This window comes from Leuresthes tenuis, unplaced genomic scaffold, assembly GCF_036924035.1.
Source record: "Leuresthes tenuis unplaced genomic scaffold, fLeuTen1.0.hap1 SCAF_19, whole genome shotgun sequence".
Classification (NCBI taxonomy): Eukaryota; Metazoa; Chordata; class Actinopteri; order Atheriniformes; family Atherinopsidae; genus Leuresthes; species Leuresthes tenuis.
In genome coordinates this window covers 19,079,310-19,150,552 of record NW_027325373.1, presented here as the reverse complement: position 1 = coordinate 19,150,552, position 71,243 = coordinate 19,079,310, and the positions used below count along the sequence as shown (strand labels likewise).

General features: G+C 40.0%; 4 protein-coding genes across 6 annotated transcripts; all 4 read right to left on the bottom strand.

Moving 5' to 3' along the window:
- Positions 1 to 36,548: 36,548 nt before the first annotated feature.
- Positions 36,549 to 44,890, bottom strand: cunh2orf42 (chromosome unknown C2orf42 homolog). 2 transcript variants are annotated; one of them, XM_072372283.1, is made up of 8 exons: positions 44,787 to 44,890; positions 43,395 to 44,513; positions 42,117 to 42,233; positions 41,593 to 41,697; positions 39,003 to 39,110; positions 37,383 to 37,483; positions 37,081 to 37,243; positions 36,549 to 36,993 (listed from the first exon to the last, which is right to left on the bottom strand). In XM_072372283.1, the coding sequence occupies exons 2-8, from the start codon at positions 44,476 to 44,478 to the stop codon at positions 36,752 to 36,754; spliced, it is 1,920 nt and encodes a 639-aa protein (XP_072228384.1). In that variant the 5' UTR covers positions 44,479 to 44,513; positions 44,787 to 44,890; the 3' UTR covers positions 36,549 to 36,751. The 2 variants fall into 2 exon arrangements, with proteins under 2 accessions (XP_072228384.1, XP_072228383.1); XM_072372282.1 differs by lacking the exon at positions 44,787 to 44,890 and having other exon boundaries at positions 43,395 to 44,519.
- Positions 44,891 to 46,066: 1,176 nt separating this feature from the next.
- Positions 46,067 to 60,194, bottom strand: LOC140276524 (cytotoxic granule associated RNA binding protein TIA1-like). Of its 2 annotated transcripts, none has more exons than XM_072371241.1 (12): positions 59,996 to 60,194; positions 57,908 to 58,004; positions 57,573 to 57,671; positions 54,189 to 54,243; positions 53,051 to 53,138; positions 52,032 to 52,107; positions 51,779 to 51,884; positions 50,523 to 50,621; positions 50,357 to 50,441; positions 50,115 to 50,256; positions 49,863 to 50,011; positions 46,067 to 47,983 (listed from the first exon to the last, which is right to left on the bottom strand). In XM_072371241.1, the coding sequence occupies exons 1-12, from the start codon at positions 60,019 to 60,021 to the stop codon at positions 47,845 to 47,847; spliced, it is 1,161 nt and encodes a 386-aa protein (XP_072227342.1). In that variant the 5' UTR covers positions 60,022 to 60,194; the 3' UTR covers positions 46,067 to 47,844. The 2 variants fall into 2 exon arrangements, with proteins under 2 accessions (XP_072227342.1, XP_072227343.1); XM_072371242.1 differs by having other exon boundaries at positions 49,863 to 50,008.
- A 536-nt stretch (positions 60,195 to 60,730) lies between these two features.
- On the bottom strand, positions 60,731 to 66,572 carry dtwd2 (DTW domain containing 2). Its single transcript, XM_072372258.1, has 6 exons — positions 66,372 to 66,572; positions 66,036 to 66,126; positions 64,299 to 64,393; positions 64,011 to 64,209; positions 63,133 to 63,261; positions 60,731 to 62,164 (listed from the first exon to the last, which is right to left on the bottom strand). The coding sequence occupies exons 1-6, from the start codon at positions 66,533 to 66,535 to the stop codon at positions 61,985 to 61,987; spliced, it is 858 nt and encodes a 285-aa protein (XP_072228359.1). The 5' UTR covers positions 66,536 to 66,572; the 3' UTR covers positions 60,731 to 61,984.
- A 1,588-nt stretch (positions 66,573 to 68,160) lies between these two features.
- LOC140277437 (uncharacterized) lies at positions 68,161 to 70,998 on the bottom strand. The gene is made up of 2 exons (XM_072372454.1): positions 70,813 to 70,998; positions 68,161 to 70,519 (listed from the first exon to the last, which is right to left on the bottom strand). Exons 1-2 carry the CDS (start codon positions 70,935 to 70,937, stop codon positions 68,251 to 68,253), a joined length of 2,394 nt encoding a protein of 797 aa, XP_072228555.1. The 5' UTR covers positions 70,938 to 70,998; the 3' UTR covers positions 68,161 to 68,250.
- Positions 70,999 to 71,243: the final 245 nt, after the last annotated feature.

Sequence of the window (71,243 nt, the reverse complement as noted above, 5' to 3'; positions counted from 1 at the left end):
GTTGTTTTCCATACCCTTAAACAAACTGAGAACTTCTTTTGATCACATGACCGGCATGTGTTGTGCTGGGTTGAACACCTTTGCATAACTAAGCTGCAGACAGCATGTGTGCAGCTGATGGAAACATGTTCTGCAAAATCACAGGCTTGGCACTCAGCACGGAGCTCAGGAACAGATAGCTGTAATCCCATTTTCCCAGCAGGCGGGCCAACATGCCTGTCTGTGGTACTTAGAGATAAACATCATTGTGCACTCTGAATGACCTGGCACACACCTGCTGAGGCAGGCTCTCTCAGATACACACACATTCATGCAGGTGCAAAGACAGCAAAGAGCGCTTTATGCGCTTTGTCAAAGTATGAATTATGGAACATGGCGTGACAGTTTGTATTTAAGTGATGTCAGCAGATCCAATAAGGCTATGAGGAACAGATGTATGTGAGCTTTATATACTTTGTGTGCTGCGCTGTCAGACATCCCTAAGGGGACAGTCCTAAGACAAATGTGTTGGTAATTTACAAGTGTGCTTAAATACCCATTATTCTTTTCTCTGCAAGCTCTCTCAGGATCTGCTTCACTCATTTATCATCGACTACACAGCGGCGTGCACACACATAAAAGCAGAAAGAAAAATGAGGAGCTGTTGCCGTTTGGATTGCGTCAGACCGGAAGCTTTAAAAGAATCATGTCAATTCATTATGACCTTTATGTTACTTTGGTGGCTGTCAAAATCATTGACTTCGCTGGTAAGAACCGGCATGTATGAACGCAAAAGCCAACACCTTAGTCAGTCAATGGAAACCAAAAGTTAAAGCACCACAGACAACTGAGATAATCCAACTTAATACTTCAGACATGGAAGCAAAGTGACTTTGGTAAACTGAGGTTAAATGTCAGGGAGCTTTGGCTCTTTTTTGGATCAATGTTTTGGCCAAATCCAGCCAGGTTTTGGCATGTGGATTCTGGCACATTCAGTCACAATCAGACCAGCAACAGACCATGTGTGGTGACCTCAATATGGGCAAGACAAAGACCTGGTTCAGTGTCAGCATTGAGACTAGTGTTCTTGAGCCAATTCTGGTGATTTATTGATATTGTGCTTGGGTCAAGTTATTTTCTTTTTTGGCCTGCTGGATTTTAGGCCATTTCAAGGACTGGTGTGTCTGGAAAAGACAAGCTGGCGGACCTAATGGCAGGATACAGCCGACACAAGTTAGGCAAGAAATCAAAATTTTGAATAAACTTAAATAAATCCAAAAAGTGAAAATGAACATAAACAACAGATCTGACAACTGACAAAGGGTTGGGCAGGACACTGATACAGAGACACTTCCAAGACGCAGCTGAACTTGATCAAAGAATCAAAAATGGAGTGGAAAAACCACAAGGAAACAGGACACAGGCAGAGTGAACTAAACTAGAACCCAACAACATAACCCATATATTATTATTTCTTCTTTGAATCCGTAAAGCACAGCCAACGATACAGTTTCAGAAAGGATATTTCAGTATGTTCTGCGAAGATGTCCAAATGGCATATTCATAGATCTCCATTCAGTGATTGAGGAGGAAAGTGTATCCAAGTTTTTTTTTGTTTTTTTTTTAAAGGCAAAAATAATTTTGGAAAAGACAAATGAGTTTTTAGGGGTTTAATAACTGCCGAGGTGGGTCTTTAAAAGTTTTACTACCACTCACTACTGCTTAGCAAACATCTCATGTGGTATGCAGTGTTGTTACAACTGTGCAGCAAACAAAATGAAATGTCTGATGGTGTGAAAACGTGGCGACAAAAAAAAATTTGCTTGTGCATCAATCACAGCGCGATGACGCCGCGGATGGCGCTGTTTATTGCAAGGTTACAGTAAATCACACAGTGACGGTTTAATCTCGAGGAGAGTTTACAGGAAGAGAGGGACTTCAATTTCCAAGTAAGCCTGAGCGAACATATGCAAATACTATACAGACTGGGATACACTGAGATCCCACATCGACGTAGCATGGAGGCGGGTGGTCTCACACCTTTCATGCTGCTCAGAGAAATTACATTTTTGAAAAATGCCACTGACAAGACAGACAGGATAATCAATCACGTGAGTTCAAAACACACACACACACAGACATGTGCAAGCTCGCCGTGTCTGCTGGCTGTGTCTGTTTGCTCGAGTCATAAATCAATGCTGCACTGTCAGATCACCTGACATGGAGTGGTGGTACAATCTGCTCCACGCTCTGCTACACACTCTTTTCAGAGTGCCAGGCCAGGAGACAAAGGACAGCTAAGGCTAGGTGATCTACTGTTTGTGTCTGAGTGTGTCCTTGTAACTGACCACTGGGGCAAACAGCAACCTTATTAATGTAACACAGCAGCACTGTCTCATAGGTGACCTCATTATTCTCTCTTCCAATCTCCCGGATAACAAAGTGTTGCCTCCATTACCCACACCTGCCCTTTATTTAAATGTGTTTCTCATGTTTTCACAGTCATGAATCAGGGCTACAAACCAGCATCACACTGCTCTGATAGCAGCTCTCCTGCTTACCTCAGTAATTTCAACACCCAGGCTTATATTGCTCCAGTAAATCTCTCATGAAGATTCCAGAGAACAAGCGTCACAGCTCCAGGAAAACACAGGTAAACAAGAAGGAGCACAGGAGATATAATGTCAAAGAACATGAAGATTATTACCCTATTTCTACTTGTGTTGAAATTCCCAGTCAATACAGCCTCAACAGTTCCATACAATAAATAATAAATCAAAAATCAGTTTTATTGGTCAAGACTAGCAGTGTCGTAACAACCAGTTGTCTGGTCCTTGACACGCTACAGTACTGAAAATTCATAGAATGGCAACAACATATTAAAGGGTGGAAAATGTTTTGTGTTAAGAGAAATTATGATGAAGCATTCATAACAAAATCAGATCCCATCGCAAACCTATCTGAGCAGTTGATGGGGAATGTTTTAGGTGACTTTATAAAACAACATATAGTAAAAGTGTTTTTAAATGTCACTGGTCTTCTTAAAGAGTTGTGACTGGCCTGGTCTCGCAGAAATATGTGAAATAACCAAGACTTGTTAACGCCACATTAATAGTTGGAAATTACAGGCTGGCGCCAGATGAAGTAAATCTGTTCGTTGCCTAGGTTGCCAGTGTGACTATTTCCAAACCCAGGCAGTAAACAGCCCTAAAGCTTTTGTGCAAGGTTAAATATTTTCCATGTACTTCCATCATATATTTTCTGGGGAGGTGAAGATTAAAGTTGTTTGTTTTTATTATTTTGGTGGTTTTGTCCCAAAACTCTAGAAGTAATTATGGACATACCCCTTAAAGACAAGTGAACATAAATTTTAGGGAGAATTAATCATATCGATAATTGGTTTCATGCTCATCATCTACTAAAAGGATATTAGGCCTATTAACCAAATTAACTGCACAGAGGCATTTACAAGAATGACTTAGCTATTAGGGGCTGCACAGTGGTGTGGTGGTTGGCACTGTCGCCTCACAGCAAAGGTTGGCTTCCTCCCAACCCCCAAATTGTCTCTAAAATTGTCCTTAGGAGTGAGTGTGAGCATGTGTGTGGTTGTTTGTCTCGTTTGTCTCTGTGTGGCCCTGTGATGGACTGGTGACCTGTCCAGGGTGTACCCTGCCTCTCGCCCGATGACCGCTGGGATAGGCTCCAGACCCCCCGCAACCCGACCAACGGATTAAAGCAGGTATAGAAAATGGTTGGATGGAGATAGCTATTAGGACTTTACCTGAATTTAACAGTGACTAAAAATGAAAGATAGAATTGCCAACTCGCAATTGTAAGGGAACCATGTTTACAAGTAATGGTTCCACATGAGCCTCAATTTCCTGGGTGAAAGTTAAAATTCCAACCATGATCATATTCTCCTTCCGCACATCTCTATCTGGGTTTTTGTTTGTCTTTATCATAGACTGTTTTCAAAAGATTGATTTAGTCTCCAAAAAATTTAATCCAGTGTAGAAGTGCTTAAAACCTCCATAATATCTAAAGGTCAGCAGGGGGCAACTCTTGTAGTTGCAAAACTCTTCTTGAAAGTGGCAACTTCCTCCATTACTGTGACCTCAAACATTAGCCAGAGGGGTTTATTTTCTTCCATTCTAGCTTTGCATCTTATTTAATAAAGCATAACAGCAAATGTGTAAATAATGGTCAAACTCTGAGGAAAATAAACAATACAGCATGAATTGAAGTGAACAAGCTGCTAATAGGAGCACATCGTTTCCAGGGTTCTGAGTTTGTCCACCAAAACGTCGAATTTGAGGCTTCATAATACAAGTAAATTAAAAAATTGTGGAACTTCACATCAGTTACATCAATAATATGATTCAGGGTATTTGCTCGTCTACTGTAACAAAGCTGCTATAACTCATCCACTTCATGATGTAGGTTTAAATTTGTCAAAAGTAAAATATCCTAAAAAAAAACACTACAGTACTTGTTGTGTAAAAAGAGTTAAAGACAAGAGCTTCTTATCTGTAACATGTTAGCATACATGCTAAGGGTCTCCAAACTGTTCACAGCTAGCTTACTAATATTAGGCACTAGTCAAAACTATTAATTATGTTGTTTATTGTGGGTTGGACGGTGCAGGTCATACACCACCCAACACTGTATAACACCCAAGATCTCACTTTGAAGGTTGCCAGAGCCATGTGCTCTTTCAAAAGGCTAATTTTAAGCTAGCTATTTGTAGACTAGTTACTATCTTCATGGAAGTTTTGTGTTTAATTGATTTCTCTTTTATTCACGTAATTTTTCACATTTATTATATGTGGTATACCTGATTGAAGGTTTTTTGTTTTGTTTTTTTATTACATCAGACAAGGAGTAGCCGATCAATGCTTTAAGCACCCAAACTATGGGCTATATTTTTTTATTTATACAAAAAATCTGGACATGACTATGTCGCACTAAATGTAAGAACGATTTTTTTCATTTGGTTGATCTAGCCTTTTAAGAGTGTCAGAAAACAGCCAAATCTTCCCTTTTTTTCCAAATGCAAAACATTCAAGTGCAGAGCTGTCTGAGTAAGTACATGTTTGAGTTGTCAGGGCCATGACGTGCACAGCTGAGAGCTGTTGTAAGGAGATCTGCTGCTGATGATGGTGATGATAGTGTGGCTTATTGGCCTGTAACTCTGCTGTCTGCTGTAATAGCTGTGCTGACAGATACAGACCACCCACTTGCCTCTGGCCAGAACACATTCATCATACTCTAAACTTTTTTTCTTTCCAAGCCAACATTTCAGCCCCAGGCAAGAAAAATACACGGAACATACAATCTGCACATTAAACTTTTGAAGCAAGGGATGTTATAGATTTGCAGGATGGGCAGAATAATAAAGTGTCATGATTTCAACGATCTGGTTTATATTGAGGAGTTGACCGCAGTGCAGCAGGCCAGAAATGTGGGCAGGAGAAAGGATTTACCGTCACGCTCATTTCTCATCTTTCTCTTTTCTCATATTTTCACATTTATTTTCTTTTGTTTGAGTTAAAGTCCAACTGAAATTGAAACGATAAATCGTCTTTCTAAATTTGTCCTGTGCTTCCTTTCAGAATGAGACACATGGCAAAACAATGCTATGGATCGTTTTCAGGCTACACAGCTGTTCAGCAGCAGCACATTAAGCAGTATGTGCCTGTAAGTGTCAGGTTAGATAGTCTTCAATACATCTAACAACATGCTGTCTACCATCATCTTGTAAGATAAGAAGCAGTTTTCTCAATCTTCAATGAGGTAGTTGCTGTCAGTCAAATAGAAAAGGGCTCTATGTCATTCCCAACCAGTCAGATGTAAAGTGTACAGTTGGCTTTAAAAACACTGAAAATATATTCAAACCAGCTTGACAGAACCAAGCAACTAGCTTTATACTTCAACACTATCCACACTGCTGGCAGATGACCTCCAGACTGTACCATAATACAACAGTGCCTATGTCTGTGTAGATTCTTAGTCTACTAGGCAATGATAATCATGTGCCTAAAGAAAAGGCAACCAGACTTCTTTCTTTTGGTTCTGAAGTCCAATTATCGATTTGTTGGCAATTGTGACATCTAGTGGTGCAAATTACAGACTGCAACCAAGAAAACAGTGTCCCACTCAACCCCAAATTATGATGGTTATGAAAAAAGTTTTGTTCTAGCACCACTGTTGGGTTTCTTCCTTTTGGGCTACTGTTACAACATGGTGCTGAATCGTGGCAAATGGGAGAATTGGGGAACAAACATTCAAATTTTGAAATACTGTAATGAAAACATGGTTATGGATATCTTATTGCAAGTCTGCCAATATATTTTTCTAAATGTTACATGTTTGAACTTTCATAGATTATTTTCTAAATAAACACTAAAATTCTTTATATTCCACGACCACATCAAAGCAGTGATGTTGTATTAGGCTTCCACCTATGAATACTTTAACATACAGTTTTATAACTGAAAACTTTTTCAGAAAGTCAGACTTTCCCCTCTAAATAGAGAAGTGTCAGAAACCGGCAGGACACAGGTGCAGGATCAATTTCCAAAATAAGAAGTTTCATTTCTTTAACTTCTTAATAAATGTAATAAATGCTTCCAACAGAGAAATAAGAATTATGAAACTTCTATGGTACAGATCTCAATAACTAAAACAGAGACAAGTGCCGGTATAAAACTTTATCAAAATAAACATCCACTCCACTCCAGAAGGAAAACAAAAGACTATAACTTAAATTTGGTTGCTCTCTTAAAACGAGGCGTAACAAAGAAAAACTCTCCGTCTAATGGAGGATCTAGAGAATTAAACAAAGGAACGAGGTCACGCAACTACTCCTATAACGGAGGTGCTATCAAAGTTACAAACAAAAAGTCACTCCAAAAATGGAGGAAACCAAGTCGGCTACAAAATGTTACAAAAGGCTAAACTGGAATACTAATCAAAGCTTTATCCAAAAACAAAACTCTGAAGGACGTATACTCAACTTCAGTGACAAGACAGATTTCAAAGATTCTAATGCACAGAATTTCAAAAGCTTGAGGTTCAGAGGTTACTGAAAGTACGACACACTGGACACGAGACAAGGGAAGACAAAGACTATATACACATGAGGATCCAAGGGGAACAGGTGGAAACACTTGGGTAATCAGGGGAGACACGCAGACACAGGACACAGGAGGAAGGGCAAGTTATCTGAAACAAGAGGAGAAGTTAACATTCAAAATAAAACAGGAAGTGACAAGACATGAAACAAAACCTAAATCCTGACAAGAAATAAAAATACTGATTTTTCACATCAACCAGTGTCCCATTGACCCATTTGATTCTGTCCCATTGACCCAATGATGCAGTTGTTTTGCTCAAATCATGGTTCTCGATGCTAAAATTAATATTATTCTCGTTTGACAGTTAGCATGGTATTAGCTAAAGTTTATTTTTTCGTTATATGGCTATAGTTAGACATTATGGAATGTAAACATGTCTGAAAAGTTTTTTCATGATTTACCTCCATATGTGAACATAAAAAAAAGAAAAGCACAACAGAAAGCTGCAGAAGTTCTTTGCTAAGCTAAGCTTTTAGCATAACTAAAAGGCCTTTATGGAGTTTAGTGTATGTAAATTCAGATACCAGGACGAAGTGGCTAAATTAGTTTCATGTAGCTAAGGCTACTAGCTAGCCTCAACTAGGTCCTCAACTTAAGCGGTTTGTTCCCCTTAAAAAATGTTTGTGGGTTAATAAAATACTAAAAAGTCAGATAGGTCATAACTAAGTTTGATACGATATTGTGTTGTTGCATTTTGGCCTTGCAGGGAAGGTTATGCATGTCAAAGCTGGATTTGAGAAGAAGAATGGTTTCCCACTGGACTGAATATTTTCATGATCCATAACTCAGCTGTCTTCAAGAAATATTCCGAGCCTCTGGGAGCTGCTGGCCTGGCAGTAATTCAATGCACAATCCATATGTTGGTCTGAGTCTGATGCTTTCACTTCCCCTCCCTTTTGACCAAGACCCTCCCGCTTCGCTGATTCTGAGCGCCTCAGTACTCTAGCAGGATGTGATGTCACAGTCTCGTATCAACAACAAAGCAAAGGCTGCTGAATAGGCTGATTCATCAGATCTCTGGAGAGAGATTCCTGCCATGTCTGCTGCGCTCCAGCTCTCATGTCTTTCATCCTTCATCTCTCTCCGTCATGACAGTGATTAATGACCCTCAGCTGCCATGTGCTTCCTTGCTGACACTCTCATCTTTCTTTCTTTTCTATTTGCACCCTGTCTCACAAGAAGTAAAAGAATCTAACCAAACAAGGATTGATGCCACGTGTTTTAAAGGGTAAAAAAAAACTGGAAAAAGTCCAATATTGGTGAGAGAAAGAAATATAAGATAAATATAAACCTGTGTGTTCATACCTTCCAACATGGAGGAATGTCCCTGGGATGTGTTAGGACTATGTGCGCATTAGCAGGTCAGACTGAGCACTGTAACACTGATATTGTGTGACATACTGTATCAGGAGTAAGTCACTGATAGCTAAGTGACCCATCAATCACTTAGCTATCATGGCTCATCATGTTATTGATACCCATACATACTGCTCAAGCTTGTTTAACTCTGCAGAGATCAAGTGAATCTCCCTAATGAGGTATCTTGAAACGTTTTTTTAAGTTGAGACTCAAGGCATGATTCAACTTATCATTAATGTCTCATAATGTAAAAGACTGATAGCATGACTCATTTCCTGTTTTATCTTGGTTATTTATTATAGCTTGAGTCCTGTTTTCAAAGTATTAGCCATAATTTCTGCCTGCTATGCAGTTTGAATAAAAGTTACTGACCTGTTTGATTATGTAAAGTTTGATTTGAGGTAAAACTGACTGAATAGCTAAAGAATACATACTGCAGAACTAACAACAGAAGGTTATATCAAAATAACATATCTAAAATATTTTGGTTTACATGACAACTCAATGTTTCTGATCATTTTCTCACAATAAAAATCAGACCAGGACCAATTATTTTACTTTTCAAGAGCTGAAACAACTGGGATTAATTCAATAATTTATCTGCAAAAAAAAATCACACAATTAAACATTTTGGTTAGTTCTTTTTCATAGTGAAAAAATATCTAAAATCAAGCTTCTCAAGTGAGGCACAAAATTGCTGCTTTTCATTGCCATTAGATAAAAGAATCAAAGTTCTGTCCTACTTTCGATGATTGTGGATTAAATAATTAACTGGGTGATGAGCTATGATTAATTGGAGAAATAAACCAACTATGCAGACATTTAACTAATTACCCTTTGGAAAAGAGCCTGAAAGAATCCATTTATCCATTCGATTTATTCCGTCAAAGTAGCAAGGCTTGGAGTCTGTTCCAGCTGACATTGGGTAAGAAGCGGGGTACGTGGACAGGTCTTTTGCCATTGCAGGCCTAAAACAGAAACAGATGACAGTGAACTCTTAAACTTATACCTACTACAGGTGACTTAAAATCATTACTAAATTAGCATGCCAGTCTTCGGTCTGGAGCACCTAGAAAAACCCCAAGCAGGCAAAGAGAGAACATGCAAACTTCAAATAGTCCACAATCGACTGAATAGGTCCACTTGATGAAATGAATAAAGCATTCAAATACTTAACTTGAATATGTAGGTATCTTTAGCATCATCATAATTAATAGACCTGCACTGAAAATGTTAGCTGAAGCGTAAAAAATGTGCTAAAAATGGCTCCTGTGACTTATGTATCTTTACTCGCATTTTAATACTACTGAAATGATGACATGTAAGCAAGTAACATTTATATATGAATTGATCAAAATACACACTTTTTAGGCCCAATTGAGGGCCTAAATACTCTTGAGGAGTGCATTTAGCTATTCCCACCAATAATGACTAAAAATTCTTTAAAAAATCTTTCATATGTACACTTTGACATTGACTGAAAAATATCGTATCAGTGCCTTGAGATGGCATTTGTTGTGATTTTCCACTATATGAATAAAGCTGAATTGAATTAATGTTCTGCTCTGTTTGGTAGTCTTTATACTGTATACCAAATTTGTGGAAGTAAACCTTCCTGAGCCATGTTATGTAATGCTAAAAAACATGTTATGTTAATACTTTTTAAAATCTTAATACTTTTACTACAAAGCATCACCACAATCCTTCACTTTCCTTTGCTTTCTTCTTCAATGAGGACATTAAAGGGTTAATCCTCATGCAAAAGAGGCTGGAATCGTTAGACTAATTAACTGTAAATGTTGCTGTTTCATTAATAGTTATGACATTTTTAGAATAGATGCATATATAGATAGATAGATATAGATGCATATGGTATGTTTTGTTTGCTAAAATCTTGATTTCAGATAATATCAACGTGGTCAGATAAATGTTGTGCAGTGACAACTATTCCCTTAGAAATTAAGTGGATCAGCATGAAAGTAAAATACTCATAAAGAACAAATAGTACGGAGTCATGAGAAGAGCCAGCAAACAATTATTTAGGTAATAGAGTATTCTATCAGTTATTTAAACAATCAATCAAATAAGAAATACTTTTGTAAAGACTATTTAAAAGAAAATAATTTACATTATGAACTAGCTCTTACTAATAGCCACAATTAGGGCTGGGCGATGTGGCCAAAATATGTAGTTTTCTAGAAACATTTCTCATTCTGATATTGAACACTAGGTGTTTGCTAGAGTGGCATTTCAACAGAAATTTGCCACTACTTGTCCAACACACAAGTTGCTTTTTTTTAAAGAATTTGGGACAGAAATGTAATTATATATATGTTATACCACTTAGCCAAAGCCTCAGTTTACTTCTGTTCTCTGCTAGCGTCCTTCTCAGCTAACAAGCCCACTGATTTCCATTAAAATGCTAACGTGAAATGTTCCCTTGTGTTCCTTCCGTTAAGTGGACTCAATGTAATGGACTGACTGTGGCATTGACATTGTGCTGTTGTGGTAAGCTAATTCGCTTTTACAATGGACACACTGTACAGTATTTGCTCTTTTCTTTTGTTTCCTTCTCTCTAATTTTGCTCCACATCATTTCCTCCAATTCCCAATGTCAAATCAAGCTCACTACAGAACCAGGGCGACCACTGAGCAATACATACTGGTGTGAATTATACGACACATGAAATGAAACAATAGTCACAATCCAACACATCTTTGAAAAAATTGATAAAAACACAATATAAGTCATGCAGAATATGAACTTAATAGATATAATCAGGTGACCCAAAGGATATTCTTACAAAAGAGCCTGAATAATAAAGAATTAACACTGAACTTCGGCAGTGTGTCAGGTAGTGGGGAGCTCACAGCTCACTGAGTGACAGTCCTCATTCCCACCTCCTGCATCTAACACTTCACCTTTCAAACAAGAAGCCTGACAGAGGCATCTCTCACAGTCTGTGTCACTTCCCGTTTCTGTCGTTCTGTTTCTACATTCATGCTGAGGCGTCTCCCTCCCCTCCACCTGATCCCCAGGTGTCAGACATGAGCGTCCCTCCTCACTCAGCATCCCGACAGCAGAGGCCGAGGGCAGCCGGCTGACACAGCTGATGCTTTTCTCTTTCTCGTAACAGCAGTTGCGCCCTTAAACTCTGCCAACGTGCCCCTTCTGAGCGTATTTAACATTTGGTGAAGAAGAAGAAAACACTTGTACCATGAAATAGACTAACTGTTAGACTGATATGTAAAAGTGTAAGGGAAAACACTTTTACACACACCCTGTCATGTTTGTAATCATCCACAAAAGAAAAAGGACAGGTTTTGCCTTTAAATCTGCTCTGAGGCTGGCTTATCTCTTCCGTAAATGATAAAGGAGCGCATGGGGAAAGGGTAATAATATCAGCACCTGTCTGTTGTTGTGCAACACTCAGACAAATCCTGCATAAATTATATATAGATAAGGCCCCTGAAACAGACATAGGTTGTGACCTTGAGAATGTTTCAGTTTAAAAAACTCCCAATCAGTGTGAACAAGCAGCTGTCTGAAGAAAGAGGTCCAGAGGAGATTAACCCCTGCTCACCCCAGTAAGTCTGCAGCGATAGTATCCCACTGTTTGGCATTTTTACGACACTTAGACAATGAAACGTGGGAAATGCCATGTTAGTCCTGACTTAAATCAAAACCCTTATTCCTGCCTGTGCAGCCCTTCACCCTCTCTCAGCTGTTCAAACACAGCACTTCTATTTATATGTATTTGCCTGAGAGTATATTTACTCAGGTCCAGTGGAGCAGTCCAGCCCTGAAGAGCATCGGTTTAGCTTGTCAAATTACCTTGCGCCTGTGCAGCGCCGCCTGCTAACGACAGATAATTGAGCTGCTGGCAGGTTCGCCTGCTCGATTTAATGTGGAGAGCTGACTCCTCTGTTGGGTCTCTGGGGTCATGCTAGTTTTCTTTGAATGTGTGTCAGTAAATTGAGACCATCTCTAATTTGGGCGTCTTGTGCAACAGCTAGATTGGAATTAAAGAGCTGAGCGCTGGTTTGTCATTTGTTCCCAGGAACTTGTGAAAAGCGAAAGGTCATTTATCTCTTAGTGTTGCTTTAAAAGCTATTTTAAGACTCCTCGTAGACTATTTAAAGCATGAAATTTGTAAAGGGGGCCAAAATAATACATTCGCCTTCAGTTTTAGCATGAAGAGGAATGCTTTTAAAAACTTATTTCAATTCACTGCATCTGTGACGAATGTTAAAAGACCCATATACAGGTTTTATGAACCAAAATGTAACAAGATATTTGCAGATACTCTTACGTACTGATAATACAAGAGATGATCGAGTTTAGGCTGCGCATGCAGGACTTTCTGCTGTTTCTTTTCTGCAACATCTGCATTTGCTGTGCAGCTGCAGCTCGTTAACCAGAGCCAGCCTTCCACCTACACCAGCGAGGGCAACAAAGGCCAATTTATGGTTAGTTTGCTCAATACATCCAGTGTAATTTAATTCATTGCCAAGAGCCTGTGAGAAAGTTTAATGGCAGAATAGAACGAAAAGAATTAGCGATACCAAAGAAGATTAGAGAGGCATTAGGATCTGTGAGGTTCAGTCGCGGTGCTTAACGACTCCTCTGGCCTGAACAAATCAGTTTTACTAAGCAAGGCTGCTCTCAGCAGAATTATAGCCACTGTTAGCTTCTCTTATTGCCTGCCCCCATTAACTGGGCCCTACCTGAGGAAGGATCGGTGGAATAACACCATCAATTCAGACCAGACTAACAAGTTGGTTCCTGGAAAAAGTTCTCATGCAGTAAAATAACTGCCCTTGTGGTTATTGCTGGATGTTTTTCCTTCATACTTGCTGAGGGCTCTGTGGATGGCGTCAGTCAGTTGAACCACCAGTTGACCAATGTTTTAATCACAGTAGACAGTAGGAAAGATATCAAATGAGTGACATTTTACCATTTCATTTTAAAAATATTCACGACTTAAATTTAATGGCAGCAGCATGTCTCGAGAATGTTGGGACGGGGTAACAAAAGGCTGGAAAAGAAAGTGGTACTTAAAGGAAACAGTTGGAGCATGTTGCAACTAGTAAGGCCAACCAGTGAGGAACATGATTAGGTATAAAAAAGAGCACCTTACAGAGACAGAGACTCTCAGAGGGGCTCTAAACAAGTGGTGGAGCAATTTCTGAATAATGTGTAAAATTGTGAAGTTTTAACATTCTATCATTTACAGTACAACATATCTAAGAATCAGTGAATCTGAAGACTGAAACTGTCTAAAACACAGAGAACACAGCCTAAAATGAGTATCTGAAGCCCATGATCTTCACAGTGCCATCTATAAAAGCTCTATAATGCAAATAAGCCACGATCCGATGAACACAATCCAGAAATATTTTTTCCCCTCTAACATTGTGTGAAGTCATTCATATTTTGTGGGCCACCAGTTGAGTGTTTAAAGGGAAACTATTGCACTATTGAGTAAGTCTCGCTAAAGAGGAACAGGACAATCCGGCTCGTAATCAACATCTATGATGGTATGTGGCCCGCAAAATTTCACTTTGTTACGATTCTTCAGGGAAAATCTTGCTTATTTTAGCAATACAATGCCAAACCATATTCTGACCATCAGAATCCGGGTGTTAAACTGGTTTACCTGCAGTACAGACCTGTTACCAGTTTAAATTTGGTGTCTTATGCCCTCAGTTCCCAAAAAAGTGTTTTTAAAAGAGGTGATGCAGCACAGAGGTAAACCCTGTCCATTTGTCCATGAGGTCACCCAGCAAGTCCCTGAAAAAGTTAGGAGATGTATTCAATGTACTTCTGTTCAGTTTTACTTACGTAGCACCAATTAGAACGGAAGGCATCTCATAGCTCTTTAAAGACACAGTAGGGTTCAACCCGATTATAATCCAATTGTACAATACAATTAAAGTCCAGTGCATTTAAATATTAACTATATCAACTAAGAATAAAGCAGTAGAACTACACTGACTGTGTGATATATTGATAAGTGGAAAGTATCTGCTGTAGCTACAGCCTTCAAATAAACTGCAAAATATTTTAGGTACAATTGTATGAGAGAAAATCTTTCCCTAAAAAGACATTCTTTGAGATCCATGAATTACATGCCCATGTCACAGAAGATTGCTGTCGACATTTTGCTCCAGTTTTGTTACACGTGTCAGGTGCCTAAAAGAGCTGACAGGTTCGGTTTCTCACATAAAGCTGAGCGGCACAGAAGCACTCGTGAAGGAAATACACCGCAGAGTGCAGAGGATGAAGGAGGAGGAGGAGGAGGAGGAGGTTGGAGATGTGTTGAGAGAGAAGAGCAGAGGGGAGAAGGAGGGGCAGAGAGGAAGGGCTCGTATTGATCATCCGCCAGGTGTGATGGATAGCGCAATAAGTGGCAGCGGCCAGTGGAGGAGAGGAGAGAGTGATTTCTGCTTTTCAAAGTCCTGATGAATGAGAGCGTCAGAGGGGAGGCCAGCGTCCAGGGGCCAGCACATGATGGACTGCTGTGTCAGACCAAGAGAAATTGAAGGAGAAAGCAGAGGTGAGGGGATGGAGGGAAGACAAGAGCTTTTACAGAGGGCAGACTGGGAGGAAGAGGGTGGACTGGAGGAATGAGGGGGGAGGCATGCGAGATGGCGGGTGAGCTTTTAAGAAGAGGTTCAATAAAGAGAAGAGAGAAAGAAGATGACTGTGAGACAGAGATGGAGAGAAAGATGAGAGCAGGAGGCGACAGCAGAGTGAGTTCATCTTTATTAATGGCCAAAGAGCAGAGAGGGAGTTATTAAAAAGGAAAAAGATGAATGAAAGAATGAGTGTGAACGAGGGGAGGGGTGATGATAGGGAGATGTGATATATGCTCCCTCCCGGCTTTCTGAAATCCAATAATAACACTGAGGAATGGGCCAGCTGGTGGACTGAGGGGAGGAGAAGGGAGGAAAGGAGGGAAGGAACATTTTTAGAAAGCAGCTAGTGAAGACCAGGCAGGGGCAGCAGAGAGACTCCACACAGGGACACCACTTTAATAATCCCACCGATAACAATGTTAACTGAAGAAATAAACCTATAACCAATAAATATTGGATTAAATTGCACAAAGTGTGTTGGGAACTGTTTCTAAGGAAGTCTTTATTTAAACTGACAATGTTGGGATGGTATGAAAAGTGTAAATACAAAAGAAAAATAATTCTATCACCGACATTATGAACCCATTTATTCTTGTCAACTTGTGTTTGTTAGTTCATCCATTTTTGCATTTCAGGCCTGCAACACATTCCAAAAAGAGTGGGATTGTGACAATAAAGTGAAGGTAATGAGACAAAGTAAACAAACAGGGTGATAACAGGTTATTGTAATCGTGCTTTGGTTCAAAAGTAGTATCCACGGGTGGCTGTGTCTTTGAGGAGCAAAGATAGGCAGAAGATTGTCAAAAAGAATCCTCAAACTCTTGGAAAATAATGTTGCTCAAAGAAAGATTGGAAGGGATTTGCATATTTCTCCCCCTATGGTGCAGAATGGCATTAAATGATTTAAGAAAATGGGAGGAATTTCAGTGCATAAAGGGCAAGGCAGCAAGCCTAATTTGGACACTGAGGACTTTCATACTGTACGGCCTTGCATCAAGAACTGTCATTCATCACTGGTGATATAACCACATGGAAAAGAGATTACTGTGGAAAACCTTTGTCAAGCACTGCATAAATACAGAGTTACAATAAAAACAAGACTAATGTTTATTTTGTCCAGAGGTGAATCGACTTCTCTGGGCTCAGAGGCATCCTGAAAGGACCATCACACCAATCAGGTGGTTAGACCAATCAGCATTCCAGATCTTTGTTGGAAGAAATGGACACTGTGTGCTCCGGACCAAAGAGCAGAAGGATCCAAGCATCCAGACTGTTGTCAGCAACCAGTCCATAAGCCAGGCTCTGTGATGGTATGTGGTTGTATCAGTGCCCTTTGCAAAGCTCATTTCCACTTCTGTCAAGGCAGCATTAATGCAGAAAAGTTCTCAATAAAGATTGTTTAGAGAATTTTGAAAGCAAAAATGCAACACTGATGACTCCGCACTGTTCCAAGCCTTGAGACCTGTTTGCAGAAAGGCCTTAAGATTGTAAAAGAGTTTTCTCAGCAGCAGTGAGGGACCTAAAATTCTTCCATGCATCCATGATGTAATAAATTAATCTTTAGTGTGAATAACTGAACATTTTTGCATCTTATTCCAGTCAAATTACAGCAATTTGCACAAGTAAGCTGGCCTGAGCTAAATGCTAATACACGTTTAATGACAAACCTTCTGATATTAAATCGATACAGATTGCCTCAATGTTTCATATTAACATGCAAACATTACCTTTTTTTTGGCTAACATTGAACAGTTGGGACATTTCTTTATTATGCCTAAATACAAAAGTATGCCCAACCATCCTCAAAGAACTTTATCAACTGACTTCTTCTAAATCTGCTTCTAATGGAGCAAGGGTCTAAAAGATGTTCCAGGTTTGTCTTTTGTTTGAAGGACTTTGTTTTAGGTGACAGGCAAGTGTGACAGCATTCACAGCCAGTATCATAAATCGATTCAGCATTTTTGTCATAATAAGTTTTATTTATGATGGAGACACTGAGAACATGCCTCCACCGCTGTTGGAAATGGCTGATTCTGAACACACAAAATGTTTCTCTGCAGAACAATAGCTTATATCACAAAATGTTGACTCAGTAAGAAAGATTTATTTGGGAAGAAAATAAATATAAAAAAATATTTGAAAAACAAATTACTTTGCTCTTGAACTCTTAGGTGTTTCTTTAAACATCTTATAAGTGTTCAGAATCAAACCAACAAGTCAATTTAATTTCAAATCTAAAGAAAGATTGATTCATTTGTTAAAGCTAAGTGTATTCTTTAGGTTGTTTCTGTTAAGTTTTCAAAGGCGGTTATCATTACATAAAAATGTACGAATACTTTCTGATGGTAAGAGGAAATCTGTCAATGGTACGAGTCATTGTTGAAATCCATGTTATCTGCAGAGATGACGTTACTGAGGAATTTCATTGTTAAATCTCAGAGGGGCTCATCCTCTGTGGCTCTGAATGTTTATAAAATTGAACTTAATTTTTTTTTTTTCAGTAACTAAACTTATGAACTGGCAAGCACCATCTTCCATAAAGCCACACTAACATTTTTTTGCCACTCGGGGACAGCAGATACAAGCTGTAAACACAACACTGACGTATTTTGACATGTGTAGAACAGCTTAAAGAGCTTATGAGGACACCAGAAACTTACCTGCAATAAAACAAATAATGAGCACAGCGAATGCAGTAAGAGCAAAATCCAGACATCGAATTTCACTTGGAAAATGGCCTCACTGTTACAGAGGAATCAATAAAACATGACAGCTTGTCCTCACATTGCCAAGTACCAACAGGCAATCCTGAAACACCTCCAATGCAATGTGACCCGAACTGGCAACAAAAGACTGCTTAGTTTGGCAAAAGACAGGTTCCACTGGCAGCCCACTGAAAGAGAGCTGGAGCTGTACTTTCATAAGGAGATGACAGACACGCTGAAAGAAGGAAATCTGGGGATTAAAAACACAAAAGTTCTTCTCGGAATCTTTGCTTGACTCTGTGATGCCTGATGACTTCACCAAACAAACAAGCAAAACATAAATGGTCTGAACAGCAGAGCACATCACATACAGGAACGTCACTTCCACATTTAACAACTCTGCAACTGCCAAAAGAAACAAATAAATGCATGACCAACAGTTATCTTTTTTAGATAGCTGGAGTGTTCTTTAATCGATAAGAAAGATGGTTTTTGAATCCCAAATGCTTGCATCTGTGCAAAATTGGACCCTTTCCCGTTCAATGTTTTAAAATTAAGCTACCTATCGCATTTTGACATGCAAAAATCGATGGCTTCAGTGGAGATAAATGCACCCATGAATGCAAAAATAGCTTTAGAAGAAGCAACTGAAGTCACCAAAAGTCTTTTATTATGGAGTAGTGTCCCGTAAGTCATTCTAGCTTTGAGTGAATTTGGCATCCTGTTCTGCTGGTCTTTATATACATTTTTTCAATCCTGGTTGTAATTTTCAGGCTTTGAGTCCACTAGGTCTCAAATTTCTTATTCTGAGATAAAACAACAGTAAAGTGTAATTGCAATACTTGTAAAGCAAAAAGAAAGAATCCTCAGTTTGACTTAGCTGAAGCCCGACTCCCCATGAGGAACAAAGAAGAGCAGCACTGTCGAGGGTTTCATATTATGATCCCACATTCTAGAAATACTGTATGCAGTTATTAACGCTGTTCAGCTGCAATATGAGAACTGACAAGTTGTTTGGCTGGTTTTCCGTTGTGGTGATGCCATTGTTCTCCATGTAGACGTCTTTACACAGCTGCAGAGTGCAAACAGAACCTCATCAGAGCCTCAAATACAAGGCTTACACGGTCCATATCGAGTGCACAAAAGGCTCCCGCTTTGCTTTGAGGAAACGTTATTCTCTGTCACTGAATATTCACTCAAAGTTATCTGCTAGATCACAGACGAGCCGAGGTCAGTGCTTCACAGGATGATTAAATGAAAGTCTGTTCTGGGTGGATTAGTCCCGACAAATATGATTTGCTAAAATGGACATTTTTATGATAATGAAGAATGAAATAACTAATGTAAGAGGTGGGTTTTTCTGGTTGGTTGTTATTAAAAACCGGAGAGAAAAGTGAAAAATAAAAATTGCAAAGAGTGCTTGGAGAACAATGTGCCTTTCATAAGTCTCCTTGAGACTTTTTGTGCTCTCAGTGTCTGACTTTTCCTTTTATTTCTCATCTTTATTGAATTTTTCAGTGTTTTTCCAACTCATTTTGTTTTTCCAGTCGATAACTTCACTGCTCACAACAGGGTGGTTTTAATGGCAGCTGGCAGCCCTGTTTTAAATCTATAAACTTAAATGGAACTGTAAGCCACCAAAAATCAGATAGGCACCTTAGCAACCAGCTGATGGAAGATGTAAAAGATCATATTCAGATGTTGGTGGAGGCTAAAGATGGACCTAAAAGTGACTATATTTAATTTAATTTAATTCTAATTAAATATATTTAGTTTTTCCATTATCCACGGATAATTACAAAATAAAACAAATTAGTTTAATTAAATTATATTTAGATTTATTGGTTGGCCACAACAAAACCTCAAATGAATTATGAAGTGCAGTGGTTTGCAGCAATAACACGACGATATATTTCATTATTAGGCTACAATCATGCTCAGTGGCATTTATCATTGCACAAGCAGATTGTGACCTCAACATAGCGCACTAATCCTGTTTACTCACTGTAGTTTTCCTCCAAAACAGTAGGAGTCGCTGCTAGGACAATGGTGCCCCAATACCATTAGAATGGTGGAGCAGATATTGCTGCAGTTTTTCATTTCTTGTCTATTCAGAGGTAGCAAGAGGCTTTCACTTACAAGTATTCAAACCACTTCTTATCTTTGCTTTCTTGATGACCTTCCTCTAACTCAAAGGGTTTTTCCAGCAGATTCCAGAGACAGATATATCTGTTCAAAAAAGCACAGTCCTAGGAACAGCTAAGATATTGAGTAAAATTTTCAGACTCCCAGGCCTCCAGCTGAAAGCCTGAGTGTGAAGGCTACCGCTCACATGGTGGAGAGTTTGTATATGTGTATGCTTTGAGACATAAGACTCATGGCAACTGCACTTCTAGACCCCCAACAGAACAATGGGCTCCATCACACTGACCTGGAACCAAAACTGTTGTCCTGTCCTCTAAACTCCTCAAATCACAATTTCGTGGGACATCTGTAAGATGTGCTGAGGCAGGTCCGATCCCACATGACCCAAAGTAACCACAGCCAACGTCCTGGTGCTGGATACCGTAGGACACCCTCAGAGGTTGCTCACAAGGGAACCTAAATAAAACAGGTCATTTTAATGTCATAGCCCAATTTCTATGCATATTTTAATAAGAATGCTATCAAATAAAATCTAAAGACAGTCTCTTTAAACACCTTTAAATATTTTCCAGGTGCATTTATGTTGATACAAAGTATAAGTGGACTCACATTTCCAAAGAAATTTTTTTTTAAAAGTTTCAGGAGTCTGCCCCTCTAATTCATCCTACTTTCAAGAATTAAATCGACTTATCAGAGTTGTTTGAAAATAAATGCCTTTTTTAAAGAAGCCGAGTACTTCCTTCACAACTGCCCACAGTCTGACTGTTGTAATATCCACCTCCAACAAAGCACACTGCTAATATCATTACCTAAACAGCAAGGAAGTCTAAGGTGGCTCAAAGTGGAACTAGTACATGAGCTGAAAGATTTAAACAGTCAGCTGAACAAGGGATGAGTGGTGAGGAGGAAAAAGGAAGAATGAAAAAGGAGGAGGAGCTGAAGCCAGACAAGCTCATTAAATGGAGGGCAGCTATGTGACAAATGATGCTCAGAGCTGGCAGCATTGATCTCCCTGCTCACAAGGAGGGTGTCTGGACAGGGAGATGCATGGAGAAGTGTGTGTGTGTGTGTTTTGTGTGTGTGTGTAGGACTGAGAAATACTCAGGTAACACAGCTCTAATGGAGAGGCCAAAGCCGCCAGCCTGTTGACAGATGACTTGTCAGCAGAGAGGAGGAGAAAAGAGCAGAGCTAGCGATTAGATAGTTGTGCTAATGCCTGACCTCCTCTACAGCGGCGTCTGTCCTTCGAGGCTGACGAAGAGGATGGACAAGAGGGCAGAAAGACAAGGTGGGAAGAACAGCAGAGGGAGAGGGCAAAGTAGAGGAGAAGCACTGACTTTCTGAGCGGTAAATCAGCACCAGTTCAAAAAGCAGAAAGTTTACAAGACTGGATAGGTCCTTTACTTGGGTAATAGTACCACAATGTAGAAATACCCTAATTCAATTAATATCTATTAAAACTAAAAAAGCCCAAAGGGTCACAATATAGTTCTGAGGGAATCAGTGGTGGTCGCAATAAAAGACAAAAAACAAAGGTAATACCTCATGTTAAGTACCCTCCAAAACATGTGAAACTTCTGCATTTAAAAGTAATATCAAGAAAATGTAGATGAAGCACAAAGACCCTGTTTTTCTTGTGCTATTATATCCTTTCAAATTGTGACTTGGAATACATAAGCAGATCTTTACTGTCAAAGTTGTAACATATTCTTAATTATCTGGACTGTAACTTATTATTCTGTCTCTCGCAAACCAAACACAATGACTATTTAAAACAAACTGCCACCATTTGCATCAAATGTCACTCGTGCTTTGAGCGCATGGCGTTACACTCAAATTTATGGCCATATGTCCATGTAGAAAGTTACAGGGAAAAAAATATATCAAATCACACGCCTAAATAATGAAGAAGTAAATCGTTTTTTGTACCAGAAACCGCTCATTAGTTGTGCATACGCTAAATAGTGCCGATTTGCCATCGTGTAAGTCAAAGCTTTAACAAACATGCACTTACAAACATTTGAGTTGTTTATACATAGATTTTTAATCTAGGAATACATTCGACATTATGTTTCATCATCAAAGGTACAACTCATTCCATGGCTACATGCTAACTTTTGGGTAAAAAGGTGGACATTGAACACATCTTGACGAGGCAGTTCCTTTATAGGGTGTGTGAGTAGGCAAGATCTCAGATTTGACTGGATATGTGGTTAAACTAAAGGTAGTAAAAACAAATACGGAAAAATGCTGCAATTAGTTGTGCATTTTAAACGCTTACTGTGTCTATTGAATTGTTAATCTATGAGCAGAAGATTGTTAGTTGGAAATCTTTAAAAATAAGTGGAGTTTTTTTTTTGTGATCAAACACAGAAAAATGGGAGCAACATACATAACCATAAACCCAACCCAACCTAAACATTAGTTTACTTCGAAGGAAAGAAAAATGAGACTCCCTTTTTCCAATCACACGAGCAGTGGATGACTCAAAGTGAAACGTCTCAAGAAATGGGAGGATCCAATCATTAATTAAAAGTTTGCTGGGCTGTTTCCACCTTGTGTTAATCAAGTTTTTGGGAGGCCTGAGAGAATTAATCTTTTCTGATAAGATGTGGCCAGGCAGCTGGGATAGATCATTCAAGAGCAAGGCAGATACAGATAGAAACAAAGTCATATCCCATTTCAAAAGCTAGCAACAGGTGTACATTCCCAGAACATACAAAGAAAGGTACCTGGGGCACCCAGGCCACACAGGGTGCATCGGGGGTCAGTCAAGAGACCCATACTATGCATCTTTCTGAGACTGCGACAAATTCAATGTATCTGAATAACAAAACATTGTTCCAAACTGACCCCAAGTCATCAAACTCAACTCTTTTAAATGGTTGTTCTCAGGGCAGTTCTCAGTTGTAAATGAAAACAAAGAAGTGCCTGGAAGACTGTAATACTCAAAATCATGGAATGAGTGGAGTCCAGTGTCACAGTAAATGTCACCTAAGGTGTGAAAACATGAAGCTCTTTGTCCAATTAGTGATTGAGTATTGTTGAATAATTGGCATTGAATACTGTGTGATTCCTGAGCATTGCACCATGTGTCAAAAGGTCAAACTAAAGCTGCCATTGTTAAGAGATACTAACATGTAAAATATTCTGTGCTCTCCAAAGAGAGAGTAACCCTTCTGCGGATCATGCCAGAATACTGACGCCTTCGGCTTAAGCCAATTAATCAGAAAACCTCAAAAGAAAGGCACCCATGAAGTTTGGCAATCGTATTTCTGAACCCCCTCTGCTTTCTTGTTTTTGTTTTTTTTACACTGAGGAGTAGTGGCACAACTTGAAGCTCGCACCTCTATTTAGATTTCCCAGCCGCCCTAGAGGAATATGTCCAATACATATGTATGCGGTACGTATGTGGTTTATCTCAGCATGGCTTCATTTTCCACTACAGACAGTATCCAACATGGGAGGGACCAGCTCTTATCATCACGACACGTGTCAAGCTGCAGCAACACAAAGATAAGATAGATTTGCTGGGCACATGTTTAATTTATTTAACAGATACTCATCCAAACCATCTTAGAAATGAGGTGTAAATATATTTACGTTTAGTCATTTAGCAAACGGCTATGGCTATTTAATAAAGAAAGATAAAGATGCTGTCAAAGCGGGAACATCAAAATACATACAAAGTACTGACTATCAAGGAAACATGCAACTGAACAAAGGAAACCAGGAGAAGATATACTGAAGGAGTGAGGAGAGGATTAACAACATGTGGGGCAATTAGCGACAGAAACCAGGTGTTGGAAGATTGCAGTAAAGCTAACAGAAATAAACCAAAAGACAAGATCTTACCAAAATAAAACAGGAAACATTGAAACATGAACAAAAGAAAAACCAAAATACAAAATCCATGAACCATGACAGCGCCATTCTGTACTGTACTATGTAATGGAAATAACCTCTGGACACTGTGTATAAGTCCTGATGTTTACACATTTCCTGATAAAAACTGTCTCCTGTAATCCTGCAATTCTAAAGAAGCTACATACATTGTATGCATACATGCATACATTGTATGTATTTATAATATAAAAAGCTTTTACCTCAAAGTAGACTTTACCTACCAATCTGAAGAAGTGCTTCAAGTGTGAATCACATAAAGTTTGGTACGGGGGTCTAATGCTAATTTTCACTGAGCCAGAGGTAGCCAGACCCTCTTTATCCATTCATTCCAGTCCATTCAGTAACTGATGAGTTTATTCATATGTTGATCCTTAACTTAATCAAATCCTGTCACTCTGTAAAATAATACCATTTTGAGCCTACCTGTTCAATTCCCACGATAAACCCGAAGCTTTGAGTGCACCAGTTATGACCAACAGTGGAGTACACATACATTATCAAAATAGTCTGTACTATGTTTTTAATTTAATGAAAAATAACGAGCAAAAATTTGAGATCACAACCTCCAAAAACGCGAAACAAAATTTGTTATAGGTTCAAATTTGAGCATTTTCCAGGGGGACAGTTTTACTGTGTATATTTGCACACAATATTAAGAGACAGGCGAAGACAGCTGCATACACAAAGCAACATAACAGATACAAACAGTTTGTAAAGGAGAGGCAATCATGACATAAAGGAGGAAGGAGAGAAGAGGAGGAAGAGAGGAAAAATGAGTGGGTTTGTTGCGATTCAGGCAGCCTCACCGGCACTATCATTACCATACATCAGGACAATAAATGAGGCTTTCAGCAAGCGGTAATAAGAATTTGATAAATCATGAGCCGAGAATTAACTAGACGTCAAAACAATGAGAGCACTCTGATAGATGTAGAGAAGATGAAGGCATCGATTAGTCAGAGCAAAGGAAACGGAGGGGTGGAAGAGAGTCCACACCACAGGGTCAGGAGAGGTCTGGTAGGGGGTAAGGAAAGGGTCGACTTACAGCAAAGAAAATTGGAAACGGAGGAAGAGTAAAGAGATGTGAAGTGGAAGCAGGTAAATACCCGATGGTGTGGAAAATGGGTAAATGAGTAAGGGTCAATGAGCAGAAGAAAACTGATGTGGAGATACTGAATGATGCTGAAACAGAGACAAAATTAACATATCTACTGAGTTAAGGTTAGATATGTTTACATTAAGCTGGAGGTAAGTGATAAACAAATGTCTGTTGAGCTCATCAACCAATTTTAAATGCATTTTAATTTGTGCATGAACAATAAAATGGACTGGAAAGCAGAAATAATCAGAAAACTGTGCAACTAACAGGCCAGTAGATGGCCTCCATCCATCCACGTTGGAAAGGTGTGACAGAAACATTCTGAGATCACCATCAATGGGTTGGGGTGTTGTTTTTGTAGCTTGGCAACAACATTTCTGCTTAGAAAATGTTGATGGTGCCGAAACGTAGCATGTTGTCGGCAGGTAACACAGGTGAACTCTCTCAGTAGACAACATGGACAGAAACTCACAGCCATGAGTTCAACATCTGGGGTGCAGAGATGCTCCTCCTCAGTGACAGTGTCCAGGATTACATAATCTTTTGTTAACAAGTGCAGAGTGCTATGATCATCCTCCTTTACTGTTACCTCTCTGTCTTCCGTCTCTGTCCGCTCATATACTCTGAATAGGGAGGTGTTAGAGCTGTTCCTGCAGCCATGTCTTTGTAAAATAAATCCCTACTGCATCCTTTTGAGATTTTCAAGCTTGCCCGTTTTATCTGCCAGTGATTTCACACTTCCAATGATGATCAAAAGAAGAAACATTTCAAACTTTCTCCTTATTTTACTCCATTTTGTTCCAGCTTCACATCCTGGATTTCTCCTCTTCAGCTCATCTGGATTTAGGGTCTTTTTCCAGCCATGATGATACAGATACAGACAAGTTAAATTGAGACAATTAATTTAGCAGATACTCTTATCCCAAGCAACTTTCAAGTGTGTTACCCATCAGGGGAGCAACATGGGGTTCAGTATCTTGCCCAGGGTAAATTTGACATAAAGACCAAATCAGGATCAAATCAGCAACCCTTTGACTGGAGGATGAACACTACAGGATGAACCCCCACAGACTGACAGCACACCACAGGCACAAAAAGCCTGGACTAATGTTTGCAAAAGCTTTTAAAAAATAAGCCACAGACTGTCTGGAATAATATTTCCGGACAAATTAAACCCAGAGCAGAGCTCTTTGGGAATGCATTGTGTTGGTTTGTTTATAGATGACAAAATTACATCATTCAGTCAGTCACAGATAGATAAGCTATCCCAGCTGCCATCAGGCAAGAGGGGGGTTGCACCCTGGACAGGTCACCAGTTCATCAACTTTTTCACCTCTACAATCATGGCCCTACACCACCCATATTTCTTACAATTAATAACAGTCCTGACTGAAACACTTAGCACATCAGTATCAGTCATAGACACGGCTAAAAACTACTAGTTACAGAAACATGAACGAATGTTGCGAGTGCTCTCGTACTATCGTATGTTGTGCATGTGAGTGCAGTGTTGTGTTTTGTTTCCTGTGTGTTCAGGCAGAAGGTATGGAAACTATGTCCTTCAGGTGGTGCCGAAGAAGAGGTCAGAAAGCTTCTTCTTGACACCATGAATCAAGAAGTCAGAGGGTCAACACAATCACAGGGATCCGTCCTCTGGGTGTTGTGAAGATACTTCTGTCTGGATCAGTGGTGGACCAGTAAAAATGAATGCCAACATTCATTTTACAACTTTGACAAGTTTTTTATTAACATTTCACTTTACTGTCTGTCTCAGTCGCACCTCCCCTCCTCTCACTCCTCCTGCCTCCTCCACTCTGGGGCTGAGGGATGTGACAGGAGGATGTTTATTTAATGAGAGCAGTCTGGAGGGGGTAATGAAATCTACCCTAACACCATTAACAACCAGGCTTATCAGCTCTTGGGACACACGTCAGCATACTGCAGCCTTTTGTTCTCTGGCTCGAGGCTGCCACCGACCCAAAGGACAGATTAAGGATCCTGTGAGCTCTATTGACACCTATGTTGCGAAATTAAAAACTGACCACCAATCTGTGCTGTGATGTACCTCTATCATATTTCACCTTGCTCTTTAGAAAATGACATGAGAGGCATTAGGGAGGCAGGACAGGTGGACAGGTGTCTGACAGGCACATGTAAGGTATCTGCAGTGTGTTTGAGTGTGGGAGGTAGTTGGTTTGTTACCTCACTACACAGACCGTCAATCCTCCTTCATGTCACTGTAACTGATGCTGATGGATGGACAACTCTTTGTCTAACTCACAAGAGCAGACAGGCTAAAAGCCATATACAGGAAGTATTTGCATGTATGGCAACATAAAAGGAACAATTAAGGCCATTTTATCCTCTGTCTCTCCCTGTTTCCTGTCCATGTCTGGGTGCAAGTGCTGTTTTTCCTTCCTTGAATCACGCAATATGCTCTGAGAGGCTCATTTTCTGAGCATTGCATTAGAGCGAAGCTGCTGATGGCCACACAAAAGCCATGTAAATGAGCTGTGAGAGAGGCCCATCAGTCATCATGCCAGATGCGCTCTCCCATTATTATTTATGGCCATAATTGGCCCATGTTTCCTCAGGCAATGACTGTGCACTGATGGATCTGATGATGACTCCGCTCAGCCCAGCCATCAGGAAGCAGTCTGAAGGAAGGCAGGAAGGGAAGAGGAGAGAAAGTTTGCATGTGAAGTGGGGGATGCATTTATCACTAAAGAAGAAAGGCTGTGTTAAATGATGCAGTGTAGCAGCTGAGTCGCACAAAATGAGATTAATCAAAACACGGATGGGAGTTGTAAACGCATCACGGTTCAAACTGTAGTTCAAAGATTCACAAAGGAAAGTTTCCAAATGTTTACAAAATGTAAATTTACATATGAGTTTGTCTCACTGACATCTGAACAGTCAGTGGAGCTAATTCTCAATAGAATTCCTTTCATTCACTGCTCAAGAAGAAGGAAAAGCTTCACTTCAAACTGTAGATAACTCAATAAGAATAACATTTCTGTGATGTTTAGCTCGTTTGAGCATCTATCAGTGCAATAAGCAAACAAAGTGTAAAGATTCTACTGTTTTTCATGTTGTTTTATATGTGCGTTCAACACTAACATCAGTGTCTATATGCATGTGCATCTTTTCCACTCAGCTGCAGCAACTTGGTTAGTAGGTCGGTAATTTTATAAATGGACAATGTACTCCACACCAGCAGAAGGGGAACATGCTTTTTATTGTCATACATCCTTGCCACAGGAAGCTGGAGCCAGTAAATAAGGACAACATCTGCAGACTAACTGAAGGCTGATTGCACTCACTGTACACAGATGTTAGGGTTTTTTGACAAGGTGTGAAAGAGAGTTTATGATGCAAGGCAAAGAATTAACTAGAATACAAAAACCCATTAAAAAACCCCACAAACCCTCATGAGATTATTGTTTACTTTGTAACTATTTGTCACTATAACAGGATCCTTCTTGCTTTGCGTCTCGCATTTCTCCCGTCTCTGATCAGCTACAGATCCGCTGAAAACAGCAACTTCAAGACAGTAAAAATGAGTGATTTTAAAGTCTATATTGTGGCAGGATGTCCCTTTATTGGAACAACCTGGAAAAGCACAAACAGTACCATCTTGTAAATCTTTGCAGAAATAATTTCCAGTCTGATACAATTTCTGGTGGACTCGGCCGCTGTGACACGAAGCAGCCAGAACGTTGTTTGGTTGAGAAAATAGTGACATAGTAAACAACAGCCTGCTACAATGCACCGCTTGTTGAACCGAAATGACATTTTTGAGATTTGAGTTGTTTTAGATGGTTAAAATTCACTCTTCTTTTGTTCTTTCTCTCAGTACCGGTTTGGTTCGCTTGGCTCCCCCGTGAGAAATCCCACTTCTCCAAACAGAGAGCGCTCTGACTGCTGCAGGGTAGGTGCTATAGTCAAACCTCGGTTCACAAACAGCATCACAGTCAGTCACGCCTGCTCCGAACTGTTCTTTGATTTTAGCTATATTTCTTGAGTTGTGCATTATCTGTTCTATTCTTTTTTTTATTCCATAAGCCACCATGGGACCTAAGAAAGCTTGTAAAAGCATAAAGCTGGAAAGGTAAATAGTGAGAACAACAACAGAGGTGAAGAAAAAGATCATATGGAAGCATAAAAATGGATTTAGTGTGTCAGATCTGGCGAAGTCATCGATCTGTACCATTCTCAAGAACAAGGAAGCAATAAAGGATGTATTTGTGATTGTGTTTATCATTTAATGTGTTAGATTCAATGACTTTCATCGATTTTGTGCATGAACTTGTGCGCAAAATACTGTTGTAAACGTATAAATAAGCAATAATCTGGGGAAGAGATTAATACATTTTACTAGATTCCTATGGGGGATAATAGCTTCAGTTTTCCAACATTTCGGTTTACGAACGGCCTTCGGGGATTGATTAAACTCATGAGTACTTTACACAACCCCAATGTTTAGGAGTACCTTGGAAAAACATTTTCACTCAACTCTGCACGTCGCTGTCTCAGATGTGTGAAAAATATATTTGAAAAATGTCATCACAGTTATCCAAAGTGACAAGTTCACAATACTATTGAATCAAAGGTCCAAACCTCAACATTATTTATGGAATTTAAAGGAAAAACAGCAAACTGTCACCTTTGAGAAGCTGTAATCATAAAGTGTGTGATATTTCAGATAAAATTTGACCATTTCTGTTAAATAAATATATTAAGTAATTATTTAAACTCTGTGTTTTTACTGAAATACAACATGGCATCATAGTTTAAAGAGGTCTCAGGTGCTGGTCAAATAAACACTAGATTCCAACACTCGTGTATGGCTTTATTCACTCGCACCACATATTCATCCATCTTTCAGGGCTGATTTAACCCTCCTAATGCGAGTCAATACATGCTGCTGTGAAGTCAAGAGGAACAGCAGAGGTACTGGATTGAGATGTGGGGCCATCTTTGGATTCGGTTGGTTGGCTCTGCGATTGACAGACTGGTCTCAGAGGCCGATGACTCGATCTCTCTTTCTGGTGAATAGATCTCTGTTGAGGGAGGAGTGGAGTTCCTGTCCTGGCTGTGGAAATGTCGCGTGTCACAGTTTGTCATCAGTCATGACGAACCCGTTGACAATCCAGTTAGTTTGTCCTCCAGCTGGCAGGTAGGCTACATGTTGGCAGGTCTGTTTCCCTCTTGTCTTACACATCAGATCACTGCATGTGTTGTCAGCGCAGGTGCACAAAGTATCTCAAATGTGAAACTCAGGGAATGTGTTTTGTTCCCTTGGAAACAAAAAATGCTGACATTTCCAACTGAGGACCGACATTTCCTCAAGGCTTTTCCTTTTTTTATGCTGTTTCTCTTAGCTTGGATACAAAGACATAAAGTTGCTGTATCTAGTTATTGCGTGCGGATGGCAGTGACCCCCCTGAATCTCGTGATGAGAGCCATGACAATGCTGCATAAAGTGAGAATGGATTTGTATCTTCTAGGTTTTAAAGCATCCTGACTATACACAGATCGGGGGTAACCTTATGTGCCACAAATGAATGTTTTTGTCTTCTAATTTCTACAGGTTTGACTCTTTCATTTGTGCAACAGTGATTTTTCTTTTTTCTTTAAGTTTCAAACTGCCACCCCCCTCCTCTCTCAGGTCGTGGTTTGTGTCTGTAAAACATCTCAATCTTGACATACATGCTCTTACTTCCAGGAGACGATTGATGGGTTTTAATTCTCTCTGACTGACAGCCTACATAAACAGCTAAACGCGAGGCTGTCTGGCAGCCGGGCCCCTCTTGTGCAGGCAGAGGCTGTACTAACACGGATGTCCTGGGGGCCTGCGAGGGAAGATGAGGCCGCAGGCTGGCACTGTTCTTAAAACGCCTACACCCCTGATGTAGATGCGCTGGGTGCAAGCTGCTATTCTGAGCTGTGCATATAATTTGGCGTTCTGCTCCCATGGCATTAACTTGTAATCTTAATTAATTCATGAACATTTGGACACATTTTGGAAGCATGTGTGATGTTTCCAGAGATACCGATCACATTTTTTGATGCCCAGAAGGGAGAAAAACCTGGATGAGCCAAATTGAATTAAACTGAAATCCAGTTACATGTTTAATTTTACTTTAAAGTGACTAATTTCCAAAAAAAGAGTAAAACCATTCACTAGTACACTCTCTCTCCTTGTGTCTGCTTTATTGACCCTTTAATTGATGAAGGAGCAGGCTTCTGCCTCCATCTACTGGTGAAAAGCCATGCAACCTTTAGATTTAAAGGGGAACTCCGGTATTTTTAAACCCAGACCTTATTTCTGGCATAAAATACGTTCATCTACTCACCGAGAGCAGTTTGGTAAAAGTCGGCGTCCTACGGAAGATATTTAGATTCCTCGAGATCCTTATAATGGAGTGAACAGGGGCATAGACGATGCAGCCTCTAAAAAAGGCATTATCTGTCTTTATTTCACCAATACTTTAAGACAAATTAATGAACGCGTACTATTGCACTGTTAGTTCATAGCTGCAATGTTGTTGTTATTGGCAGCTATCGTGGGGGGCTTATCGGGGGCTTTCTACACACTCGTCTACTGGGATGACGTCATCGACGCCTGCCGCTGCAGCTTCTTCTAACTTCTTGGGAAGTTAGCTAGACTTTCACCAGGTTGAGCAAAATCATTGAGCTTACATGAAACAACATTGTAAGAAAACACAGAAGTATTTAACGCACTTTTTGTAGTTGCAATTTCACTGCATCAGACCTACATCTCAGTTTAGGGTGAGTGCAGTCAGATTCTCTCGCTGTCAAGTCAACATTAAAATGTAAAACTTTATCATTGAATTTTGTCCTTTTTTTAAGTCTTTCTGACAATCAGCAACCTCTTTCAGTAAAAGGTCAACCAAAAAGTGCAGCTTTTATCACGAAAAAAGACCAATTTCCTGTGATAGGAAGTTCAAATCAGCTTAATTTTACCTTCAGGTGGATCATTTTTCTTTAGCATATATCATAGTTAAGAGCATGTGATTCAAATCAAGAGAAAACTGTCACCACTTCAACTACAATGTGAGTACAGCTGCAAATTAAACAAAGGAACAGGCTAAAACGACAATGATGTATTCAGGGGGGACTAAAAAGTGATGATTTACCGGCTTGTGTTAGCAAACTAGTGTCAAGTTGTCAGAAAAATCTGTTATAAATCCAAAATCTCCACCAGAAAAAAACAACAAATCACTAGTGTTATTACATCTGAAGGGTTCCTGTAGAGGTCAGAGGATATTAGGACATTAGGATTCATCTTACAAAAAGCTTCATATTGATCCAAAAAAAGATAACCGTAAAAGAAAATCTAGCCGCAATATTTATGTTTCAATGAGATGTTTGATTTGTGATTGATTTGTGGCAGTAAAATAGACACAAAACATAAAACAACAGGACAGTGAAAGAAAACAAATGGCTGTTTTTAACTGAGTTTTGGGGATTTTGTTTTCTGGCCTGAAGTGTTCTTAAATCTATTCATTGATTAAAAACAGTGTCTGTTTAACTGACAAACCTAAAAAAAACCGTCATAAGTATAAATAGTTAAGGGGAAAAAAGCATAAGGAGACACGTCCGAACATGCCATGAGGAACCTCTGAGACCTGTTAGACTTCAAGTTACGCCCAAAATGTTTATGTTGAAGCCCAGTTGGATTGAGACTTCTTTCATTTTAGTATATTTGTCTTTCTTAAAATAAAAGCTTGAACGATATCATCCTGAAAAGTTAGCTCAGCATCATCAAACCTCCTTTTGATTGATGGATGAAGTCTAGGTAATGACCACCATCTCCCCTGGTCCACTACCCATATCATCAATAATTGTGAGAATATGCTGGCTTTCTTCAGCCAGTCATCAGTATGATTCATTGGACTTGAACCAAACTAAAGTTTCAGCATCTTCTCCCCGTCCAGTATCACTTTCCTCCGATCTTGACTCCATCTGTAGATTACCAGCTGTTTCGAGTCCTTACCCGTGCCTGCTAATTAACCACCTAGCTCACCTGTACCTGCAGTTTGAGTGTAAATGCGTCATGTTTCATGTTGAATTATGCCTATATGTTCATTGTCCGGTTTCAGTACAGTTCACAGAGTGTTATCGCTCCGCTAAAATGCGGCATGATTAGTTTAAAGTAATGTTTTATCGGCCGATGTTAACTCCAACTAGACACCGGAAGTAGTATGCATGGACTTTTCACAATAAGAGCGCCATACCAACAGGAAGTGTTGTGTTAATACCGATGGTGACTTGACAGGTTTGATAGCTCCCCGCAGATTGTTTAGTGCTTGTTTAGTGTAATGAGAGAAATGGAAGATTGCAATCTTTAATGACCAACTTTATTTGATTTCTGCTGTTTATATCAGTCTGGTGACAGTAACAGGTTAAATTAATTTATGAATATGTGTATTTATGCTAACCCTAAGTTGTTTGTTATCATTTCTTATGGGAGACCAGGCACTCATACAACTCCCCCACCCACCCCCCATATGTACACACACAACAAAGAGAAGAGGAAATATCACATCAGCCTCCAGTCCTTTCGTACGGTGGCCCTGAAGTGCAAATCACAACAGCAAATCAAAAAACACAACGCCAAAACAGAAATGACAACGTTAACCAAACCGGAAAAGGTAGGTTCCTCGGGCGACATGAATCGTCGCTGATTGGACCGTTGAACCGGAAGGATATGTTTTGTTTTCAAAATATGAGCGCCGCTAGTGACAACGTAAATGCTGCTATTAAAGAATATTTTGATGCGGGACATGGACATGACGTGATATTGAATATGATGTCGACAATTCACAACATAAACACGAGTCTGCGTACGCTGAAGACACGTTTAAAAGAAGATTCAACTATTCCCCACTCATTCCCAACAACGTTGTTGTTGTTGTACCTACCTTTAGAGGTTTGGTTAATGTCATTGGCCGCGTTTCCCAGATTCGCTAAGAAGCTCTTAGCGGTAAGAGCTAAGATTCCTAGCGAATCTGGTAAACGTGGTCATTATCGTTTATGTTTTGCCTTGTGTTTTGTTTTGTTTTTCCCTTGTATTTTGTGATCTGTTGTGTTTTCTGATTTGCCGTTGTGTCCCATACTGTGATTGGCCTTAAGAATTGCTCTCAGTGTGTGAACTTGGTGATCAAACCCAGAGCCAGCCCCTTACAGTCTCTCCACCACACCATGGCTGTTTCTTTTTAGCTGGCTGTAGCCTCATCTTCTTCTCTTTAGGTGTTAATGATGGTTTTTGTTTGGCTTTTCTGGATGGAAACTCCATCCCCTTCTTCCCTTTCCTCTCCTGATTGACTCCTGTTTCTGCCCATTTGTTTTTTTTTGTTAATTTCTTTTGTTGGGCATTTTCACATTTCTGTTCCTCTAAATTTTAGACACAGCTGACTGGGAATAACCACCACCTTTTGCCACACTCGACCCGAAATACCTTCTTGAAAGAGTCTTCAAACCCTTCCCATTGTTTCCACTGACACCTCTCTTGTTTTCTGCCATTCAGCACCGGCTGTAACAGCTCATTAAACTCCGCAAGCTGCAGACTCATTTGCATTTTTAAATTTGTGAAGGAATTTTTTCTTGGAAAACCAAAGTGATTCACAATGTTTAATATGACTTAATCTGAAAAGAAAATAATAAATACTTCTAAAAGTGTTTGAGGTATGTTACAAAGGAACCACTCAATCCAGTATTAGAAAACGAAAAGAATACAGAACCAAAAGTAGGGACAGTTATGAGGTAAAAAAGTCAAAAAGCTCCAGAGCGAAAGTCTCAAGACTCTTTGTGGAAAGATTTACTTTTGTTTTGAGAGGAAAACAAAATAAAGTTAGTTTAGTTATTTTTTCACCATCTCGTAAAAACGCCCTGGAAGCTCATCGCTGGCAGCACACAGCTCATCTAGGTCCTCTTTCAACCGTTTGAAATTTCATTTGAGACATTAACTGTGACCAGTGTTGGTAATAACGGCGTTAAGAGTATAACGGCGTTACTAGCAGCATTATTTTTTTCAGTAACAAGTAATCTAATTAATTACTTTTTCCCCTCGTTGCAACGCCGTTGCCGTTACTGAGAATGTGAAGTGGCGCGTTACTACAATTTGGTTGAATGAAGCGCAAGGTGTCAAGTTTTGGCCACACATCAGCTGCCTGGAGAGAGCAGGGGTGGGGATAATGATTAGCTGGGTGGGCGGATCACGCCCTGCTAAACTGTCTCACTGCACGCTCTGACTGCCAAACACAACAAGACGGTGACAATGGCGACGAGCCAGGGAAATTCAAAGGCAGCGTCCTCAAACTGGAAGTATCGGCAATACTTCTCGCCCATTTTAATTAAAGGCAAGAATGTTTATGTAACCTGCACGCTACGCCCAGGAAAAAATACTTTATCCACGGTTGCCTCAAGAAACTCGAATCTTATGAAGCACCTCACATCAACACCTGCTAACATGACACTTTTGCACTTGAATTATTTTCAAATTTAATATTGTTACTTTACGGACTATTTAAGGATAATGTTCTGTTTATTGTGCAGTCGGCGTAATATACAGTTACAGAGATTTGCACTACTTAATGGCCAGATTTTCCTTTGTTTCGCTTTACCCAAATTTACAGTGTTTCTTAATTTTGCACTTGAATTTTATTTTCAACATTCATTTTTTATATATCTTTATTTCTAAGCATGTCATATGGCAGGCTGCAATCTATCGAATTCAAACAAATACCAAATGTTCTAAAATACTGTATACAGTGTTTTTATTCTTCAATCAGTTCATATAAACATCTTTGACGTTAAAGATGTTATAGAACATAACAACGTATAGAACATGAAAAATAACGTCACAGTTATTTTGCTGAGTAACTAATTACTCTTACAGTGAGGTAACTGAGTTACTAACTCAATTACTTTTTGGGAGAAGTAATTTGTAACTGTAAGTAATTACTTTTTTAAAGTAAGATGACCAACACTGACTGCGACTACCGGTGTGGAGAAATACTTTAACACTGATCAGTGTTGTCTCTTCTTCAGCCTCAGACTGCACAAACGGTCTTAATGATTTAATTATTTTGTGTTTTTCTGGTACAAAGTTATTGTAATCATATTCTCGGGCTGAAAAGAGATCAGAATAGCCCAATATCAAAATTTAAATCCCAGTTGCTGCCCTCCTGTTCTTGTTTTGAACATTTTATGCTCGTTTACAGCTTAAGTTTACTGCTTTGGTGCTCAAAGAAACACTCCTATACTGTAAATTCCTGCAGATATTCTTTTCAGCTTCTGTAAAATGCTCTGTTTAAACTCGTTACTCTTTAAGGCCACCAATCCCAAAAGGCTCTGCCTCCTCAGACTGGTCGGCTCAGAAGAGGAAGTAGAGTTATTTATGTGTATAAAAAAAAAAACTTGGATAAAAAACAAGACACTAACGAACAGTTCAGGAGCTCAGTCTTCTGTGGGAAAGAATAACTCCCTTTGGTTGACCTTTTAAATCCACAAAAAGCTTAAAAAAAAAAAAAGAAAAAAAAGATATATTATAAAATATTTCTTCAAGTAAAATAAGTTGAAGAAATGGAAAGAAAACCCAAATAGGATCCGGTCTTTTCTAATTAGCCACATCGAGTGAAGCTCATCTCTTGCAGTTTGATGACAAACCTCATGGTAGTTAACAATAAAACACTAATTCATGTTGAAGTCACACACTGATAACTGCAGATGTAAATAAGAGCCTGGAGGGGCTACTGTACAACTACCTGAAGAACTTCAGCAGCCTTTGTGACTTTGGTTTGGCTACAGTCTGACTTGCTGCAACCTCCTTTCTCTGCCACACTCATTTTCTCGTAATATTCGGGCTGGCCGCTCTGCTGGTGGCCAAACTCAAAGCTGATCCTGAGCTCTCCCATCTGACAGCGGGGCAGAACGTCGGGGATCCACTCGATCACAAACGGACTGGCCTCCTTCTGATCTGCTGTGCCCGGTCCTAGCAGAGACACAACGGCGTGAACGCCACAGAGAGGACGACACCTTCGTAATTACACATTAAAGGAAAATTTAAAAAGTCACCCACCAACTTTGAGGAAGGTGCGAAGCTCCATCGGCCGTATCGCCTGCGGCCGATCTGTCCTGCATCCCTCGGGTAACTGTGGCTCAGGTGGCGGCTCAGGGCAGCGAAAGCATGAGTAAGAGCCGTCCACATTCTTCACAAAACTCTGAGTGACCTCCAGAGGCAGCTGGGAACAGACAGCAGAGACATAAAGCATGAAAGGAGTGCAGTTATTAACCGATGGTAATAACCTGACCTCATTTTACTCCGAGAAGAGAGATCCAGCTGCTGAAACTTTAGGATTTTTCCTGAATGTGAGCGTTTACCTCCGGAGTGTCAAAGATGCGTTTGACCTGCTGCAGGCTGGTGATGTGCCAGGTGTACTTGGAGAAAGAGCCCAGAGGAAGTCCGTCATTCCTCCCAAACGCTAACATCCACGCACAGAAGACAAAGAGAGAGATATTTGTTCACACATTTTGTGTTTGTAGAGTCTAAACTTTTACCTAAAAAGATGCCAGGTGGACCTAAAGAAGAAGTTGGACTCCTCCAAATGTTTACATAAGTCTTGTTTTTTTGGCATTTTTTTCTGGCTTTTGCAGTTTTTCTGAAAGATTAAAAGAATTTAGCTTCAAACTGTTACTTAAATATAGCCGTCTGTGACATTAAGGTTGGAAATCACTGCCTTCTGTTACCTCAGAGCTGCATTTGACCCACAGTCATTTATGGTGTTCCACAGGGTTCTGGACAGGAACCACTTCTAGACATGCTTCTTTTGGGTAATATCATCAGGAAACATGGCTTCACTTGCACCGTTATACTGATGACACCCATCTCTATCTGTGCAGCCTGATCAATCCATCACTCTTGCTACAGGCTTGTGTTAGAGACATAAAAGTGTGATTGTCCTCTAATTTTCTACGATTGAACTGAGCCGAAAGTGAATGAATTGTTCTTAGTCCAAAGAAAAACCCTCAGAAATTCACTTTCAAACCATATAGTTGGTCTGTATGGGATTAAATTGGCCTCCAGTTCAACTCTGAGGAACCGTGGAGTCATTTTTGACTGGCATTAGTCTTTTAACTCACATATTAAACAACTCCCTTTCATGCTTTATGTCTCTGCTGTCTGTTCCCCAGCTGCCTCTGGAGGTCACTCAGAGTTTTGTGAAGAATGTGAACGGCTCTTACTGAAAAGTGATGATGAGGAACCGGTCCATACATTTATCTTATCTCCATGCTATTTTAGGTGGGAGTCCAAATAATTCCCTGAAAATCTTTCAGCTGATTAAAAACACTCTGTCTGACACCTTCAGGAAAGATCAGGTTCCCCCCATTTTATCCTCCCTACATTAACTCCCTGTGAAATGTTGAATACCATTTCGAATCCCCCTCAGCACATATAAAGCTCTATCCAAAAGGCTTTGCTCCATCTTATAAGATTTTATAGTTCCTAAAACACCACAAGAGCTCTCCAGGCTCAGCTGTGGTTCCCAGAATTTTTCCCTAAATGGGAGTTTTCCTCTCCTGTGGAAGCAGGTGCCAACCTGAACATGCCATATTTTTAACCTTTTTCTAAAGTTTTTAATCAACATTTCACTGTTATTTACTCACATTTTATCAGCGTGATCATTCTTCAAATTCTCTTTTCATATTTAGTTTTAATTCCTTGCTTGTGTTCTTTTTTTTTTTTGCTTTGTAAAGTGCTCCGAGCTGCATTTTGCTTGGAAAAAGTGCTTTGAAAATAAAGACTAGTCTCACATTTGACAATGCGTGGTAATTTATAAGATTATCAATTGGTTAAAGGAACTAAATGTGGAAAAATGTACTTCTTCTAACTGTGTTTAGCTCAAACAACACTTGATGCTGCAGCTTCTCAGGAACATCGGTGTTATAACAATGATCTGATTTTTTTAAAACAAAGTTTAACTAAATCAAATCAATTCTCACCTGTTGTGAAGTTAGGCAGTCTCCTCTTCTTGGATCCCAGCGACAGGCGCTGTTGCAGAGCGTTGAAGTACTCCTGGGGAATGTGGTAGACGAGAGGCTGTGGTTTCCCTGGTGGGGGGGAAAAAAAAAACACTAAATACATTGTGAAACAAGAAACTAAAGCCATCATCCTGCAGAAATAAACAGATAATAATGTCTTCCTGTTGTTTATAGCAGACATGTTCACAAGCCATTTTTTCCAAGTCAAGTCTCAAATGACTGAAATGAACGTTCTATCATTAGACACATGCCTTTTGGTCTAGATAAGACTGCATTGCTGTATGTTATGGCATGAAAGCATCAATATATCATTATCAATATATGTAATATCTTTATACACTGCAGGATCAAAATTGATCAGAGCATGGTAACTTAGAAGGACTATTTAAATTTGAAGTATATACATTTATTTGGAAATATGTGTGCTTGCTCTGCACCATAGGATACATTAATAGACATATTAATAACTGGCTGTGTAGCCTGAACTTCTCATGCATAACATTTTTCAGTGTCAACCTGGAATTTTATCAGGTGTCCCTGAAATTGTAAAAGTAGGCTATTTTGAAAAAGCAATTAGATTAACGTTAAACCACATCCACGTAGACTTGGCTTAGCAATTAATTTGGTAGCTGTTAACCTAGGCTACTTAACCAAAGTCCTTCCCATATTTCCCAGGCTGCAGCAGATAAATCAGCAACAAGGTGTAGTGAACAATGAAGCTATAATCTGCATATAGTTTACAACATTGTTTACTTTGATCAGTTTGCTAGCAGTACCTGTCCAAGTTTCCCTTTCACATTACAAAGAGACTGACCTGTCCTTGTGCGTTTTCAGGTGCCTGATGAAGTTGGACGTAGTTGAGCCGGCATCATTTATCCTGATAGCACACACTTTGCAAGTGGCCGTTCGCTTGTTTGCTGTCTGCTTTTTAACCAAATGTGACAACATATGCCACAGTTCCAGATGAGCTTGGTTAGAGTAGTTTTGATATCAGTGGCTGCACGTATGCATGAGGCCATGTTGCGCTCAGCCTGCCAACAGCCTTGTCATACATCAGTAATAATCAAATAAAGATCAGAAACAATACTTTCTTGAAATGAAGATTGTTTACGAGTCCCAAACCTTGAGTCCAAGTTAAGTCTCAAGTCTTTTGAGGGCAAGTCTGAAGTCAAGTCTCGAGTCTTTGTTTGTGGGACTTAAGTGCGACTCGAGTCCCCATCTCTGGTTTTTAGAACGACTTTCCCTAAAAAGAGTTTATAAGAGTATAAGTAAACGTTTATTGATAGTATATAAATCATGAAACAATGTTTTATGGATCAGTTTGAGCAGTTAGAGCCACTTAAACATCTAAACTTGAGCATGAGTTAATGCTGTGTTAATGCTCCCCTCTGGTGGTCAAACAGCTGAACGACTGCAAGCTTAAAAGTCAATGTACGAAAAGATATTATTTCTTATTAATTAATCAAATCTCAATGAATTATTAAATAGTAATTAAAGCTTGAACTGAAACCCACACAGTTCTCTTGAAGTCAACCTCTGGTTTTAGACACACCAAAGAATAAATCTGATTTATGTCTGATTAATGATGATGAAGCACTGATTAGTGTGATAACTCCAAAGCCTGGAGTTGGATAGGAACTACAAGCCCGACAGTTTGTAAGCAAACCTCTGTCAATCAAACAAAGGAAATAGAATTATAGGGTATAGTTAAAATGATATTTTGCAACTGTGATCATAGACAATGACTTCTGGAAGTGACCCTGAGCCCATAAATTGATTTCCAGGACAGAATCATGTCTGTTTTGAATCCAATTCTTAAACTCTAAGTCACGGACACAGTTTTTTTGGAGATTGCTGAACCTCTGCCAGTCTTAACTTCTGGGAGACTCTGTTTAAACTGCAGGAAAAAGTGGCCCAAATCCGATTTTTTTTTCACCCATATCTGCGTTTTGTACAACAGCACAAATCCGAAATCAGCTTTCATCTGTGGTCCAAAATCGGACACACATCTGATGTTTTTCAAAACGAACTCAGTTGCATTATATCAGACTTTTATGAAACAATTCTGCGTCGGAGGAGGCGGTGAGATCAAGTGTAAACAATGGGCGAAACAAGCATGGCAGACGCCCTGGACGAAGCGACTCAGTGGAAAGAAAGTGAGGTTTCGGACTCAATTAAAATCCCCATAATTTTGTTGGCTCAGATTGCACAACAACTTCAGGCCTGAAACACACACGCTGACATGTGTAGCAGCCATATTTACTTCTTTAAGCATAGACTGTTCACGCTGGAGTCTGATGGCGCTTAAATTATAATGTGAACCATGCAAAAAAAAATCAGAACTGAGCATTAAGACCTGCAGTGTGAACGTAGCCTAAGTTGTTCTTTTTATAACCAATCATGTCACTGACCTGCTGTGGATTAACCTAATTAGCTGCAACGTGTTCCTCCAGCTGTTTCTTTTTTGCACCGCTTAAAAGTGTTGCTGCCATCAATATCCAGATGAGCAAATACTTTCAACGCTCGATAAGTTGTTGAGCTCTGGCTTTACCATCAAACTGGAAGTGCATCATCTGGTGGATCCTCTCCGTCACACTGGCCAACCACTGATGGAAGCTCATCGTCACGGAGCGCTCATCCACGAGCTGAGCGCTCCCTGTAAGACAACACCAGCAGATTAGGACTTTGAAATGCTTTGCCGTCCACTCATTACATGTTTAAAACAGTATGCATCAGGATGAGAGATGCAGGAGTGACAGAGACAGATGTCTTAACGGATGAAGAGAGCAGAAAGTTGAAAAGGTTCCGTGGTGAGACAGGCAGCACCTGCAGCCTTCAGCCCACCAGCACCAGCAGCTTTCCTTGGAGCGGCTTTCCGAAGCCCGCAGGCCGACGCTCCCTCTTTCCATGGGAAGGAGGCCGTTGAGGGGGCTTCACACAGGCAGGAAGTTAAAGAACAACAGGTTGGGAAAGATAAAAGACAGAAAGAGAAGGCAGGACAATGGAAGATTCAGACAACATTTACAAGTGATAAATGCTTTGTGTTCAGTGTTTCAGGTGGTATCGTCAACCCACCGGAGACAGATTCATCCAAGCACAGCTTCTTGGTTTTACGGTGGGAGTCGACAGGTTCGGCCCCCGGCAGAGGTTTCTCACTGGGATTTATCCTGCAGGAAGCGTTCTGCTGCAAACCTGAGAGGAAATAAACAGACACCGAGCAAAGATGAAGCAGAAAGTATAGTATGGATGGAAATATTGTTGTACTTTTAGATTATTGTTCCATTTTCCTTAGTTTTTTTCTCTTTTTTAAGCTAAATTAACTTGGAAATCTAATTTACGTTCAGTTTACGCCACTAATTCGACTGCGAATGAAATCGAGGCTCGTCAGACCAGGCAACGTTTTTCCAATCTTCTATTGTCTAATTTTGGTGAGTCTGTGTGAATTGTAGTGTCAGTTTCCTGTTGTTAGCTGACAGGAGCTGTACCCGGTGTGGTCTTCTGCTGCTGTAGCCCATCTTCTTCAAGGTTTGACGTGTTGTGCGTTCAGAGATGGTATTCTGCATTCCTTGGTTGTAACGAGTGCTTATTTGAGTTACTGTTGCCTTCCTGTCATCTCGAACCAGTCTGCCCATTCTCCTCTGACCTCTCACATTAACAAGGCATTTTCGTCCACACAACTGTCGCTCACTGGAAATTTTCTCTTTGTCGGACCATTCTCTGTAAACCCCAGAGATGGTTGTGTGTGAAAATCCCAGCAGATCAGCAGTTTCTGAAATGCTCAGACCAGCCCGTCTTAGCCATTTGTGTTAACAAGCAATTGAACAGTTGTACCTAATAAAATGGCCGGTGAGTGCATGTATATACAGTGAGACTGGAAAGAAGGGGTTATTAAAGACTTTTATCTGAAATAAAGCAGTTTGAGCTGCTTTTTCATTTTATTTTCCTGGAATTTTTTTCTGTTAGATTTTTGTTCTTCAATCACTTTGATTCGATAATATTTTATCTTGTATTTGTCATATTTGTATAATCGCCTTTATATTTCTCATATTTTCTTCACATATAATAAGTAATAAACTCGTATAGTGTGAAATGATCAGCTAAATCATTTAAATGAATCACTAAAAACATGCAATTCGCATTTGATTCATGTTTAATCTGCTGTAAGTGTAATGAAACTAAATACCTGATGTCCAAATACAGCTCGATTAATACTGGAACATTAAATAATTTTCTTAGAAACGGCTGTCATTTACTTTTTTTGGAGGAGCTGCTTTAAAATCTGACAAAAAGAAACAAGTATAATTTCAAAATCAGCTTCCTCATTTGGAAAAGTTTGAGACTTTGTTACTTTACCGCTGGAGCTGTAGTTGATGAAAGCTGCAAACTCTGACGCCAGCTTCTCGTTGCTCGCAAAGGCGCACACGCAGGCGTAGAAGTGAAGGCAGGGCTGCGTGACCGAGCTGAGAGGCGACTGAGCGCTGCCCGATCCACCTGCTCCATCCACACCTGGTTTATTTCTTCTCGTGCTAACCTGGCAGGCACAGTGAAAGACACCTTTCTCACTCTTTGGGGCCTCCGACAGCCCTGCGGCGCCCACAGTGAGATGTAACAGGCCCAGAGGATGCTGAGAGTCAGTGTGGCACTTTACCACCAGGGTGTCTTTGGAGACTCTCTGCACCAGGGGACCGGGGGACTCCGTGGCCAGTCTCCACAGCTCCTCTCTGGCTTGAATGGAGGCCTGCAAACCCTCCAGGACTGAGCTCTTGAAGGTCAACGGCGTCGCACGGCTCTGACTCTCTATAGCTAGCTTGATGTGGATGCAGAGGCTGTCAGAGGACTGTTTATGTTTGGCTGCCGCCGACTCTGACTCACGCTGATTTGACCTCTGACCCTGCCTGCAAGAGGGCAAAAAGCAGCGGCCCAGGTTGATACGGGTGAGCAGGGTGGCCCCATCCCCAGTTGCGATGGCAGTATCTGTGGGAACCAGCTCAACAAAACCCCAGTGTGTAGCTGTGGCTCCTCTTCCTCTGTGACACACAGAAAACACCTGCGCTCCTCCACCTGAGCCGCCACCTAGGACTCCCCCGCCCTCCTGCTCTTTCCCTCCCCTCTCCTCGCTGTCTGTTATCACCTTCACCACCTCCACGGCACATTTCTTGCCGTTTCTACCCACTGATGAAGCATTTCTGAGGGACACCCCGCAGGCCTTGTTCTTACAGCTCAGCCCACGGGTGCCGTTGTAGACGCCACACTGAGGACACTTGCGAATGCCCCGCAGCGTGGCCCTCCCCAGGTTGCAGAGAAAGGCAGGAGTTGTGGGTGCAGATTTCCTGTTGTCTTGTGGTTTTGTTGGCAGATTGACCTTATTGGGTGAAGTCTGAGGAGAGGAGGGTGACATAATGCTGGGTGAGGAGGACACTGTTACTTCACTATCCATTTTGGGGCTTTAACTGGACATGAAGGGCTCCAAGCCTTGACAGAAACGGAAAATATATTATAAATATGAGGAAAAGACAACCATTTGTTATTTTTTATAACACTCCGTTAAGACTTTTTATTCATAATTGTAGTTTAACTTTAATTAGAATGACATTACAATATTATTTTACTAGTTAAAAATGTTTGTAACTCCTTCAAATTAATCAAGTACGTGTTTGAATGCACTACTCTCGCTGTAAACGCACCACCCACCCATGTTACACGTGATATTTCTATGTATGTTTTTTAAACAAAAGTTCAAACTACCTCTAATCCGCCTCTGTTTGGTCAAACGCAGCTCACTCTAGCCTCCAAAACCGTTTCGACCGTCGCCATTCCTCCTTACATCCAGACAACCGCATTGCGCCTGTAACGACACTCCCTATTGGACGACGACGATCACGTGCGGAAAAAGCCAGGGCGGGCACCGATCGAGTGCTGGATCATGGGTGCTGTAGTTGATTTTACTGCCATGGAACGCTCAAATACAAGTTTTTCGGCAGTTAATCATAAATTAACGTATCAACCAGATAATAAAGAACTTTTTAAAAGTAGAATCTCTTAAAGTTAAAAAAAAGTTAAATCTCTTAATTTTCTTTTTTTGTGTGTTAGTTATTAGTTGTTAAACTGTAAAGGTTATTGTTACATAGCAAATGTTGGAGTGCTATTAATATGCTAACTGAAATTTTAACCGTTACATTCACTAAAGTGTTAGCGTTGTTGCTCCTCCTTAAATAAAGCTTCGAAGAGCCAAAAACAACTTATGTTCTCAGATGTTAAATTTTGGTTCTCTCATTTGAGCTATAAGTAAGATAAGTAAGCAATTTTCTTCTTGCTCTTTGGCTCCTACTACAGTTGTAGGACAGTATTCTCATAAAAATAAATCACTGGGATATGCCACAAAGACACCAAAAAACAGGCCAAAATATGTAAAGAAAAATTATGTGGTGCAGGGCTGGAAACCAAAGACGTAAACTGCGGTATCTCAGTTCCCATGTATTATAGGGCAGTTTCAGGCCTGGGAATATGCGTAACATAGGCCACTGAACTTCTAGACGAGTCAGAAGCACATTGTTTTAAGGTTCACAAACTTCTCTAGTGTTGCTTTAAAGCTTAAAAATGGTAGATAAACCAACAGATGACATCACGATGTCCATCTATTATAGCCAGGGCTTTATGATCATTTGATTTTTAGAAATTCTGATTATACATCTCTTTTTCAAAAACAGAATGGTTGCATAGATCTGGAACTAACATTTTTCAATACAAAGTCAGACCTGAAAAAACACCAAAAACTACTTCCGTACTTTTCCAAACTACTTAGAAGTCCTGCTTATGACAGAAGCAGACGGTTTTTTTGGGTCTACGTTGATCCTTTATGTCCAACACTGCGACTCCATATTTAAAACGTCCAGCCTTCCAAAGTAATCCTTAAACTAAGGTAGAACTGATTAATCATGTATTGGTTTGTTAAAACCTAAAACTGACAGGGGACTCCCCCAACTTTTTAAATCAGCTGGTTTCAAAGATGAGACGCAAACAGCAGAAATGTGGGCTGTTTTAAACATCAGCGTTTTAATGGGACAAAGCAAAAACACAAACCATGTTACTGACTCATCAACAGAACTTCTCTCCAAAACATAGGCTGAAAACATTCATAGGCACTGCCTACTCTTGGATGATTTTTGGTTAAACTAAAAGTAACTCACTTGATAAGGCAACACAATGGATTCCCCAACTACATTAAGATGACTGTGGCCACAGTGTAAAAATCTGATCCTTATAAGTGGGTTTTTAATTTATAAAAACAATCGCTAAGTTGTTGTAAAACAGAATAACTTAAATTAGGAGTTTCTGGTCAATCTAAAGGCTTCTGCATTACATAGCAATGCTGCTCGTCCTCCAAGCTGCTGGAAGAATGAAGTGATGCCGTTTTCTACTGCACAAGGACCAGCACTGGACAGGGATGCTACCGTCAAACCAGCTGTTTTGTCGTCCATTTCCCCGACCAGGAGCAAACACGCCTCCATAATGAAGATGTCTTTATACAGATTTAGTACAATTTAACAGACTGTTTGGTTATTTACATAAAACAGGCTTCCAAATAAAATCACAAATAAGAGTGGAATGCAAAAACATAAAAAAAAAAAAAAAATCCTTGCGTTTCAATTTTCGTGAAAAGTTAACCTTAAGTATTTGTGCAATATTTGTCTGCCTATAAGTAAGATAAGAGTGGCAGTAATCCCTGCAATTGTTTTGAGATAAACTAATTCCAAAAAATAAAGTTTGACAGCCACTTAAAGGTTTTATAAACAAACATAAAAAGGTCTTGCGTGTCACATGATTTGATGGTGTCACCTCAACATTTCTTCAGTCCTGAAATCAAAGACGAAAGGCAAAAGCTCTTTACACAATGTCGGCATTTTTAAGTTGCTCAAAGAAACAAACAAAACACTTTTCTCTACCATACCTGAAGCAATTAAAAAATAAAAGATGGTATAGTCCTTTCTGATTCAGGGGGAAGATGACCAGGACATTGTCTCAGTGAGTAAAAGCATCAGTTCATGCACACATTCACACACACACACACACACACACATTCTTATCCACGGATGGGATTCTCCGCCTGCTCAGTCCAGTCCGGGAGATGGCGTGAAGGAACGCTGACGTCTACTTGTTTTGTTGCATCCACTTTCTCCTCAACCTGCCCGTTTCTATCTTACAGAATAATGACCTGACAACACTTGGTAACCGGTGGACAGAGCAACAGTGAGATCGACGAGCTCCAACGGGGAGAAAATAAAACCTCTTTGTCGATACAAGTCTTGTGGCTGAGTTGCAATACTGTGGACTATTGAGTGCTTTCTGTAGCAAAGTTCGTCGCCTCTTCTCCCCGTTATGATTGTTAAATATTGGTATAAAATTCTGCCCGTGCTCTTTGGCTCTGAGGGGGCTGAAAACAAAGAAAAGCTGCTGTTCTGACAGATTTATTTTTCTTTTTTTAACTAAACTTCCTGTGCTAGAAGTATCTTGACACTTTGTATAATTTACATTTGGCCAGTAATACACCAAACAATAAAATGGGCCCAGGAATGCAAGGTGTATTAGCAGTAGCTTTAACAGTGTTCAAGTGTGGATAGTTATCTTTACACTTGCAGATTCGGGCAGTGGGTGAGGTTTTGGGCTGGTTAAGTTGATAAAATGGCGTACCAGCTTCACTAACAGAGTAATTTTGTGATGTGACAGACCGAGCACATCTGATGCACTCCTTCCCCAGCAGAGTATGATCCTTGTGACGTCGGACGCTAACAGAGGGCTGCTGTGATCAGTGGGTGTGGTAGCCAGCAGCGCTCATGCCCGCCTGGTTGGTTAGCACCGTCCCGTTGACTCCCTGCCCGGGCTCCACCATGCCTCCATTACTGATGGCGCCCACACCCGTCCATCCAGCTCCAGCGTGTAAATGACTGAACGGAGACAGAAACAAAACAGCTGATGAAGAGACAGATCACACGAGACTGTGATCAGAGTGACCTTTGTGCTTCAGATTAAGTAACGTTCCAATTATCTGGTGCAGTTCATTAACACATACTCATGTTTCCTCTGTGAAATGTAGCAAAATCCACACCTATGACTTATTTATCTAATCCCAGATCAGTTCAACCACCTAATCATTTGTTTGGGTGATGGCGTCTCCTGTTTTATGTTGAACTCGACAGTTACGCGTAGCCATGTAGAGAACGTACCCCAGCTTAGATACCAGGACGAGTCATGGTCACAGAACCATGTTTGAAGAGTTTATTTCTTTTTTTTTTTTTTATCTAAACAAAAAGGTTCCATCTCTGACCAGCTTTGATGGGTCGAACACGCAATACCAGAAATAAAACATCTGCTGTGTAAACAACAATATTACAAACAGAAATTAACCCAACAACAAGGAGTTGTACAGAGTTGTACAGAGTTGTAACACAATAACTTTCCATTTCCCAAACCAGCGGGGGAAACAGTGAGTAAAGCCAGCTCGTTATATTCATGACGTTGCCGGTAAAATACTGAACAAAGGTGGTGGAGGATGTTGAGTTTTCCCATCACTTAAACTTGGCCGACTTCACCACCGCAGTTGGTATAAAAACAAAAGTGAAACACAAAAACGTATTCTAAATTATGATAAAGACAGTGAGCTGCGCACATATGGCGTCGTTTCTGAGTCCATGTTCAACTTTTAACCATTTCAACATGGTTGGATGAACTGAATTCTGTCATCAGTGTCTTCTGCAGACTGATTAGTTGATCCCCCTCTTTCTACGTGCTGCAGACAGCAGTTGTGTCTGTGTTTGAGCACGAGTCAGCAAACTACATCAGAATCAGAAAACTTTATTGATCCCGCAGGAAATCGCTCAAGCTGCAACTCGACATGCAGTCGAAGACAAATGTGTCAAAAACAAAAGAACAGTTAAACAAAATGAAAAATTCGGTGAGACAAAGTACAATAAAATAAAGACTCTTGAGCAATAAGAGAAAAAAAAAATATATGTGTATATCAGCGAGATCAGCTGATTACAGACAGGTAGACGAAGGAGTGGCCGGGGGATGTTTTAATGTTTGTTATGATGGCTGCACTCCTGAGACACACACAGATTATCGCTATCACACAGCGTGGGGGCCAAATGCAACTATGGGCTCTTATATACCAAACCGAAGGTAAGCGTTAGCAGCTACAGCAGCAAATTTGTTCTTGAACACACCACAAAGACAACCTCCAACTGCTGACGTGCACACAAGAGAACGACTTTGGAGTCTATAAATGACCTCAAACATTCGTATAAAATCAGGTCATTTTTGGCTCGGAGTTATTGTCCAACACGGTTCCAGCTCAGTTATCGGCCGTTTTAATAGAAATGGACATTTGATGTATTTTGTTATGTATTTAGGCTTTTTAAAAGTTATCTCTTTTACTGCCTGTCCCAACTGTGATTAAACATCTTGAATACGCTGTGATAAGCCCAAAGATGATGTAGATACTTCGTCGATATATACCATATAGACAATGATGCGTTACACCCCAAAAAGACAAGAGAAACAGACGGTTACAGATGCTCCAGATGTTGCCAAGGGCCAATCGATGGCTTGGCGTATAGATTTCCAAGTGGTCCGGAGCTCTTAAGGTAATTTATATGCTTTATGTGTTTTTCAAGCACTCAGGATAGCATCGATACCAATGCATGCGAGAATCTAATTAGATACTACTCTTTAATATCAGTTAGTGTCTGTATATAGACGTTTTTGACAACCCTGCAAAGGGTGATTATAATTAAAAAAGGGGAAAGAAACAAGACTTCCACTCACTTGTAGCCCTGCTGATCCCAAGTCTGTCCATAGACGCCATAGCTGGGCACCTGCCATCCATTGGGCACATACTGACCGATCTGCTGTGTGTTGCTGTACCACTGACCCCACTGACTGTAGGGCTGCGCCGCAAAGCTCAACGTGTTCTGCTGACATACACAATAGATTTATGAAGCAGAATATCCCACCGATCCAACATCACACAGAAGTAGAATCAGGAAATGGCGTCCATCAACAAAAAACCCTTCTTACCTGTGGCATCTGTACCTGCTGTATGGGGCCCTGGACCATGTCTGTGGTTTCTTTGCCCCAGTAACACTTCACAACATAGCCCTCTATGGAAGTGCCATTGACAGAAACTATGGCATGAGCTGCTGCCTCGTGGGAGTTAAATCTGCACAAAGTAAATGTATTAAGATGTTAGATAGCAGGTTCATATGATATTTAGGCCTTTGTGGCATCAAATGAATAAAAAAAAAAAAGAGTCAGATTACCTCACAAAGGAGTAGCCTTTCTCTGGGAAAACACGGATTTCCATTATTTGGCCAAAAGGCGAGAAGGTCTGTCTCATAATTTGCTCTGTGAACATGGATAAAAGAGTTTTAATCTAATGCTCAATCTTTTAGTCACTCAAAGTTTTAGAGTCGAGCTACGCCTTACCTGTGAGACCGGTGGTGACTCCACCGCAGTAGACGGTGCAATTGCTGGGGCTGGACTGGTTCACCACCTCATCAAAGGATAGCTGCTTGGTACTGGTTGCTAAAAGACGAGAAAAAGGGAGGTTTGGTCCATTATTCTGCATGGTAAACGGTGGGTTCCACCTCCTGCTGCAAATCTGACAGGACCCTTTCCCAGTAAGCACAGCAGGATAATCGAGTCAGACAAACAATTGCATGTAACCATATTCAACGTTTTGACCGTAATCTGCCCGTCGACAAAAAAAGACAACATAAACCGATGACATTTATCTGATTATAATATCTGGTTATAATAAAGGTCGGTTCATTCTTGTGTATGAAATTATTCAAAGATGTTATGATGAAGGGATGACATACTAACCGTTTATATTTTAGAATGCTTTTATATTTTATAATGCATAGTCTGTTGTTTCACTGATATTAAAATGGAAAAAACAATCCCTCAGCTGTTGGCTATCCTCGTTCAAACCAGGGCTGGTTAAATACTTTTTACTACTTTGTGACGCTGCTTTAAAAGGTGGAACAGATTCATTAGTCGTGCTCAAAACCTTTGGTTGGAACCCGTTTTTGGTTCTCTACAGAACATTACTCTGCTGCTCATCTGCAAATAACTAAGCCATTATTTTTCTTTTGACCAGCTCCTCTTCAACAACTATCGACACAAACAATGTTCTCTCACCTCATTTAAAACTATATCGATACATTTTAAAAACTGGAGATCAGTCTGGCTCTGAGAAGCTTCATTTTCTACATTTTGTGTCAAACAAACAGGTTAACATGCACTTTAGAAGACAGACTAGCTCATTAAAATAATGTGCTTGGTGTTACTATAAAAACATTTAAATTTTAGTTGTTTTATTGATTTTTCAGCAAATTTTTCAGAAATCCTGCTTGAAATACCAGCGTGATCATGCTGTAATTAACCAGAATTCAACTTAACTTTAATTTATATTCACTTTTTGAATAAACTAATCGTTTTCCATTCATCTATTATTGTTATAAAGACGTCTGAGAAGCACCAACTTTGGCAGAGTGGTAACATTTCAGTTCATTAAAATCTTGCCGAGTTATGGATCAGTCAATGTTGATCTAATTTATAAATCACACGTAGAACAATGCCATCTCCGCTGCGGATGGATTTATCCTGCAGAGGGCCAAAAAGCAAGCGTGCACGTGTTAACGCCTTAACAAGGCCAAATCCAATCCCTGTGACCTTACTTTCATTTGTGGTTTTGGGAGCAGGCTTCCTCGTGGCCCAGTTGGTCCTGATCTGCCTTCCTCCCAACCACTGTCCTCCCATCTGCTGAATGGCATTCTCTGCATCCTTATCAGCAAAAGAGCAAAAACAAGAATCATCAGTCAACAAAATCAAAGACGATTTGTAAATGGCGTCTCCAAGTGAGCAAACGGTCGCAACTTGAGGACATTTTCTGCGTCCTCTCACATACGATCACGACTGGCAGACACTTACCCATTTGTTGAAGAAGGAGACAAAACCATAGCCTTTAGATTTACCCGTAGCCATGTCCTTCACCACTCGACAATCCCTGTGGACAAACAAACAAGAAGTGGACATAAAATACATTTTATCTGATCGTTTCTTCAGATAATCTTCAGTGTTTAAACTAAACTCAAGACTGGGATCAGACTCGCCTTTAAAGACCATGAAAACACCAAAACCAACTATTAATCGATCCAACTAACAAGTATTCTCTGTGCGTCCAAAGCAGCTGAGTTGATTTCATGTCCAAAACGGTTTAAAAACACCAACGAACCGTCAAAATCAGTCACATCCTAAGTTGAAGGGACCTTGACTCAGATAACGTTGGTTTGCTATTGACGCAGGACAAAAATAAACCAATAAAAAGTACAATTAAAAGTTAATTTAACAGATTATTAACGTTTTTTTTCCCTTAAAAGTACCAATGAAAAGTTGACTTATTTTAAATAGACCTAAATGATCTGTTTTAGTTTATTCAATGTTTAGTGTGAGCCATTTCTTCATTTAAAGGGCTATGCTGGTCCAAACTGTTGAACCAGATCTAAAACGGGTCTTCAGAGAGCAACACTTTCACATCAAAGTGCTTTATAAAAACTCTTGAGGCAAAAAAGCAGGTTAATCCACTAAAACAACTGGATTAAATCCTTCCCTGTTGCCTGTAGGACCGTGTTTACTGAAGAAATACCAGTAACTACCTCTAAGGGTTTAACCCTGTGATCTACAACAACATGAAGGGATGGCGTTGGACCACCGTAATTAGATGGAAGTCAGAACACGCTGCTGGACTGAGAGAGAGCCACCAGCTGTGTTACAATTAAAAGAAAAGTCACTCAAATTCTTAGTTTTTATCTCAGAGTCAGTTTCAAGTCGTCCGTGTGGCTACGGTAATTTGCATATCAATGCAGACACAGGTTGAGGTAATTTTCCTACTGATATGACACCACTGTGTGAAAAAGACTCAGGACCAACAATCGTGAGAATATACTTACGATATTTTCCCAAAAGGAGCAAAAGCTGCTTTTATGTCATCTGTGGTGATTTCAGGACTTAGATCTCCAACAAAAACATGGAAGTGACCTTAAGGAAAAGAACAAAATGTTCACATTGTAGGTTTTATAAACAAAAACTAGACAAAAGTAAACAAATTGTCAAAAACTTTTTTCCAATTTTGGAAAGATTTTTTTTTAAAAACAGTGCAGCCTTGAAATTTTCGTACGTCTGTTTCAAACATTGTCAAGCGTCACTGCCCACATGCGTGCTTTATGTTGGCAATACAGCCACCAGAGGGCAGTGCAGAGTTCCGATGTCAGTTTCAGAAAATGAACATGGTGACAGTGGAGGAGATAATGATAATGAACCTCCACAGAAAGAGACAAAAACAGGCGGTGCAGTAGACGGTGGTGGTCAGCTTTCTTTAAGAAGTTCCACCATTTCTTCTCTGTTCCTTTCGCTGGTCACAGGAGAGCTATATTGTGCAACACCGCCCCCACGATTTCCACTGGTACTGCTCCGTTTCGGTACGCATCTGCTAGGCTTCGGGAAACGTACCAAAATATATACGAAATGAAGACAGAGGACAGACAGAACACTGTGCACAGAGGAGAGCATCTGACGCAACAGACGGCGATAGCTTTGCGAACTTTGTTCTTGTTCGTTCAGGTTTGAACGCCTGGCACCCCCCCTCACATCAAAAGACAACTCAATCGATTCAGTACATCTGTGCGTGCGTAGTACTTGATTTGTGCTCGTGTAACTTGTTACAGACAAAATAATAATTACGAATTCATAAAGCCTCCTACACTCACAAATCGTTAAATTCACGAATCGCCGATATACACACACAAAGCTACATTTACCTATAAATCAGCACTACGGGTTTTGAGACTTTTTTTTGACGCCTCCGGAAGCCTCAGATTCATCCATACATGGTGCGTTTAAGTACTGATGGGAAGCTGGATCATCTCAATTTTCTTCCGAGTCGAGCGTTATTTCCCTCTATACTGGTATTGACTGAGACCAAATTAATTGCTTTAAAAATCTTGCGGAATTAGGGCGGCTTTACATCTGAACTGACAGTAGTGGACAAACTCTAAATCTAATTCTTTAAGCGTCAGATTAACGACTTACTGCTCGTGTCTTTCTTCTGGCTTGTTGGCGTTGTGGCCCAGTTGACCTTCACCTCCTGAAAGAGAAACAGATGCAGAAAGCGAGGAAGAAAAAAAGGTGAGATGTGAAGTCTGCATGTAAGAGGAAGGAAGCTTCTTGTTCTCTGATTAGAGGGTTTGTCACACACCAGCTTTACTTAGGTCATATTTTGTGATTGAGCACTTTCTTTTTTAATAAGATGGTCTCTGTAAGCCACATCTGGGCAACACAAACTGATTATCCATCTAATTTTTACAAACCTCTGCATTAACAGATAAACAGTAAAATACATTGGAGTACATAAAGGGATATCAAGACTTCACCTTTATAATCAGGAACATTTAATTCTCAGTCTAGTAATAATTTGGAGCAAAACTGTAGGAAGTAAGGTCCAAATAACAAGGGACTTACAAACAAGTGATTTTTACGAACTTGTTATACTCCTCAAATGGTCCTTCAATACCTGTTGAGGATAAAATATTTTCAACTGAATGTATTTTTTTGAACTTGCTCTTATGTGGATTCTATGTGGAAATAACTTTGCAAAAGAACACACAGCAGTAAAGATGTAGGGGGGGGACAGAAGAGCATCAATCAAAGTAGATCAAAGAATGTCACATGATTACACAGCAGGGCCACGTTAAATTAATTCAGAAACAGATGGAAACTCACTCAAGGAAAATAGTCATTAAAACAGAGACAGCATGGAGCATGAAGTGACAAAAGACCCAAACAGCACCCTGTTACCACAATTATTACTGGGTTATTACTCATTATGTGCTCGATATAACACCGGAAATGATCTCTTTATTCATTAAAGCTAAATAAGTGATTCACGTGAGCTAATAACACTTAATTATTATTTTTTTTAATTAAAAAAAAAAGGAAACTAAAGTGGGTTTTTTGTTGTTTTTTTTTTTTTACTTTTTAGAGCTCCAGACTTGCTCTCTCTCTTGTGAGCAGCACAAACTGTAGCTGTACTGATTAACTTATCATCATCATAAATTCAGGAAAAATAAATGTTTAAATATGAAAGTAAAAAGTCCCCAATATCACTTTATATCGATCCATTTCTAGAAATTAAACTGAATCTCAGCATTTCTTTGCTGTTAAAATAGAGTAAATATCTAATATTTAACAGTTTCAATGAGATTAACTCTCATTTAAAACAATGTGACCTAAGGTCGCTCCTCCTTTTAAACGAGGTCAGACGTGGTGAATTCATGCTTTGTGTGTCAGGTTTAAGGTTTTGTGGTTAATTAGTTCACAAAAAAATATGGGTAAAGATGACGGTTCCAGTATTTTTACCTCAAACACTGAGACAACAGACTTATTTTCCTCATTCCAGGGAGTAAATGCCAAATAATCTGTTAATTTGAAAAAATAACCAGTGACTTTCTACATCCATTCATGCTACATTGCAGTTTAGCATCCAAACAACTCTGTGTTTGCATCAACTTTCTGATTCTAACACAAGAAACTCTACTGCTCAAAAGTCTGGGATCACCTGCACATTTCTTTGTTTTCCAAAGAAAAAATCATTTCTAAGCAATTTACAACAATTCAAAGAGCAGAGAAAAGGACACTGTGCAGCATGATGGTCGGGGGGTACTTTGGAAGTAGTAAAATAGGAGATTTGCAGAGAGGAAGGGACCTTGACGAAGGAAAGCAGCACTGCACTCGATTGGGCCCAATTTAATCCTACAACAGGATAATGACCCAAGACACACCTCCGCAGTTGTTAAAGAATCTGCTGGATTTGTGACTGTAACGGAGGATCTGGACCCCACTGAGCTGCTGCGGTACAGAGGAAGACCCCATCACGCCCATCCATCTTGTGGGAGAAGCTCCAGGAAGCTTGAGGTGAAATCTGATCAAATAACCGTGAAACACTGACAGCTAGAACACAAGAATGTCTGCCAGGCTGTAACGGATGTAGAACATATTCATCATTTCCATCAAAAAAATAAAAATAAAAATCACAGTGTCCAACTCTGACTATACCTGCATGTCCTGTTCATTTGCTATATTTCATTCAGACCAATTTCATGCGTTTCCAAGGAAAGCAAGAAAATTTCACGGTGATCCCAAACTTTTGAGCGATAGTCTGACGCCATCCTGCTTATTTAGAATATATAAACTGACAAAAGTAGATGGAAAAAAGACGAACAAATACAGTAAAGCTGCACTGGTGCCGTCTGGAGCCCTGCTTTTACGATCTAAAAGGTCCAAACTGCTCTACTTTTGACTGTGTTTATTAAACTTAAGCCATCATCCCAGAGTCAGGACCAAGCGACTCTTCACAGTTACGCTGAAAAACATTATTTATTGTTAGTTGTGGGAAATATCTGCTCTTTTCACCTTAATTTTGCATAATTTTCCATTTTAACAATAAAACTGATCATTTATTTTCAAGACTATGTATTTAAGAGGACTCAGGATAGTTTCCGCTTTCAGTTTTTTCTTAAATTGTTAAAAAGTTAAGTACATTAGTGATGTAAAGGTTTTGTGTAAATATTATAGTCCGAGTCTTCCTCTTCCACAGAATGAGGCCACACAGTTACCCTGATAGTGTAAAATATGTAACCCTGCAACTGTTTGCTCAGCTAACCAACTGGCAACCCAAAAAAAGAAGCCTTTTGAAGCCATTAAGGCACAGAACGCTTCATCCATTAGTTACCGGCACATTTTAAGGGCGGGGGTTAAAAGCAGTGTGGGATTTTCCACTCAGCTGAGAAACAGAACGGAACAGAACGGAAGACGGCAGCTTTAAACTTTAAACAGTTTAATTCAACATATCTAATGGGACGGCTCTGCTGTTGGTTTAATTTTAAAGTTTAATTCTTTTTAATAAATATTAAGAAAAGATCCCAGAATACATTAAATTGCAGGCTCCACCCGAGAACTGATCAATTATAGAAAATATCTCTGAAGGATTTACGCCTTTCCTGTCTGTGTCGTGGACGGGTTTCATTATTAATCATAACAGCCCAACAGATCAGCAATTTGGCCTCCTCAACCAACATTAAAGCAGAATATGCGACATGTTTAATTTCCAAAATAAGTCACCGGATGTCTATCGATTTAAATGTGTTAAAACAACAAAAACTAAGATCACACTTATGATTGTTAAACTTCACAGCAGTGAGACAGCACATATTAAGTGTGGCGTTCCCACCCTGGTTATTTGGACTGTGCACAGAAGAATGATGTGCGCGAGGGAATAAAACAAATTAAATGAAGTGGAGCAGGAAGAGGGAAGTAAGATAAGGTTTAACAAGACAAGTATCTCCAGTGGCTTCACTTCAAACCCAGCCCACCCTGCTTTGCCCATGGGTAACTCACCCAGGAGATATGATAGCTTACCTTACCCAGTATTTTCCGACCATTCATGGCTGCAATTGTGGCAGTGGCATGTCTATGCTCATAGAACTCCACAAAGCAGTACGGATCGTGACCTGCTGTCTGGAGTGGACGAGAAACAGATATTTTAAGTCACCTTGTAAATTACAATAACATCGGGCATTAAAACGGGAGGCCACAGTGCTGCTGTCAACAGGATGAACATCAGAGGAATCAGTGGGGTACCTGCATCAGATCACATGAGCTGTGAGCAAAGAATTAATGCACAGAGACTCAGAAAATATTTTAAAAAATAGTCTGCCTGCTTTTCAAGAGGAAAAAAATATGAATAAACTCACATCTACTATCATTTTACAGCTTTTGCAGGGGCCAATCTGACCAAATAACTCCAAGATGAGGGCCTCCGTCACGTCCCGGGACAGATTCCCCACATACCTGGTCACAGAAACACAAACAATAGAGAAGACTGCCTTCAACAAGATTTGAACTGTGATGAAGTGAAGTTTTTTCTTTTTAAAACACCCAAAATTAACTCAATTTATTTTTCTAGCGTTTAAACAAAAAAAAAGCACATTTTGGTTCTTAAGTTTCAAAAGCAAGAAGATAAGTGACCTGCAGAACTTTTATTAGCTTTTAAATAACTGCTGAAGAGTTTAAGAAATAAAGGGGCCTGATAAATGTATAACCCATGCACAGAGGGGTTCATGTACAAAATACTAACCTGAACAAAGATGATTTATTTGATTACATGTGATGTAATGTAATAAGTACTGGGGATAATTTAGTCTCAAACATCATATGATAAAGGACTTCACTACTCATAGCAGAACAGGAAGCATATAGTTTACATCCTATTCTTGGCTATTAGTGCGCTAGCTGTGCACGAGTTGCACGTGTTACACCGTGATCCTCACAAAAGAATTGTGAGCGTCACGTCCAGTCAAAAGGCAGCAAACGCAGCCAGGTGAAAAAAAAAAACTGAAAGGTGCGTTGTCTTTCAGAAATAACTCAAAATAACAAAAAAAACATAACTGTGATGGCTTAAACGGTAAATAAACCAAACATTATCACGTGCATTTGTCCATCTGTTACAGAATGTATGTGCTTTTAATTTCATCAGTTCACTTTGAGAGATGTTTATCTTTATATTTTAGAATAACAAAAAGAGGAAATAAGAGTGGAAACAAAGATTCTTCAGTACTTATCAAGGCCTGGAAAATAATCAAAATGTCATACTTTTCAAGACTGTTTAGGAAGGAACTGTGACCTTAGATGGTTTTGAGTTATTTGAGTAATGTGTTTTTTTTTGTTTTTTTTTAGTGTGGATGCTTCCAGGTTTTTGCACTACTTTAGAGTGAGTAGGCTTTGGTTACACAAACAATCCTATGGAGAGCAGAAGATGCAGAAACTGAATCAAAACCATCAGGTGTTGTCTGGTTGATTATTATTTACCTTTTTAAACCTATTTGCAAGGTGAGATACACTTGAGCAGTGTTTCTAGGTTGTAATAATCAAGGTAATGCGGCCATAATCATTCTCCAATTAAGATTTGCAATTAAGACTGCCTATACCTTTTCCAGCTAGAATAATGAATCGATTATGAGAAAATTATCTATAAATCGGCTAATATCAAAAAGGATACTTGAAGCCCTAACTCTGCTAAAACTGGAAGGGGCAAATTAGGTCGAAATATAGAAACGCAAACATCTGAAGCCAAAGAAATCTCAAGGCAGTCTGTTCCTAACGACTTAGTAATTATAGCATTTAATGATAAGCCAAACATAGAGTGCAGCCAGGGAGAAGCAACATTACTGAAATATCAGCTAATGACCTTGCTTGCCTTGCTGCTGGCTTTAAAAAGAAACAAGTTGATCTTTCTCAGATCATTAATATAATCAGTTTTCATAAGCAAATTAACACCTGCATCCAGGGTGCTGTTACAAAACAACCCATACATATACTGTCCCAGGCCTGCACAATGACGACAGTGACACCAGCTCCACTGAACAGTCTGGTTGTTTAATGTTTTTTAGCTCTCAGAACTTCACAGCGGTGCACAGTGGCCTTTGGTACATTTATGCAACCTCTACATGCACAAAACGTTATTTCCTTTACAAGCATTTCTACTTTAACACATCGTTTTTCGAGGGGAGACGTGAGAGACGACGCGGAAATTTGAGATTTTTCTGGAACTAGCTAGCTTGCTAACAAGCTAGTGTCGAATTTATCAGGGATTCAATTATTTCAGTTTGTTTAGTTCCTGTTGAGATGCTGCCTGTGTCATGTCTATAATATTATGGGCAAAAACAAATCAAATGGTAAAGTTAAAATCATGCCTGATATATAAAATAAGTGCTTTAACTGCCGCTAAATGTTACGTGACGGACACTAGCTTGTGGCTAACGGTAACGCAGGTACACACTTACAAGGTTTTAGGCTGCTCATCGTCCATTCTGTCTCACTTGCTGGCCGAAAACAAGTCGCGACCCTGAGAGAAAATCCACGACTGTCGCGGGCAGCTGTCTGTGACACCGTCAAGTTATTTTTAAAGTGAAATGTGAAGGGGTTTAACGCCGCCGTTAGCTGCACAGTGAACAATGGGCTGCCGACAAAGATGGCGGAGCAACCGGGGGCCGACTCAAAACGCGCATGCGCTATATTCAGCAGCAGGCAACTTGAAGGCAGATTACTAAATAATGTTAAATAGAAATTACAGTAAAAAACAGTTTCTACAAGAACCGAGTGTACATTTTTAAACAAAGATTTTCCAAAAAAATACCTTACATTTTTTTCTCTTAAAAACTGAGCATTTTATTTGAGTAAAAATGGTTGTTTATAGATTGACTCCCAGCCCTGATAGCTGTAGCCTTGTTTTACCAATAAAATATATTCAATTGTGAGGAAATCATCAGAAACTGATGTAAACATGCATTTCTGCTTCCGAATTGGCAGCTCGTGTCCATAATGAGTGTAATAGTTATAATTATCTCCTCAAACTGAACAAATATGACTATTTTGTCAATTCAAACCTACATAATTCGTATTTTTCCTTTTCTTTTTCAAGGAAAATGGGAGAAAAACCTAATTTCACAATGCCCATTTTTAAAAAAAAAACATTTTTTATAATTTTTAGATGAATCATAGAAACGTGAGCATGTCTGTGAGGCTCAGACAGTGTTTATTATTTACAGGAGGTAACTTGTGTACACCTTCCATTTGTACAATCCTTAAAAACAAGGTAAAAAGTGGCTGTTAACATCCACGTAGAAAACTGTACAATTTGCAACAAAAGCAGAGTTGTTTCAGTTTTACAGCATTAAGAAATAGACTAATTTTATTTATCAAACTGAAAATGAATATAAGACTCATCATCATCGTATATGTAATGGTTTTGTTTGCTGGCATAAAAACAATTCAGCAGGACATAAATAAATCGCTCTAATAAAATGTTAAATATGTTTGTACATCTGATCTTTTCCCAAGTACCTCGACAAGGGGGGCGATTTCTCCTTTTCTCTGGGTTAGGTTTAGGATTAAGAAGATTAAAGGTGGCCGTGGCTCTTATGCAGCATTCAATAAGCACTGGGAATTCTGAATATCCAACTTTTGACCAGAAAACTCAAAGACGGTGCCATCAGATGTTGGATTTTCTCCCAAATAGACTGATAACTAAGTAAAAATAACATCTTTGGTTATTCCTGATCTAATAAAGCAGACATAGTACCAAATTATTTCTTCAACTTAGTGAATTACAGTATATGACTGTTGACGAGCATTTGTTTCTGCAGAAGAAACCTGGAAGCAGCCATGTTTGTTTATATCTGAACACACAAAGATTGTAAACTACACAGAGTTCCGACGATTTCCCAGGAACATTGAATGCAGCATCGGGATTGGTCTGTGACTTCCAGCTTAGACAGTGTGCGTATAAATCAGAAATAAATGCTCCCTGACAGCCTACAAAGACAATTATGACATAATACAAACGATGAACTCGCAAATAAAACAATTTTTTATCATATAAAACAATTTTAAACAGTCACCGTCTTCGCTGTTTTCTTCAGCCTCTTTGGTACCTTCGTGTCCAGTATTTTAGCGTGTTCATTTCAGATTTTGCTCTGTAAACACATCAGCTGAATCAGCGGCCAGCCGCAGCCTCAAAATGTCAAAGCAGAACCGCCAGTTTTTCTTAATTTTAGGGGGAATTATGTAAACTACTTAACAAGAAAAGTGTGAAATTCGATTTACGGTAAACGATTCAAGTAAACTTTCGTCATTAATTTAGAACATATGACAAACATATAAATAATATTCCCCAGTAAGCCACTTTTATCTTTAAAAATGACAAAAAAAACTATCTTGGTAAGTTCCGTTCGCACATCTCTGTAAACACAGATGGGACCGGTGTCACTTCCTCATCTTGGGCAGACGTTGTGGTCGGTGATGAGTTTCTCCATCCTCTTTATCTTGCGTTTGTTCTTGGGCATGGGTTTGTCGTACATGCCGTTCTTAAGAAGATGCTCCTTGCTGTGATGAATCTGAGCGCCGTGCTGCAGCTGGAAGGAGCACAGAGCTTTCAGCGGCCTCAGCAAAACCTAAAAGTCATGGAAAGTATGATCAGTATCTTCATTTCACACTGAATCTGGCAGCTGTTGTTTTCTGTGCATTTTGAAATCAAGTGATGCAAACTGCACTCGATTAAAGTCTAAGTTTTGATTTGAGTAAGCTGGGTTGGGTTTAATAGAGAAAATGCTGTACAGGGGAGCTTTTAAGACACTAAAAATGTTCAGAAAAGTTTGAGACATTTGTTTGTTGACGCCTTACGGCTCCTCAGATTCCAAATCCGCGACAATTAAGAATAAAAAAAATAATAAAAAACTGAACGTCTGAATGTTTCTTCTGCAGCTGTGTGGTTTCAGTGGGGAGTTTTTACATATTCAAGCTCATGTGTGGCTCAGAATCAGCAGAAAGTTTCCATCAGAGATAGCTGGGTTAAAAATATATAAGACTGAAAAAGGAGTTAGGTTTGTTTTAATCAAAAGTACGTACTGTTAAACGTTCACAATTCAAGACAAAAATTTGCTTTTTTTATTTTATATCCACTATTAAACTGAGACGTTGAATGTTCTGAAGTATAAGGTTTGGAAATCTAAATAAAATGTGCTCCATGCTGTTTTTCAGTGGTTTTATATGAACCGTACATCTGTCACTAAGTTTTATATAAAGTAATTATAAACTAACTAGATTTTACATATGCAGAAATTAACAGAAAACTCAACCAGTTCTGTACTTTTTTTTTTAAGCTTTACAGCTTATTTTGGGATAAAATAAAAATAATAACCCCCACTGTATACGACAGTTGCAAAGTCAGTGGCTAAAAGGAGTGTGAACATAGGATTTGACTCAAATTTAATGCCAATGTTGCTTTGCATTGTCTGGATGTGTGAATAAGGGACATTTTTCATGCTCCATGCCTGGTTCTTCTTCCGATTAAGTATTAATGCATGTTTATTGTTGACTTTTCAGTTTGTGGAAGACAAATAGCACAGAGAGTCCACGTCACCTCTTGGATCTCATCATTCTGCTCCAGGATTGACAAGGCGACGGCGGCACATTCCAGCGTGGACAGACAGATGTTGGAGGGTTGTGTGCGGATCACGTACTGACTGGACAGAGTCCTGCTGAGCTGCACCTGATCAATCAAAGCAAATCAATAGTACCGGGGTGGTTATCTCACTGTGTTGACTTTAATGGAATCAAATCCAGTCATTTAAGGTGTTTACGTACATCAGCCATCTCAGTAGAGGCTCTGGTTGCTGACTTTTACTGTAAAGATGCAACAATGTGTTTTACACTGATGTTAATAGAGACCAGAACCACTTAGAATACCCCGCAGATTAATTTTTGTGTTGGCACGGCAACAGTTTGTTTGGCTGCTCAGTGAAACAGTATCTCCTGAACAAGTGCTGTTTACCACTACTAGCAACTAAACTGGAATAAGTCGTCCTCACTTGCTCTACTCAGAGTCAAGGTAACGAGCATTTGCGGCACATCTGTGTCACCTCTCCATTATTCTATTACAGCCACCCTCTACTTTCAGATTTCTATCAGATGAGAATAAAATAATAGAATAAAAAGCTATTGATGATGAATCTAACCCTCCAGATGCCATTTAGGTCTATCTCCAGTTCATGTATAAGGAGGAGAGACGGAAAAAAACATAAGGAGCCTCTTTTTAGCTAAACATGAACTCAGATGATAGTGAAGATGACAATAAGTAAACTCACATGAATATATATTTGAACCCCAAAATAACCTGTTAAAAAAACCCTCAGCTGGCTCCTACATGTTCTTGTAGGAGTTTGTGTTTTTTTTGTCTTAAACCTTCTCAGGTGGACAGAATGATTCCGTCACCTCACCTCCTCTGAGAGCGGGACGCACCTGTTTCGGCAGGTGAAACATGCTGTTTTTCAGGAACATGTTTTTGGCCTGGCTCCAGGTGCCATCTATGATGATCACATTGTGTTTTACGGTGCCGACCTCTTGGTACTGCACCAGCTCCTCCAGGTTCTGGGATTTGGGACCCGGGTACAGGATGAGCGTTCTGGTGTCTCGACACACGGCAGCCAGCTCCGGGTGCCTGAGAGGACGGGGTTCATTTACACAACATGCAAACATATGTGAGGATATTTGGGGACAAATCAGGTTAACAACTTATTGTTTACTTACTTTTCCTCATTAAATCTCCTTCCTACGATAACGTTGCATTTTCCTTGTGGCAAACACGCAGCGAGAAGAGGCACCGTGCGAAGTACTCGGCTCTCCTGAGAGCACAACAGAGAAGAAAACTCCATTAAAACTATTAGCCACTCATTCATTAAAACGTTAATCCTCAATAGCCGACATGTTTGATTCACAACTGAAAGCTGCAAATGACACGGAACAAGCAAGGTTTTGTTCTTCAACCACAAACTGAAAACACTTTATTTAAATAAGTGTAACAACCTCACTATGATCCAGTTTAGAATCATCGAAATAGAATAAGAAATTTAGCCTTTTAAGCACTAACTTTTAACAGTAAAGTCACCTTTATTAAAGATAATAGCTTAGCTACAAAAGCGATCATTGTGTCTTCAGACTGAAACATCAACGGATGACAGTGGCCAGTATTTCTCAGTTGTGTTTTGATGTGACTTTGCCCTGAAAATTTCAATATTTTGCTGGTCACAATAAACTTTAAATGAGCCCCGTAAGCACTGCAAAGTCACTGAGTTAGCAATGGTTTAAAAAGTCCCTTGAAACAGTTAATTTAATAATACATAATACATCTGTGTTAGTAAAGATAGTTCGATGAGGGGCTGAAACACTTTAAAACAGGTCAGTTATTTTTAATAAAGCACATTTCATTGTTTCCCCAAGGTTTCGGTATCACTTATCAGTGAAATGATTATTTTTACCATCACATTCAATTTCACAACCTGTTTTCCTAAAAAATTTCACAGCTGAGGAGACATATGAATAACACTTTATCATATCCTCAGAGGGAAATTATATCATTGCTTACATCCTTACTTGTATATTTTCACTCACCCTAAATTAGTTTTTCTCTGTTTTGTTCTTATTCTTATTACCTTGGACAGTTGAGCTTGTTGCAATATACATTTCAATGCTGGCGTACATTGCAAAGCTGCACGTGACAAGTAAAGATTCTTGATTCAATATAAATTATTGAGAAAAACAAAATAAGAGAACTGAAAATGATTGCTGGACCAGCAGAAAGACTGCTGGAAAGCAGAAGTGTAGCAGAGGGGGGCATGGCTGAAGGTTCTGTCTGCCTAGATACTCTGAAATCAATAATCTCACACTCCACATGACATCATGCAAACTAATTGTTTTAACTTCCTCCTCTTTGCTCTCAATTTTGCTCCCTTCTCCATCCACAATGTCTCCTCTTTAACTCATTTGCATTTGGAGTCTTTTTCCAGGCATAACTTGTGCTTTGAAAATGTCGGTCAGCTGCTCCCGCATGCACATTTTCACTGAGCAAGGTTACAATTCCTAACAAACGTTGAGATTTACTGGCAGAAATCCAATATGAACCTGCAGGTGACTCAGATGAGTGCACGAATACTTTATTTGCCTTTTTTATATGACTGCTGATAGACACACAGTTTATTTAAGTAAACTAAGCAGGAAAAACTTCAACAGATAATCTATGTCTCACACTTCTACATGACGCTGTAGAAGCTGATGTTTTCTAAGTCTGTCTGTTCACTACACAGCCACCTGCCCATTAAGACACAGAAAGGTTTTTCTGGCTGTAATCACTCTTCTTGTTCATATTTGGTGTGACAAGATCCCTACAAACATCCAGACATTCTCAGTGATTCTGCATTTGATGCATCTCTGAGGCAACAAGCCATAAGATGGATGTAAGACAGTGATATTTAACATTTCATGGCTCACCTCTGCAGGATGCTGCACTACGTACAGGGACGTGGACACCTCCAGGGGTTGTGGTGGAAGAAACGGACACAGACACACCTTCTGAGGGCGACTACATGGGAGGAAAGTTGCAGACGTGAAGCTGTGATTTCCCAGCTACTTCCCAGCCTATAGCCCCATCTCTCTGTTTCAGCTGGTCTTGAGCTTTCTGTAACGACATGAATCTTTTTCCCTCATTAAAGCATGCCAAATACAAGAGGAGAAAGGGGGAAGAGGCGAATCCTTTCCATCCCGTCTGCTCCTATTACTCTTAATAACTCGGCTAGCTAGCATTAGCTTCGATGTAATTCAGCTCACCGGCACCGTAAACACGTCGGTCTTCTCTCTCCGACCTCCACGGGGAGGGCAGCCAGGTCTTCAAAAGCGTCGATTAACTCATCGTCTGCCGAGGAGATGTCGCTGGTTTCGGGTCTGCTTTCTTGTGGAGTAACATCAGAGCACAAGCAAGGGACATTGTCCATTGCGGAGTTAGCCACAAGCTAACTTTACCAATGCGGCATTCGTGTACCTAAGAAATAGGAAATCCTTAACCGAATAAAGAATTTATCTGAAATGCTCAAACGTATTGATACAACAGTTCATTTTTGAAAAATTAAACAAATACAAGGGTTTATTTACACCTTATGAGTCAAAATGTGGAATAAATGCAAGGTGGAATTCGTTTGGTTTGCATTGTCGGAGATGGGATTGTCGGATTTCCCAGTGGTTGCAAATGCAACACGTATACTCGAACGCAACGCAAACAGGGACATCCGGTGTAGAAATACTTCAACTAGAAAGGCCATATCGGGTATGCAGTTATTTATTTAACCATATAAACCTCCTGAATTAGTTTTAAACATTTCGTTACTTTCAATTGCAGCTATCTATTACACCAGTAGTAGTTTAGTAGTTGTAATTTCAGACATGTGGCGTTTTCCAACAGGCAGACGCACCTTAAAAGTCTATTCAAAAAGGCTAACTGCGATAGGGAAAGTTTGTGATCACCTTTTGGACTGCAGTAGTTCATTAACATTCAGTAAATTCATACATTTATCAGTGAAAATAAGAGTGAACAGTAATAAATAGCTAATTTTTCCACTACATCAAAGAGTAATGTATTTTACTATTTGAGAAACGGTCCTAAACAATAATAACGATATATTCAATTAAATCTACAAAGAAAAACATAAAATCTTCACATTCAAGAATATTCACACCTTTAATTATATTCTATCAGTATATTGATCAAAGATTTAGTTACAAAAGCAGCTAATGATTCATTCTTTTTTAAAGACTTAAAAATGTGCGTGTTACTTTTTCTGAAATGGCATATCCACTCTATGAGCTGTATTTCTATAAGCTTGAATGAGCTTGTATCTTGTATCTTGTATGAGAAGCCTGCCACCTACCGGTGTGGAGAACAGGTCATTTAAATGGTTAAAAACATGGACATGACTGTTACACAGGTGTCGCCAAAGTCACTTTTGACTGTAAATGATTAGACGCACAAAAAAAATCTAAAAACAAAGCTTTTATTTTGTGTAAACGAGCTACGTTTCTGTTGTTTGTGCATGTGTAATTAAATATCTGAGTGTGTTTTCAGTGTCCTCTTCAAAGTCAGCTCAGTCAAAGGACCACTGCTGGGCTCCAGATGGCATCTTTGGACTCAGTTACAGGTGGAAATAATGCTTAACACGAACCTTTACAGGAGAGTCTTTCCACGGTGGATTTATAACTGGTTTCGACTCAGCGGAAACTGAACTTGATGGTGAGGCAAAATGCTTTAATTTTGCATCAATAAACACATTAACAATGAAACAGGATATAAGAACCTGACAACATTTGCAAATATTTCACACATTTTCTTTCTTTTTTAGAAGTTGGTGTCCAGTAAACGGACTCCTAACTGAGACGAGGTGTCGGGTTAACGGCCTCAGAGGCTTATTTATAGCTACAGATGCACCCCAACGTCACACATGTGCTCTAACCCTTTAATTTGCACCTCTCCCTTCCATGATTCATGCACTAATGCTGGAAAGACAAATTGTTTTTAGCTGTAAGAAGCTGTAAGAATCTACCTCAATTAAATGTTGGAGGATTTTACTGCGATTTTAAGACCAAATAAGGCTATATATATATATATAAACATATATATCTCAGTATTTCAAAAGTTGCTGAAAGTATTGAAGCTGTACTAAAGTATTATACACTGCCCTTTGTTTTTGGCTGGTTCAGCTGATGAGGTTGAACCATCTTCTTGTTTCTCTGGGTTAATCTCTGTTTTGACATCTGACTTAACATCTGTTTCCTTTAATTCGATTTGTTTTGGAGCTGCTTCCTTCTCACTTCCTTTTTGCTCTTCATCTGTTTTTGTGTCTGTCTCTTCGGCCGGTTTGGAGTCTCTTTCCTCGCATTCTCGTCCACTTTCAGTCTCCGAGGGCCCGGGGGTCGGCGCAGCCGCGGCATTCTCTGATAACTCCTCTTCAGAGGAGGCCTGCACGGTTTCCTCTCCATCACCCTCGTCTGCAGTCTCTGCCGGTGACGCTGTCTCTTTCTCCTCCTCCCCCCTTTGCTCCTTCCCTCCAGCCTCCTCCTTTTCTTGTGTAATCACATCAACAGGAGTCAGAGCCGTCAGATCCAAACATGATTTAGGAGAGGAGGCTGCCTTCTTCCTGGGAGGTGCAACTGGCTTATTTATCTCTGGATCTTCTTTCCACAAATCGTCACCAGTGTGGACATCAACATGTTTCTCATCCAGGGCGGTGGGATGATCGTCTAAAGCTCCCCAGTCTGGTTCCTCAGATGGGAACTCTAAGCTTGTGGTGCTGAATGGATCCACTGGGGTTTCAGCAGCTTTTTCGACTGCTATTCTGACACTTTTTTCCGTCTTGGCTTTACTCTTTGTTGGAGTTTGTGTGTCGTCTTCTTCTCGTGATTGAGGGAAAGGGTCTATATCACAGGGAGAAGAATTGTCACTGGACCTGAAGAAGTCTGTGATCTCCTCTGAGTGTTGCATCACACCTTTTTCAGACTTGGCCTGAAAATCTTCAAAATCGTACAAATCTTGGGGAAGTGTCCTCAGATCTTCCTCTGGGCTTGTTTCTTTGTCTGGCTGTTCCACCTCCACGGCAGGAGTCTCATCTATAAGGACGTATTTCTCCAAATATCCCCTGGCCTCCCGGTCTGAATGCCGGCTGTGGAAGGACTTCTCAGACGTCATACTTTCTGCGTCCTCCTCCTTTTTCCTGCAGCCAACTGCTTCCTCGTATAAGTCCGTGTAAAGGAAAGCCATGGCTTTGGGCTCCTCCAGCAAAATTGGGTCGATAATTTTTGGTGGTCCATCTGGTAGAAAGATTGGAGTCAGGATGTCCTCTTGGCTTCCAAATAAAGAAGAACCACTCGGTTTTGAAGGAAGTCGGGATGTTGGAGTCGCTCCTCCGTCTGCTGTGTCCTGACTCTTGATGGGGAAGCTGTCTGTAGCACCGTAGAAAACTTCATCGAGAAGCTCGCTGGTGATTTCTACCAAACTGACTGTGTCTGACTTGTCATTGTCCACACTTTTGGTGATGGCGCTGTCTTCAGCCTCCACTGGTTTCTCAGTGTCCTGACTCTCAGTTGCAGCTTCTGCCTTTGCTTCTTCCTGCCCCTGCGTGATCACCACAGGACTCCCGGGTGCCTGAGCATCAACCAGTGAGAACGCCTCAAAGTAGTCCACGTTCCCAGCAGCTCCTCTGCCTGGAGGTCTGGCCACTGGAGCTCCTGGTGGATCCATCATAGCTGGAGCTGGAGGAGGCGAAGAATTGGCCTCGTCACCTGTCGCTGCTTCATGTCCTGATAAGATCAGCAGCTCGTTGTCTTGGGCCACCTGTGTGGCTTTCGGAACAAGGCTCTCCTCCAAATACGACAGATTGTCCACCATTTCTTTGCTCTCCTCCTCATCCACAGTGGCCAGTTTAGGGGGAACAACAATGTTTAGGATTTCAGAGCCTTCAGACACAATGCTGAACAACCGTTGCTCTTTATCTTCCAGAGGATCAGTCGCTTCCGTTTGGTCTCCTTCACCCTCACTTTTCACATTTGGCTGAGAGACTTCCACCAGCTCTGGCCGTCCTGAGATGTTTTCAGAGCTTCCCTCCAGGGCTTCCTGTAGTTTCTCTGCCTTGCTCTTCTGACCGCTCCCTCTTTCCTTTGTTTTCCTCCGTCTTGAAATCATCTCCTCATCCATGACAAATATAATCTTTCCTGCAGGATGAGACCCGGGTGTTGCAGGCCGTACTGCAGCCGGAGAGCCGACATCCACAGCCCCGGCTTCGGAGGCCCAGGGCGTGGTGCAGCGACTGGAGGTCGTCTCCCACGCGATCCCACTGTCCTCGCCTTGCATCGTCACCATGGAAAAAGAGGAGTCCATCATCAGACACTGCATCTTGGGTCGGACGCTGTCATCGTGCACGGCCTCTCGCAAACTGAAGACACAAAAAGTGATAAAAGCTGGCTGTAAAGTTTTACATATCCTCCTCTGAACCCCCCCAACAAGGGGAAATGTTCCATGCAGAGCTCCGACTTCACTCCTCATCATTCCGCCACCGTTTCAGCATAAACGGAGACACACAAGTTGCTCAATAATCTAATAACCTCCATTTATTCAGAATCTTTTTATCAGAACTTGTCCAATTTGTTGCCATAAAACGATTACAAATCAGATCTAATCACACATAAAAACTTTGAGCTGCAGGGTTACATCCAGAAGACAGAATACCTGTTTCGAAGGTTTTCCACTTCATCGCTGACGTCGGTGTCTTGTCCTGTGACATCATCCGGAGTCAACATTGTCATCTCAGCGTCGGCATCTGACCGTGTAAAGTCTGCAGTGACCGTATCCATTGTTTGCAGTGGGCTGATTAATCTGCTTTAGCCTCTCAGCACAGCTCAGTGCTGCTCTGTTGACCACATTCTAAGCAACAGCGCTCAAGCTGAGTTTTCATGCTCAGCGTAATCTTGAAATAGAAAACCCGCCTTCCAGTGTTTCATCTGAAGCATTTGCAACATGTACAAGAGTTTAACTTGTCAACTGTTTGCACTGCATGTTGCCTTGCACTTTGTTATGTATAATTAACAAATTATTAACAAGTTATTAGCTGTCCCTGGTGACAATTTTGAGCATTCATAGTTCAGTAAAATGTTGAAAAT

Coding starts and splice junctions, on each gene's coding strand:
- cunh2orf42 (XM_072372283.1), bottom strand. CDS start 44,478: ATGGATAGTGAAGTAACAGTGTCCTCCTCACCCAGCATTATGTCACCC. Junction 41,698..42,116: donor CTTGGATGAATCTGTCTCCG/GTGGGTTGACGA, acceptor GTTGTCTTACAG/GGAGCGCTCAGCTCGTGGAT. Junction 37,484..39,002: donor ACTGCCTAACTTCACAACAG/GTGAGAATTGAT, acceptor CGTGGATGTTAG/CGTTTGGGAGGAATGACGGA.
- LOC140276524 (XM_072371241.1), bottom strand. CDS start 60,021: ATGGACGATGAGCAGCCTAAAACCTT. Junction 53,139..54,188: donor CCAGAAGAAAGACACGAGCA/GTAAGTCGTTAA, acceptor CTTTTCCTTAAG/GTCACTTCCATGTTTTTGTT. Junction 51,885..52,031: donor TCTCCTTCTTCAACAAATGG/GTAAGTGTCTGC, acceptor TTTGCTGATAAG/GATGCAGAGAATGCCATTCA.
- dtwd2 (XM_072372258.1), bottom strand. CDS start 66,535: ATGGACAATGTCCCTTGCTTGTGCTCTGATGTTACTCCACAAGAAAGC. Junction 64,210..64,298: donor AGGAGATTTAATGAGGAAAA/GTAAGTAAACAA, acceptor CCGTCCTCTCAG/GCACCCGGAGCTGGCTGCCG. Junction 62,165..63,132: donor AGAATGATGAGATCCAAGAG/GTGACGTGGACT, acceptor CATGACTTTTAG/GTTTTGCTGAGGCCGCTGAA.
- LOC140277437 (XM_072372454.1), bottom strand. CDS start 70,937: ATGGATACGGTCACTGCAGACTTTACACGGTCAGATGCCGACGCTGAG. Junction 70,520..70,812: donor GTGGAAAACCTTCGAAACAG/GTATTCTGTCTT, acceptor TTGTGTCTTCAG/TTTGCGAGAGGCCGTGCACG.